We start from the raw sequence: 72,089 nt of genomic DNA on the forward strand, positions 1-72,089 counted from the left end.
ACAGGAAGTTCTCATGAGCAGTTAAGACCCTTGAGCAGAGTCCTGGTTACTTGGAAGTAATTTCATTGCCACAAACTAAAACCTCTTTCCTCTCTTTGAGCTTCTTTAGAACCTGTATCTGCCAAAATACAAGTACATGTATAGTTATGCTGACTTTCCAAGTGTGACTAGAGTAACTGTGAACTGTGGATAGGTAGCCTATGCAAATGAGGCTATCTATGGCAGTGGTTTTCAAACTGCAGGTCACAACCGAGCACTGGGTCGTGGAATGTAAGACACTGGGTTTTGGCGGCTTTGGTCAGCACCACCGACCGGACTATTAAAAGTCCCATTGGTGGTGCTGCCCAGCTAAGGCAAGCTAGTTCCTACCTGTTCTGACACTGTATTGTCCCCCAGAAGCAGCCAGCAGCAGGTCCAGCTCCTAGGTAGGGGGACCACGGGGCTCCACACACCGCCCTTGGCCTGAGCACCAGCTCTGCACTCCCATTGGCTGGTTCCCGACCAATGGGAGCTGGGGGGTGGGGGCAGTGCCTGCAGGCAAGAGCCGCATGAAGCTGCTTGTGTACCTCCGCCTAGGAGACAGACCTGCTGCTGGCCACTTCCAGGGTGCAGCACAGTTTGCGATGCCAGGAAAGGCAGGCTTCCTGCCTTAGCACCCTGGCTGCACTGCTGACCAGGAGCCGCCTGAGGTAAGCCCATGCCCCAACCCTGTGCCCCAATCCTCTGCCCCTACCCTGAGCTCCCCAAACCTGGAGCCCCTTCCTGCACCCCAACCCCCTCACCCCCAGAGCCTGCACCCCCAGCCCAGAGCTTAGAACCCCTCCCACACCCCAACCCCTTACCCCAACCCACAGCCCACTCCCACACCCTGAACCCCTCATTCCCAGCCTCACCCTGCAGCTCTCACCCTGCACCTCAACTCTGTTCCCCAGCCCTGAGCCCCTCTCATACCCCAAACCTCTCATCGGCAGCTCCGATGGGTCACGGGCATCAACAATTTTCTTCAACTGGGTTGCCAGAAAAAAAGTTTGAAAACCACTGGTCTATGGCACCACTTTTCCCTTTTCATCAATAAAGGGAGTAGAGAGCTCTTTACCTTCTGGAGCCCCTGGCCATATTATACAGCATTCTCTCTCTTTCTCTCTCTCTCTCTCTAACGATTGTATTTTACTATTAGGTTCGCATTTTATTATCTGTAATTTTCACCCCATCTCTACCCTCCCCACTAAGAAAGGACATCTTTCTACACAAATCATAACTCTCATTTTCCAAGATGACAGATTTTCTGTTCTACCTCTAAATAAAATAAAATCCTCCTTTCTCCATCTTTTAAAAGCATCTAAGCCTGCCAAGACTTACTATGCCTCAAAGGAACTTCAAAATAGATTGCCAATTGAACTCCTGAACAGTTAGGCCCAGATCCAGAAGTTATTTAGGCACCTAGGGATCAGGATCTTAGTCCCTGTGTATGGCTAGTTCACCAACCCATTGCACCCCATGTTAAGGACTGCATTAATATTTATGTGTTTAAGTATTAATTATAAGAACACTTAATAGGGTGTGAAGAGCTAAAATGCAAATTTTGTTGCTGTTTAGTTTTCTTAAATTACATAAGCAATACAAGTGTAATGGGCTCCTAGTAACAGATTAAAAAGTAAAGGATGCCAGCATTTTATTGATGTTTAACACGATAATTAGAACAAGTAAATTAGGTATTAACATAGTTATTAGAAGTCAGTATTTAAAGATTGATACCCCATCTACTTACATTAGGCTACCGCTACCAATGTTAATTAAGGGTCTAATTAGCAAACATAATGTAAATAGGTCTGTAGGCCAGAGTGCAGAAGCGCCAGCCTCAGAAGATGAATTACACTCTCATTAGTTGCAGACTTGCAAGCCTTTTCTTCAGGGTTTTCTTTTACTGATTCATAAACCATAGGATTTCAGATAAAAGAAGACACTCAGAATAGTGGCCCCAACTGCCAGTTTCTTAACCAGCTGGGAGGGAAGAGGACAAACCTTTTCCCCACATGTAGATAATATCACCGCTACCTCTCCTCTACCTTTAAATCCACAGCCCCTTTCACTCATGTGACAGGCAGGGGTCTGCATTAGCCCTTCATGTACTGGGGCTTGCGGAGCATCTTTCCACCTTGTCACAAGATCCTATAAGGTTTGATGTGAATATTATGAGGAGGTAATATACAAATTCTGGGTCTGATCCAATGCCCAATTAAGTCAGTGGAAAGACTCTCATTGATTTCAGTTGGAAAAATGAAAAACAATCTCTGAAATATATTGGCTACTGAATAAGCATAATACATTGACTACTGGATTTGCACAGCACCAGCTGCACATGACTGTTTATTTTACTGACCTAATATTGAAGCGAATGAGAGATTAGGGTAACATGTTCAGAAGCACATCAAATATATTTTTCATGTAAGTACTTGTGCAATAGAGCAACAGTCCTATTATTAAGGAACAGCATAGACTCCTTTAAAAGTTTGCCCTGAATATTCCTTACATTTACAGGGTCAGAATTTAAAAAGACTCAACTCCCAGTTAGGTAGTTAAAATGAAAGCTGCTGGATGCTGAGCACTTTCAAATTCTAGCTATTTAACTTAGTTGCTTTAGTGAGAGTCATGTCTTTTGAAATTCTGTCAAGGTGCTGGACACGCATTGAGTGTCTGATGTAGTGGGCTGTAGCCCACGAAGGCTTATGCTCAAATAAATGTGTTAGTCTCTAAGGTGCCACAAGTACCCCTGTTCTTTTTGCGGATACAGACTAACATGGCTGCTACTCTGAAACCTACTGCTACTTTAACTCTGTAGTGTTACCCGGCCTCAGAAGCCTGAAGACAAAGAAAATCCTATTTTTAATTATTAAATATACTGGGCCTTATCCAAAAGCCTCTTTGTAAACCTTAAAAAACAATGAGGAGTCCAGTGGCACCTTAAAAACTAACAGATTTATTTGGGCATAAGCTTTCATGGGTAAAAAACCCTACTTCTTCAGATGCATGGAGTGAAAATTAAAGATGCAGGCATAAATATACTGACACATGAAGAGAAGGGTGTTACCTTACAAGTGGAGAACCACTGTTGATAAGGTCAATTCAGTCAGGATGGATGTGGTCCACTCCCAATAGTTGATGAGGAGGTGTCAATACCAAGAGAGGGAAAATTGCTTTTGTAGTGAGCTAGCCAATCCCAGTCCCTATTCAAGCCCAAATTAATGGTGTTAAATTTGCAAATGATTTTTTTTTTTTGTTGAAGGATAGCTATGTAAAAGGATAAATGGATACAAATTAGACATCAGGACTGGTAACATACAAAAGCCAGTAGGAGAACAATTCAATCTCCCTGGACATTCAATAACATATTTAAAAGTAGCCATCCTTCAAAAAAACCTTCAAAAACAGACTTCAAAGAGAAACTGCAGAGCTACAAATCATTTGCAAACTTAACACCATCAGTCTGGGCTTGAATGGGGACAGAGAATGGCTGGCTCACTACAAAAGCAATTTTCCTTCTCTTGGTATTGACACCTCCTCATCAATTATTGGGAGTGGACCACATCCACCCTGACTGAATTGGCCTTCAACATTGGTTCTCCACTTGTAAGGTAACTCCTTTCTCTTCATGTGCCAATATATATTTATGCCTGTATCTGTAATTTTCAGTCCACGCATCTGAAGAAGTGGGTTTTTTACCCACAAAAGCTTATGCCCAAATAAATCTGTTCGACTTTAAGGTGCCACTAGACTCCTCATTGTTTTTGTGGATACAGACTAACATGGCTACAACTCTAATATATAATTATAGAACTGTGTCTTCCACTTTTTAAATTCTCAGCCCTGTGGTGGAGGCTTTTCTTAATATTTTAACTCTTCATGAAATGCTTCTCCCCTAAGAAATCTAATAACATTAAGTTTGAGTGAATTAGGGCAATAATCCTCCTTCAACAGGAACATAATCCTTCTTCAAACATAATTAGAGCTGTAATCCTTCTTCAAATCTTTTCTGGTATGTATACAAGAGATTAGTCAACTAATAATGAATAGGTGTGGGGTAGATGATCAGTTCATATGTATTGTTTTATTTTTCAAAATAAGGTGTATAATGCATACATTTATATATAAACTAATTGTATTCCTCCCTTCTTTCTGTATGTTGCTTATTTCCTCAGTTGAAGTCTTCAGGTCAAGGATTAGGTCTTCCTGTGTGTATAGAAAGCTGTTAGTATGTTGGGGACCCAAAACCAGGTATAAGATTATTGTTTACGATTTTTGCTCACAAAAGAACCAAAGTTAAACACACCACAACATTTTCCTTATAAAAAGTGGTGGGGAAGGGAGGGGGGCGGTGTTCCTGGGATTTTGTATTTATGTGTTGATTTCATTTATGCAAGTAGTAAAAATTGCATTACGGTTTCTTTTTCATGAAACCAGCTAAACTGAAAAATGTCATTTTTATGAAAATTTATTTGGACAGCTATGATGTTTGCGCCTCTTATGTTAAAGACATATTTAATATAAATAGAAAATATAAATGCCAGCAGAAAAATTACTGCTAAGTTACATATACACTAGTTTTTGACTTTGTGCTGAAGAAACGTACTGCTTTCCTGTGAGGATATGATGTACCTCTGGATTCGAGATAGATTAGTGTGAGTCAGACACATTTTTGAGGTAATGATCCTATTTGTAATAGCCACAGTTTGCTATTTTAATATGCGGCAGTATCATGTATTATCTTGGAATAACTGACAATACATAAATGGTTGATGAAGGTCTGAATGAGAATTCATATACATTAAAGGCCTGATCCAAACCCTGTTGAGTTCAAAGGAAAGACTTCAATGGACCTTGAATATAGCCCTAAGTAATCAAATTTGCTATAAAGCAAGACAACTTTATCAAAGCATTAAGACTAATTTATGGAGTATGTTTTTAAAGAGTTAATAAGCCTGGAGAGCAATCGGGGAATTGGTTCCTTTTTTCCCTGTAATTAGTCAGAGTGGCCTCCCACAGACCCAGAAGTGGAGAGGCCACTCGCAGAGCCTCGGTAGGTGGAGGCAGGCAGTGCTCACTCCGCCCACCGGAAGTCAGTAGGTGGGACAGGAAGTACAAAAGACAGGTCTTCAAGATCAGTTGGGCTGCAGCTGCTGAAGGAGCCAGATGCCTCCTGCCCACTCCTGAACTGGGAGACTGCCACGGAGACCCCTGTGGTGCTGATGACTGGCCGACGCTGCCAGAGCCACACACTGACAAGCCGAAGAGGAGTTGCCAGGACTGCCGCTGGCCTTCTACCCTGATGATTAAGTGGACCTCTTACAGACCCAGGTACACCCTGAGGGGGAGATAGCAAGTAACCCAGGGGAACGAGACAATCATCTGGTTGAGAGCTTGGTTGCGGGAGGATCCCCGTTGACCCAGTAGCGGAACCCTCTGTCACTGTTAGGGCCCTGGGCTGGGACGCAGTGGAGTTGGGCAGGCCTGTGTCCCCCATGCCACCTCAACCCTGGGGTGGCAATACTCCCCCTCAATAGGCCGGAGGGCTTACATCCTCCTACAGTCCGCCTAGTGAGGACACTAGACTCTACCCCTGACTGAGCCCCCATAGATTGCGTTTGGGTGCTCTACTCCTATCCTATACTGTGTTTGGGTGCTCTATCCTGGGCTGAACCCAGAGGACTTGCCGCCCCACCCTGATTAAGGGCTTGGGCTCTGAACTGTTGGTTTGCTGCTCGGGTCTGAGTGCAGGCCCGAGACCAAGGCTCTATACTGCCCCATCCCGACTAAGGGCCTGGGCTCTGAACCAGTGGGTTGCTGCTCAGCCCAGAGTACAGGCTGAGACCCAGACTCTGTACTGCCCCACCTGGGCTAAGGGTCTGGGATCTGAACAATTTTTTGCTGCTTGGCCCTGAGTGCAGGCCCAATACCCAGACTCTGTATCATCCCATCCCAACTAAGGGATCCACTTACTATTTGTTTGCTGCTTGGCCTGGAATACAAGTCCGATCCATAGACCCTTCGCTGCTCTGACTGCGGGCTAGAGATGCTAACTGCCTATCACTCTGCCCAGACTGCCGACCAGAGCTACAGGCCCAGAGTGACTCAGCTAATTCCCCAACCGTGAGCACCGCCTTGTGATGTAGTGAGGTGGAGTGGCCTCCCACTGACCCAGAGGGGAGGGGCCACTGCTAACCCAGTACAGTCCCTCATAAAAGTACATCTAACAATAACTGCTGTCTCTACATTATTTTCTGGTTAAAGCTTTGGTTATATTAGTCTCTTCCAACCATTATAAACCTTTATTCTGAGAGATTTATAACCTCATAAAAATTACCTCTGTGCTGACAAAGAGTAATAAAAGATAGAAGTAATTGTATACAATTCTGAACAATTTAGCAGTTGATAAAGAGATATGGGATTTCCAGCAAAACCCTGCTCAACTTCTTTCATATTCATTTGATCTCTTGCAATTTAAAGTAATTGTTTTCAAGTTGAAGAGTGAAAGCCCCTCATCCATAATACATGTTAATCCTTTATGCCAAATCTTGTGATTCTTGCTGAAGAAAAACTCCTCTCAGAGGCAAACAGAGTTTTGTCTTTGTTAAAGATTAAATGTTTTGTCCAGTAGTCCATATAAGAATACTTCTCAGCTATGGTACTCTGTTATCTGAGATATGAACTCAAATCTAAACAAAGGATTCAGCACCCAACACATTTCCAGGTCATAGCTACAATGGCATGCTGAGTGGTGTAAGAAGTATACCTGAATATCATGTGACAGATCAATCTTCTGTGTAGGTGAAACATGCTACTTCTAACATGGAAGTCTAGTGGAAGACTACACTGCACTGTACTTAAATCAGAATATTGATACCACTGGGACCATATCTCGTCGAGTGCAAAAAGTGACTGTCTACCTAAAGGCAATTGGAGCCAGAATGAAAAAGCAATTGTCCTAGTCTAAGTGACTGATATTGCAATCCTTACACATTTAGTCCTTGCAGGAAATCAACAAGACTAATTATGTCAGGGCTACTTATGTGAGAAAAGGTTTCAGAATCAAGACATAAATACAAACAAGACTGAGATCAAGTTAATAGGAAAGGGAAAACACTTTAATAAACTAGCTGGTGTTATGACTTTACTCTTCATGGGGAGCATCCTAAGCACAAGTAATCAAGCTAGTGCTTTGTGCCAATGTCCTGCTTGTGGATTCATTGCTATTCCTGAATACTAAAACAACAGGGGATGATTAAAAATAGCCTTCTTTTATCTTTGGCAGCCCGGATTCTAGATGGTACTTGTTTCTCCTTGATGCAGACCTAGACCTTTATAACTTCCAGACAACATTACTTTTTCTGTGATTTACTGTGATGGCTCCCAATCCTGTAACTGGTCCATAATACAGCAGTCCATCTCCTGAATGTAATGAAGCATACTAGGGCTTCACATTCTGCACTGGCTCCCTATCTAATTTCAGATGACTTTTCAAAGTTATTCTTATTTTCAAATCCCTTTATGAACTTGGATATCCCAGTGTCTGTCTTACATACCACACCCCGCACTGGTAAATGTGATTAATGGGGAAGTTGCAACTGACTCTAAGTACATCAGTGAAAGGTGCCCAGTTGTAAAACACATAAAGGAATTTCCTAGTATAGTAATTATAATATCTATATTGTTCCTGCCTGCTAGTTATGTAGGTTGCTTGAATTATCAGTAGAGGCTTGTAGGGGCTTTGTGCTGGAAGAGAAGCTGAGCCCTGATTAGGGGGCGGGGCTTCACTGACTAGGGGTCCTATAAAGGTAGCAGCCAGTCAGGCAGCAGCACAGACAGCTGCAGCAGCACAGGAGCTAGCAAACAGAGCTGTAAACAGGGGAGTTTGAGTGGGAGTTTGAAAGCGGAGTTTGTCTTGTGGTGCTTGTGTGGGGTTTGGTTTTGCTGTGGGTGGTGGTGTTTTGGTGTGGTTTGTGTTTCCCAGATTAACAGGATTTAGGTGGGAAGGCTATGACAGATTCAGAGGTGGCAGTGGGAGTGACCCATGTAGCAGATGACACAATGAAGATGACTGGATGTGGAAGCTGTGGTATGTACATGATCCTGGAGGGGGCACCTGGTAAGAGTTTTGTCTGCATGAAATGCCGTCTGATAGAGCTGATGGAGGAAAAGATCAGAGGTTTGGAGATGCAGGTGGAAAGTCTGGTAGAGTTTAGGAAGGGGTTTGAGCAGATTATGGAGCAAAGACATGAGGTATCTGAAGGGAAAAGCTCAGACTTGCAGATGGAAGCAGGACTAGGGAATTTTGAGGGGAGACTGGGTGAGGAAAGTGGTCAGTGGAAGCATGTGACTAAAAGAACTAGGCAGAGGAAAAGACGGGCTAGTGAAGGAGAAATAGAGCTTCAGAATAGGTTTGCAGAGTTGGAAAATGAAGAAGGGGCTCAGCAGGTAGTCACTGAAGGTGACAGGGCAAGGAAGAAGAGAAGAGCGGTTAGTCCTATAGGAAAAGGGGAAGAGTTAATGGAGATTACACCAAATATGAGCCCCAGGAGGATACAGGATGGGTTAAAAAGGATTACAAGGGAGAATGGGAATGGAAAAAACTTGCAGCCAGAGGGAACAGGGGATAGACTGGAGAATAGCACTGTCACTAGGAAAAGGCAGGTCTATGTGATTGGGGACTCTTTATTGAGAAGAATAGATCGGCCTGTAATCAGAGCTGATCCAGAAAATAGGAGGGTGTGCTGTCTTCCAGGTGCTAAGATACGGGATGTAGACCTGAGGTTAAAAAGGATTCTAAAGGGAGCGGGAAAGAATCCCCTAATTATCCTTCATGTGGGAACAAATGATACGGCTAGATTCTCACTGGACAGTATTAAGGGAGACTATGTTAGGCTGGGGAGGACGCTTAAGGAAATTGAGGCTCAGGTGATCTTTAGTGGGATTTTGCCTGTTCCTAGAGAAGGGCAACAAAGGTGTGACAAGATTATGACTATCAATAGATGGCTTAGGCAGTGGTGCTATAAGGAGGGCTTTGGGATGTATGGCCATTGGGAGGCATTCATGGATAGAGGACAGTTCTCTCGGGATGGACTTCATCTGAGTAGGGAAGGAAATAGACTTCTAGGATGGAGGCTGGCACAACTGATTAAGAGAGCTTTAAACTAGGAATTTGGGGGAGATGGTTGGGAGATGTCCAGGTAATCTCCACGCCAGAATTTAGCATAGAGTGGAAAGAAAATGAAGTAAGAGTGGATACAGCTGTAGGTAGGAGGAAGGGCAGTGTAGATACAAGTCTAATAGGTTATACTGGTAGTAAAATAACCGTGCCTAATAGGGTACAGAATGTGAGTGAGGCCAAACAGCAAAAATTAAGATGTTTGTACACTAATGCAAGGAGCCTAGGTAACAAAATGGAGGAACTAGAGTTACTGGTGCAGGAAGTGAAACCAGATATTATAGGTATAACAGAGACCTGGTGGAATAGTAGTCATGACTGGGCTACAGGTATTGAAGGGTATGTGCTGTTTAGGAAAGACCGAAATAAAGGTAAAGGTGGTGGAGTAGCACTGTATATCAATGATGAGATAGAATGTAAAGAAATAAGAAGCGATGAAATGGATATGACTGAGTCTGTCTGGGCAATAATTAAATTGGGGAAGAAAACTATTAGAGCCTCCCCTAGGATAGTGCTTGGGGTGTGCTATAGACCACCGGGATCTAATTTGGATATGGATAGAGCCCTTTTTAATGTTTTTAATAAAGTAAATACTAATGGAAACTGTGTGATCATGGGAGACTTTAACTTCCCAGATATAGACTGGAGGATGAGTGCTAGTAATAATAATAGGGCTCAGATTTTCCTAGATGCGATAGCTGATGGATTCCTTCAACAAGTAGTTGCTGAACCGACTAGAGGGGATGCCATTTTAGATCTGGTCTTGGCGAGTAATGAGGATCTCATAGAGGAAATGGTTGTAGGGGATAATCTTGGCTCAAGTGATCATGAGCTAATTCAGTTCAAACTGAATGGAAGGATTAACAAAAATAAATCTGCAACTAGGGTTTTTGATTTCAAAAGGGCTGACTTTCAAAAATTAAGGAAATTAGTTAGGGAAGTGGATTGGACTGAAGAATTTATGGGTTTAAAGGTAGAGGAGGCCTGGGATTATTTTAAATTAAAGCTGCAGAAGCTATCGGAAGCCTGCATCCCAAGAAAGGGGAAAAAATTCATAGGCAGGAGTTGTAGACCAAGCTGGATGAGCAAGCATCTTAGAGAGGTAATTAAGAAAAAGCAGAAAGCATATAGGGAGTGGAAGAAGGGAGGGATCAGTAAGGAAAGCTACCTTATTGAGGTCAGAATATGTAGGGATAAAGTGAGACAGGCTAAAAGTCAAGTAGAGTTGGACCTTGCAAAGGGAATTAAAACCAATAGTAAAAGGTTCTATAGTCATATAAATAGGAAAAAAACAAAGAAAGAAGAAGTGGGACCGCTAAAAACTGAGGATGGAGTGGAGGTCAAGGATAATCTAGGCATGGCCCAATATCTAAACAAATACTTTGCCTCAGTCTTTAATAAGACTAAAGAGGATCTTAGGGATAATGGTAGCATGATAAATGGGAATGAGGATATGGAGGTAGACATCACCATATCTGAGGTAGAAGCGAAACTCAAACAGCTTAATGGGGCTAAATCGGGGGGCCCAGATAATCTTCATCCAAGAATATTAAAAGAATTGGCACACGAAATTGCAAGCCCATTAGCAAGAATTTTTAATGAATCTGTAAATTCAGGGGTTGTACCATATGATTGGAGAATTGCTAACATAGTTCCTATTTTTAAGAAAGGGAAAAAAAGTGATCCAAGTAATTATAGGCCTGTTAGTTTGACATCTGTAGTATGCAAGGTCTTGGAAAAAATTTTGAAGGAGAAGGTAGTTAAGGACATTGAAGTCAATGGTAAATGGGACAAAATACAACATGGTTTTACAAAAGGTAGATCGTGCCAAACCAACCTGATTTCCTTCTTTGAGAGAGTAACAGATTTTTTAGATAAAGGAAACGCAGTGGATCTAATTTATTTAGATTTTAGTAAGGCGTTTGATACTGTGCCACATGGGGAATTATTAGTTAAATTGGATAAGATGGGCATCAATAGGAAAATTGAAAGGTGGATAGGGAATTGGTTAAAGGGGAGACTACAACGGGTCCTACTGAAAGGTGAACTGTCAAGTTGGAGGGAGGTTACCAGTGGAGTTCCTCAAGGATCAGTTTTGGGACCAATCTTATTTAATCTTTTTATTACTGACCTGGGCACAAAAAGTGGGAGTGTGCTAATAAAGTTTGCAGATGATACAAAGCTGGGAGGTATTGCTAATTTAGAGAAGGACAGGGATACCCTACAGGAGGATCTGGATGACCTTGTAAACTGGAGTAATAGGAATAGGATGAAATTTAATAGTGAGAAGTGTAAGGTCATGCATTTAGGGATTAATAACAAAAATTTTAGTTATAAGCTAGGGACGCATCAACTAGAAGTAACGGAGGAGGAAAAGGACCTTGGAGTATTGGTTGATCATAGGTTGACTATGAGCTGCCAATGTGATATGGCTGTGAAAAAAGCTAATGTCGTCTTGGGATGCATCAGGAGAGGTATTTCCAGTAGGGATAAGGAGGTTTTAGTACCGTTATATAAGGCACTGGTGAGACCTCACCTGGAATACTGTGTGCAGTTCTGGTCTCCCATGTTTAAGAAGGATGAATTCAAACTGGAACAGGTACAGAGAAGGGCTACTAGGATGATCCGAGGAATGGAAAACTTGTCTTATGAAAGGAGACTCAGGGAGCTTGGCTTGTTTAGCCTAACTAAAAGAAGGTTGAGGGGAGATATGATTGCTCTCTATAAATATATCAGAGGGATAAATACCAGAGAGGGAGAGGAATTATTTAAACTCAATACCAATGTGGACACAAGAACAAATGGATATAAACTGGCCACTAGGAAATTTAGATTAGAAATTAGACGAAGGTTTCTAACCATCAGAGGAGTGAAGTTTTGGAATAGCCTTCCGAGGGAAGTAGTGGGGGCAAAAGATCTATCTTGCTTTAAGATTAAACTCGATAAGTTTATGGAGGAGATGGTATGATGGGATAACATGGTTTTGGTAATTAAATATTCATGGTAAATAGGCCCAATGGCCTGTGATGGGTTTTTAGATGGGGTAAGATCCAAGTTACCCGGGAAAGAATTTTCTGCAGTATCTGGCTGATGAATCTTGCCCATATGCTCAGGGTTTAGCTGATCGCCATATTTGGGGTCGGGAAGGAATTTTCCTCCAGGGCAGATTGGAAGGCCCTGGAGGTTTTTCGCCTTCCTCTGTAGCATGGGGCACGGGTCACTTGCTGGAGGATTCTCTGCTCCTTGAGGTCTTCAAACTACAATTTGAGGACTTCAATAGCACAGATATAGGTGTGAGGTCTTTTTTAGGAGTGGTGGGTGAAATTCTGTGGCCTGCATTGTGCAGGAGGTCAGACTAGATGATCATAATGGTCCCTTCTGACCTAAATATCTATGAATCTATGAATCAGTAAATAATTCATTTCTTCAAGGTTTATAAATTATTTTTCCTTTTGTTTGAGGAAAAAAATTACTATTTCTGGGATTTGTTCTCTAATCTATAATTCAGTTTTATTCCAGTAAAATAAGGCTTTCTCTGAGACCCAAGGAATAAATTTATTAAACAGTTGAACTTTTTATGTTCCAGAGTACTGATTTATATTCACTGCACACTTCTTAATGCATGCAGAAAAAAATTGAGCATGTTAATATCAGACTTGGTAATGTATAGTTTTTTTCATAGTTAGTTCAAAGTGTTGATTACTTTTGTAATAGTAAAGCTCATCCATGCATTACAATTTTGTTCCATCGTCTACATGATTTTACCTCTTTCAGGTTGACTTACGTTTATACCTTGGAGTAATATGTGAGTTTTTAAGAGAAACAGTACAGAAGGTTAAGAAAGACATCAGAGTGTTGTCTGTTCTGTTTGTTTGTTTTTGGCCTTGGAGCAATTTTAAATCTTCATTAATGCAAATATGAAAAAAAAGGTCAAATCTCAGGGGTTTTTTTTAATTATTGAATATTCTAACAACTAAGAAACCTATAATAACCCACTGAGAGCAGAGCTTTTGTGACTTAACCAAGCAAGTTTCTTTTTTAATCCATATAAAATTATTTGCCTGAGTGTGCCAATAAATATGTTGCTATATATTTGCAAAACCTTGCCAATTTGTATTAGAAGAGATAGTGTACTCCCAGGACATAATCTCTTTCATTTCTGTTCATAAAGAGAGAAATAAAAAAAAAAATAAGTAGAAGCATTCTCAGCAATATATAGCTGTCTCTAAATATTTTAAAATGCATTGGATATCTCAATTCAGCCTTTGTTCATAGACAAATTATGCACCATAAATATGAATGAAAAGGGGTATATGGGGAATATTTTCACTCTGATGTAGTAAGTGGGGTTCTAAGGAGATTATTAAAAATAGAAATGAGTGAACCATTGGGCAAAATAAGAACCACACCCTGTCCCTAAAGACTTTGCTCATGCTGAATTGAATATAAAATCTCTTTGAGTTACTACAATGTTACTGTAGCTATTTTTAATTTCCAGATTCTGATCCAGAGATCAAACTGGAAGAGTCACAATAATTCAGTAAAGTCTGTTTTCTCAATAGCTTGGTCTACCCAGTGTACAATCAGGAGAATGGACCTATCATGTTAGCCTGAATGGGTTATGTGAGAACAGATCAACCAGTCTGTATCCCACTGATGCAGAGGAGAGCAAGTTCACCTACCTGCCTTTTTACAAATGACCCAATGGATATCAGATTGGAACAAAGGGGTGGGTAGATGGTTGTGTTGGGGAGGTACAAAGGTCTGTCTGAGTAAGATCTGTGCAAAGAGCATGGAGACAAAGAGAACCATTCCAAACCCTTTGACAAGTCCCCAGACTTTGAGATGGTGACCTGGACTTCAACTCTTTGGAGGGTCATCAGTTACTAAACAACAACACTGTGAGGTCAAATCTAATTCATTGTACTCCATGCCAATGAAATCCATCACAACAAATATCTAAAAGCCAGTATAACATGAATTAAAATGTATGTGATCCATTCTCTAATGCATTTTTCCCCTTTACCTAACATGTTGCCTAAGACATTGATTTTTATTGTCGGGGCCACAAACAGGTGCTGAAGGTCATGATCACACTGTGCTTTCCATTATTTTTAATGGGAAGGGGTGCCTAGGACTTCCCGCTATGGAAACATTTGAGTATAACGGGCCTAAATATTCACACTTTGTCTTCTTCCTTTGGTTTTTGCTATAGTTCAGTATAGAATGGTCCGCAGCATGTTCAAATACTGATGAGAAAAGGAACTATATACTATCCATTATATGCAATGCAGCAACAATTTTATCCACTTTTCAGTTTACAATTAGTTATTCTAAAATTTATCACTAAATGACCATCAAACATATTTAATTTCAGTCACAGACGCCTCCATGTAATACATCCTAATCTCTGTTACACTTCCTCCAACCTGACTCATATCCTTTCGTCTTCTGTTCCCACTTAGGCATGGTGCCCCAGTCTTTCAGACAACCAGTTAATATAAGGTTTGATAGTGTCTTTTCACATGCCAGAATCCAGAGTTTTACCACACAGTGTTTCAGAAAATAAATTGAATCAGTTATTTATGATCATATAGACAGCATTTATTTACACAAAGCATACAGAAGTGTAATGCCAACACACCCTGTAGTCAGTGGGCAGGATCAAACCTGGAACCTCTGAAGCTTAGTGCATCAGCTAGAAGCTACATGGTTCTTAGCTAAGGCTGTAGCAGACTCATTAATCTCTAAATGGTCTAGATGCCTCTAGAGGAGGACAGAGCACCACACCCAATGGGCATGGGTTACATATGCTTCCCATAGCTGAGGATGCACGTCCCAAGCTTCAGAGACTTATACATTGATATCCCAGACAAGCCCCCACTTGTAACGCCGACAGACCCATGTCACCAGCAGAAGGCATCGAACCTGGGACTTCTGAAACTTTGTGCATAAGCATCTACTGCATTATCTAAAAAAAACCACATGGCTCTTAGCTAAGGCTGTAGCAGACTCATTAATCTCAAAGTGGTCTAGGTGTCACTAGAGGGGGACAGAGCACCACAGCATGCAGACAAGGGTTACAGAAGCAGCACGTGTAACCGATTTTACACAAAATAATATTTTTAAACAGAAAATGCAAGCCAATGATTATCAAAATAGGCCCAAAGAAACCTCAGATCCAAACATCCCATATTTTTTGTGGCTTCACATTATGGATTCAAATTTATGGCCCAGATATATCTTAATTTTCAATAAAAAGACTATCTTGTACAATATCCTATTAAGCAAATAAGAAAAAAAAAAACAGTTACAAATTACAATTCCTACCACAGAGGATTTAGGCATACAGTCAAAGAGAGGTTAATTTTCTGCGCTCCCATTCCAACAGCTGCAGTCTCCAACCATCCTATATACTTCACAACTAATTTACTCAGTCAAAACAAGACAACAAACTGTTCCAAATGCAAAACAAAACTATTCCTCCACAAACTAAAGTCCCAGTCCTGCTCTCATTGAAGTCATAAAGGAGGTTTTTTTTTCCATGGACTTCAATGAGAAAAACATGAGGTCCCATAACACCAGCTTATACTATTCATCAGAGTTTACACCTTTGCTACAATATTTTATACACTTTCTGTTTGTAAGGTCCCTGGTATGTCATGCCTTTCAAAAATATGTTTTGTTTTGTTTTATTTTACATCTTACCTATAACAAAATCTTGCAACAAACTAAACACATTGACATAGTTAGAACATACCATTGTAAGCTTTGCTGTTTAATGACTTCTAAACTTTAGGGATGTAATAAATACAAATGAAGTTAAAGGTTGCACACTGTGAACATATTGTTACAGTTTAGGTTAGACCTCACTGAAACTGCTCAATTAACAGCCCCCACCCTTCATTTGGGTTAAAAGAGAGAAACAATAGGGGCCTCAAACAAAGACACAGGCTCATGTCATAACCCTAAGCAAAAAGACAAGTGAACTGGTACAGAAATTAGAACTATGTGGGTGGATTGTTTTTGCTGGGTATTATTTGGTAGAGGTGTGTTTGTATGCATGGGTGGAGAGAAAGAAAAAAATCCACCAGAGAAGGAATGAGACAACAAGGACAGTCCAGACAGAGCCTGAACAAGCCCTGGGAGCATGGGCCTTAGAAAAGACTACAGAGAGACAGAATAAATATTTTCTTGGATATTTTTTTTTCAAAGAGTCTATGTTTTACTGCTGATGGAACAATCAAACAAAATAATCAATTTTAAGACAAAAATCACAGCTTTGCTGATTGAAGTCAATTCAACTATATTTTAATTGTCTATGATCTTATTATATATTAAAAGGAGTTTTTCAGTAGAGATGATTTTATTTGGATTAAAAAGATCCTCTGGTTTTAGAAAAAAATGCTTTTATTTCTTCCAGATATATTTCCTTCTAAATGCTCTATTCTGCGTATTCTGCTTTTGAATCTGTATCTCTATCTTTTTTTCATGGCAGATCATTTCTTATTTTTTATTCTGCACTCTAGATCTATGGGATAACAGAACATGACATCTTTGTCATGTTGTTGTTAACAGGAGAAAAGGAATCCACTTAAAACTCTGCTGCTCCCACTAATTTTGCTACACTGGGACCCATTATGGTTTACTGGGAGCCCTTCTGGGAGCCCTTCTGCATGATTTTAAGACAACCCAGAGACTCTGGCAAACACTTCTCTAAACCACTATGCTTGTTCTCAGAAATGGCTGAATGGCTTTAGCTGAAATTAAAAAAAAAATCCATCAGTGGCAGACACCAGTCATGGAAAATGTCAGCTGAAAGATTAACACTTGGCCAAGTTTTAAGCATCTGTATACAGGGTCTTCTGGGAAGCATTGGAAAACCTGAATAGACAAGACTGATAGCACCACCTATAATATATGATATAAAAATATCCCACTTGTTGGACAGAGTTGCTGAGCAGCACAATATCCACTTTGCGCATTAGCCACCAATGCTTTAGTAAGTTCCTAATCCATTTTGATATCTTCTATAATTTTCATTATTGGTGGTTATAGCAAGCATGCCTTCCAGCACTTGTGTAGCTTCATATTGTGGCAGGTAAGAAATATTTTCTGCTTCACAATATTTAGTGAAGACATTTCTCAAAATGAGTACAATTAAAATACCTAAATATAAATAAGGCTTAGAATGAATGCATTGTGGATTCCGAAACGTCATTACTTCCATGGCAGAAGCTGGTTAAAATGTATCCATCAAAGCAAATTTTGTTCTGTTTAAGCCTTTGTTGTTGTTATTTGTAAATCATTTGTAAAACAATCCTGATTATTGTCAAAATATTAGTTAATCAAAAGTATTTGCCAAATAGGAAGAACAATTTTTACTGTCTGGATATTTACTATGATTATTCACTGTTTATCATGTACTGAGGGATTGGTCACATGGTATTCCTTCTACTCCTTGACTGCATGACTAAAACTGTTTAAGAGGCAAAAGATTAATCAGCAAAGAGCTAATAACTCCCTTACAGTGTGACATCATAAAACTTTTGGGATTTGCCAATCTTTACATGATTTTACTTAATATATACATATTTTCCACCACATTTATACCTCAGTATAATATAGGAAGCCAAATGTAAATCACCATTTAATTAAGGGGCTGGCAAGCAGAGAAGGCCCAGGGCAAATAATTTATGAAGAAATTAAACTTTCTGATAGCATGCCAATCACAGAAAAATCTCCCTTTCTTCATAAGATAAAATAAGAATATGGAGGAAATGGAGTCAGTAAAGATTGCCTGACTGCTAAATCAAATCACAGCATTAAAGGGTCAGACACATTAAATTTTATTTCCTGGACTGGCTGTAGTACTCTGTTGTGAAAGTCAACCTAAAGCAGGGGCACAGCAGCACAAACTGCCCACTCACCATTCTTCCGGAAAGCGTAGTGTAGAGGCCATAAGAAAGTTTTGGGTGAGTGTTCACCCCACATCAGCCCCTTGAAAAGGTTAATGAAGCTGATGGCAGTGGTGGGGGGGAACTAACTCAATAGGCTGCATCTGAAGGGAATTAGGCTAGGTAAGCAACCCCTGACTGAGAATAGATCCGAGCTGAGAAGGAACAGGTGAGGCCATGATAAAGCCAGGAAGTTGGCAACAGAAGAGGGCTGCAGTGTGGAGGTATGCAATCACTTTCAAATCTCACAGAGGGAAAGGAGGTAACCAGGGGGAGACTAGAAGCCCTGGGATCCTGACCCTGAGGTAAGTACATACCAAGAGGTGGGTGGAGAAAGAGCCTGATATAGCTGAGGTAGGAGCAGCCCAGGGAAGGAGCAAGCTTTGGGGACAGTGCAGACCTTGGCTGCCGGTTGTGGGGTCCCTGGGCTGGAACCCAGAGTAGTGAGTGGGCCTGGGTTCCCCTACCAGCCACTGGGGAGATAGGCACAGACCAGACAGTGTAGCCACATGTGGCCACATGTGACCCATCAGGGTAAGCTGATTGCATGTCCCTCTGGCCTGCCGCTTCCCACAGCTCCCAATTGGCCGGAAATGGTGAGCTGCAGCCACTGGGAGCTGCGGGGAGCCATGCCTGCTGATGGTCACTGTCTGCAAAATGTCTCACTGTCCGCAATCAGCTTACCCTGTTGAGCCGCAGGTTGCCAACCACTGGTGTAGCAGAAGACTGCCAAAGACAGTCATCCAATGGGACTTTGTTACCCCAGAAGGGGAAAACATACAGTGACTTGGATGGAGAGTCACGCCACAAAGAGAGAACACCCTGAATTCCAGAGAGAGAGAGAGAAGCAGCAAGGTGCATTAATGAGCAACAGAAGGGGACATCAAACTTGAGTGGTGCTAATCCCTAGAGAAGCCAGGGGGAGGTGCTCCTACTAGTGAGTGTACCCCAAGACAGTGAGGAAAAGGCCAGCTTTACTGCTGCTGTTAACATACTGTTCCATTTGTGCAGCTGCAGACTATTTCTTTTCTTAATTTTGTGTGTTATTTTGACCTATATATTTGATAAGAATCTGCCTTAGTTTTGCACCTTTCACCATGGTGCATTTGTCTTATGTAGTAGCTATGTGCTTGATTTTGAAGCACTTTTGCTTAGTTTTTTTTTCCTGTCCTTACTATAGACATGTTAGTATTTTAGGTTTTGGTTTAGCACTTTCATAGATTTCATACAGTTTAAAGCCAGAAGCGACCATTAAATCATCTAATCCAACCTCCTGTATATCATGGGCCATTAAATTTCATCCAGTTTCTTCTGGGTTGAGATGAATATCTTGGATTAAACTAAAGAATTTTTGTCCTTGAGAGACTCAGTTGTTGTATGACTCAGGCAGAGAACAGGAGAGGTAGAGGTGCCATGAAGGCTTCTGTAATGACTCGGAATTGACTAGGTGGGATGTGCCCAGATGACCTATGCACCATGCTGCAGACAAAGGTTGGGAGGGGTAACTAGATTTCTGCCAATGGGATCTGGTCAAAATTTCTTCCTGACCCCGAATCTAACAATCAATGAAATCTGAGCATGTGAGCAAGAGTCACTAGCCAAGCATCTGGGAAAGAGGATCCTCTGTACCACTTCAGAGCAATGGTCCAATAGTCCAGTGCCCCATATTCAGTTGTGGCAATCCCTGAAGTTTCAGAGGAAGGGTGGAAAAAATGGTCCAGGATACATCAAGGGGAAAAAGTCATTCCTGACCCCTGCAGGTGACCAGCTGAAGTCTTATAGCATGAGATTTAATTATAGTCAATCACTTAATGCAGAGCTGCAAATATTGAACATCTTGACAGCAATGCAAAGCTTCCTGTTCTCTCCATTGCCAACAAAGGAAGTAAGGAAACAAACAGGAGGATTTGTAGATTTACAGATACCATCGACAGAAAAGACTATTATGACCATCTAGGCTAACACACACACACACACACACACACACACAGAGCCCCTCATGCTTTAATTTATCTTCTGGGGAAAAATTATATGGCCTATCTTTTAGAAAGATAGCTAATCTTGACACACAGTGGTAGTGAATTCAACACTTCCTCTGGTAAGCTGTTCCAAAGTTCAGTTATCCTGCCTACTAGGAACTTGCATCTTATTTCAAGATTGAATGTCTTACTTCAGCATCCATCCATTGGATCTTGAAAAGCCCTCCACCATCAGGTATACTTTCCATGCATTAGTACCTACGCACAGTGATTAAGTTACTTCTCCATCTTCTGTTTGATAAACTGAATATGTTGAGCTCTTTCAGCTTCATGTCATATTTTCCATATTTGCGACTTTCTTTGAACTGTCTCCAGTATTTCCACATCATTCTTGAAGTATGGATATAAGAATTAGACACAGTATTCTAGGTTTGGACTTACTAATGCTGTATATAGAGGCAAAATTACTTCCCTACTTCTACTTTATATTTCTCTTTTTATATAGCCCTTTTTACTACAGTACTTCACTGAAAGCTCATGGTGAGGTGGTTATCCATGTTGACCCCTCTATCATTTTTGAGTCATTGCTTTCCAAAACAGAGTCTCACATCCTGTAGTTACAACCTTTGTTCTTGTTTCCCAGATCAATTACTTTGCTTTTGGCTTTATTAAAACACATTTAGTTGTAAAGAGACTGTGACATATTGGACCTCAAAATAGCACCCTGTGACCCCCACATTCATCGATTTTTATATGGTTATATTTTGTACCAAGACTGCCTTGTGAGGTATAATATGAATCACCCTGATCTTCTGAAGTTCATTGTTCTGACAACATATAGAGATCATCATTGTGTATGGAGTTATGAGATTTTGCTATATGGTTGTTATTGAAATGTGTGAGTCAGGGAGACGCCCACAGATAGCTCTCCACTGGAACAATGGAGGTGACATACACCCAGACGGGTGTTAAGCGACCATCACCAGCCATTGACAAGCAGGGAAATTGTAAACAAAATATTTACAATTCAATAAGAGACAGTTGCTCAAACTCCACACAATGGGGATTGGTTAACTCTGTGACTCAGCAAGGTGTCAGGACGTATGATACTTGACTCCATGTTTCAGCCTGTACTTTTCCAAGCACATGATATGAGCATATAAAATAAGGTACAGTGGCAGGAGTCCAACTCTCTCCTTCCCCCACCTACTCTGAAGGCAACAAGAATGTTTGGAAGAAAAGCCTTTGGGCTGGGAAGATTTGTCCCAAGCTGACCAGGGAATTCAGCCTGTGTATTAAGAACTGTGAACTGCTTACAATGACTAGTGGGATGAGAAAAAGTAAATGATTCAAATCTTGCTAAATCTGATAAAGTTTAGGATTTAGACTGCGATTTTTACCTTTTATTTCTTAGTTAACCAACTCTGACCTCTGTGCCTAGTACTTCTAATTACTTAAAATCTATCTGTAGTTACATTTATTTTAATGCTTTATCTTTACAAGTGAGTTTGTCTAAAGTACTTGGGGAATCAGCTCAGATTGCAAAGGCTGCTGCATGTCCACTATCCTTTGATGAAGTGGTGAACTAAATAATGAGCTTGCATTGTTCAAGAGAAGGTCTTGAGCAGTGTAAGATGGTACATGTCTGGGGTGCAAGGCTGGGGCTAAGGGGATTTGCTGGTATCTCCCTGTGTATAGTTCATGAGAGGCTGTGAGAGCCTGCATGTAACTTTGGGTGTGCCGTCACATGTTAATGTCTGTGTGAGAGAGAAGACTAAAGGGGCTGCTTGTCACTAGCAGAGGAGTGTGAGAAATATCCTGATTTAGAGAGTTAAAGGGGATACAGTGATCCTCCAGTACAGGTTGTATCCTGGGGATGTCAAAATGACCATTTAACCGGGCAATTCAGATTCCTCTAAAAGTAAAATGTCCTCATTATTTTGTACCCCATCAGTTTTAGTGTCATCTGAAAGTTTTCCCAGTAAAGATTTCATATTGTCATCTAGATTGTTGATTAAAAAATATTGAGTAACATTGGATTCCTGGAGGTCTCTTCTCAAAATGGCACCACTCATTGATAGTTCCACATTAGCAACTACATTTTGAGGTCTGTCAGTTTCGGGTGGTGAAATTTGCTCTGAAATTCAGAAGGCTTGTAGTGTTTGGGTACAAGTATCATGTTCAGGAGGAAAATATTATCTTTACCATTTGGTGTTAGTTTTTGATTTTGTAGTTCTTTGAGGTGTAGGGAATGTATTCTGCTTTGGCTGATGTTGCACCAGATAGTTAATGTCCTTCATGGTATAGTAATTATTGTTGAAGTTCCTGGGAACATGTAGTATTTATTTTAGAAGTGCCAGTGTCGTGTTTCTATCTGCTTTTGTCCCAACTGGTGTTCGTGTTGGACCTATGACTCTGCTGCCATAGAATGAATTATACCACTGAATAATTTTGTCTGTAGGCTGTATTTATCTAGTTAAATAGAATTATCTGAAACATTTTCTTAAAATACTATGATAGCCAGATGAAATTTCTTGATGCATTTTAATGAGGCCCAAATGTGCTTACATATGTATAATTTAGGGTGTGTTCAAGGTTTTCAGTTAAATTAAGTTAAAGATGTTTTTCTTCAGTGTTTGCTAATCTTGTGTCGCTTTTTATCACACTTATTAGAGTTAGATTGTATGAGTTCATCAAATGTATTAAATGTCATTAAAATTCCAATGTTCTCAATAGTATACCAACCTACAAATAAGCAATTCAATACTTACAATTAAGATGTGGAAATAATCATTAAAATGACTGTGAAGTTATAATATATTGTACTGTGGTAGCACACATCTGTCTTAAATGAACAAACTCTCAATAATGACTGCAATCATCAAGAACAAAAAAAAATGTTTTGGGAGATAAACCTAATTGCATTTCCAATCAGAGCTGCGAAATGCAACTATAATGGTTATGACATTTATTGAAAATGAAACTGTCTGCTAAATCTCAGGACACAGTAAACAACCTGAAATCCAAGCAGCTATGCCAAGTCAGTTTAATAAAGTCATTTTCCTTTATCTTAAGAAGAAAATATTAATCCCTGACTAACGGCAGAAAAGAAATAAAATGAGTGAAAGCAAACTATAAAAATGAACTCACAACTTTAACTTCTGTATTGAGAAACACCTACAAAATTGTAAACATATATACTAAAGAAAATATTAGAGGTTTATGTGTCAGAACTTTTGCTTGTGTTCTGTTGACTGGTCCCAGTAATCACATTCCAAGTTTATTGAGGACATTGCCAGATTTGCTTCATATTGCATGTAGATACGTTTAACTACCAGCATTCCAGAGGAATATAGAATAGTAGAAAATCAAAAGGCACCTTGCCATTGTGTTACAGAAGCTGAAGGGAAAGGATCATGATATTAAAGGATAAAACTTAAGCTAACAAAAGAAACAACATTCAGAGTTAAGGCTTAATGACATATTCTGTACCACTGTGTATCACACAGATGTAATCAAGAGTGATATAGAATTATGGAATATAGAATTATGGATATAGAAATATTGCAATATTGTCCCTAGTTTCCCAGTAATAACCTAGCAAAGCCCTGAAGCTATCCGTTTTTTGCTACCCACCTCTCACTCTCCACCAGTTCAAAAATATAATACCTCAAATGGTTTTGGATGCCAGCTCATTGCTCACATAGAATGACCATCTGCTACATTGTTTTTCAAGATGTTCTGGCTGAAATAAACTACTTTACTGTATATTTTTGAACAAACAAACAACATTTATAGTACTCTGATCTTCTGATAGATTCATTCTGAACAAGATAATAAGCAGACTGGCTGTGTCACCTATTATCAAAATTACCCAACAGTTCCTGTTATAATACTCTCTGCTTTCAGTTGCATATAGCTTTGCCAAATCTCAACTAATTGGGTGAAATTTTCCATTCTATATGTCTCCCTGAGGGTTTCTTTTTTTTCAGCCATAATGGTTCAGCCATTTCCGAGAACAAGTCTGAGGAAAAATATGCTGCTTTGCCCGTGTTAAAAAATTATGGTGACCTTTTCTTTGAACAGCTCTAGCTCAACTATGCTTTGGAGCAGAGACTTGAAATTTGGCACACAGGATGGCTTTTAATGCCAGTGATGTGCCTTGTCCCATCCCCATATGGATGTGCATAAGCACTGTGATACAATCTTTAAATATATGATCCATTACAGCTGGTCAGGAATTTTTTGGATTTTTTTCTTTAAAAATACCTATTTATAGAAATAAAAACCTTTGTGCAGAAATATAACTTTTTCTCAGGTCCTGGATGTAATTTCTGGTCAGAACCAGAGAGAGAGCATACCCTGTGGATAAGGTGCTCACTTGGGATGTGAGAGACCACGGTTTGAGTTCCTGCTGTACATGACTGCTGGAGTTGCTCCACTTTGTACAAATAATTATATATTCATCAGGCCAGTGAGGAAGAAACTGACTCTATAGTGTGGTGGTTAGGGCACTCACCTGAGAGGTGGAAAACTCTGGGTCAAGGTCCTACTCTGAATTAGGTAGTGTAAGGACTTGATCCTGGTTTTCTGCTATTCTAGGAGAGTGCCTACCCACCATGTTATTGGGTATTCTAGGTTGGGGCACTCTTTTTCTCAGTTTAAACACCAAAAATTACTGGTAACTTTTGACTTCTGTTCCTCAGTTCCTCTTCTTAAAATGAGGATAATATCACCCCCCTCACCGCACAGGGTTGTTGCAAAGATAGATTAATTAATGTTTGTGAAGCAGTCAATATACTGATCACTGATGAGTGCAATAGAAAAGCCTTCTAGGAAATTAATTATCCTCTGAAGCTCTTTCCTCAGCATGCCTATTGTACCAAGCTTTATGATATTCCTGACTTTTTCTAATGTTTTGCTGCACCAAATCTATCATCACCTGCAGTCTCTTCGTAAAGTGGGAAACATACTGCCCTACTGGCTGTTCTGTTTTTTCAGTATTGCTTTCCCAGGAGTCACAGGTAATCGGCCTCCCTTTAGGGTAAGATGTTTTGAACTCTGGGCTCCCATGAGCTTTTTTATCCACGTTGGGCTTAGGTTTACTCCTAGACCCTTCGTTTCTTTTAATAGTGATTATTCTTTCCCAGGGCCTTATTTCTTTCATGACTTCGATTCTGCACAAATTCATCTGCAGTTTCAGCAGCCTGCAAAACAGAATTGGGCTTTCCATCACATATAGCAGCCCGGACCTCATCTGGCACCAAATTTACCAGATTTCATGTGTAATTAATTGCATTAACTGTTCAAAATTACCTCAAGCTTTCTCACCAATAATCCACTTCCTGACAAAACGTAACCGTTTATGAGAACATTCCACGTAAGAAATATCATTAGACATTTTAAAATTTCTAAATTTCAACCTGTACGTTTCAGAGGTAACCTTAAAAGGTTTTAACACAGTATCTTTATACTTTACACAATTCAAAGCTTCATGCATACCCATTTCATTGAACATTTCCCTGGCTTTCCCAGTCACCCTGGTTAGCAGGACAGGCATATGTCGCACCTCTGGGATATAGTGAATTTCACATAGACATTCAAAGAAAGAGAGAACTTCCTCTATTGCCTCAGTATCTTTGTAAATGGGGCAAATTCTTTCCCAATTTTTATTGTCCAGAGGAGATGGATTTCCAGGTCATGGCAGTTTTTTCTGCTTTTCCAACAATTAGAGCTGAAGTCTGGCAGATTCCTGTTGCATCTGGTGAGCCTTCTCCTCAGCAGCTAGCCATTGTATATGCCTTAAATAGGCCTCTTTTTCCATTTTATCAATCCTTTCTTTAGCCTCTTTTTCCATATAAGCTATCTTTTGCTTCTCCAATAAATGAAGATCCGTAAACTTCTGTTCAATTTCAAGTTGTTGTTTGTTTCTTATTGCAAGCATTCTCACTGGTTCTGCTTCCTGATCATTTTCCATTAGCAGATTTTTTCAGTTCTTGATCTGGGGCTTTTTACTTAAAAGACAACACTCTCTATCATCAAAAATCTTCAAGACTTTTTCTATCAAGTTCTTCTTATGATTGTTGCACACTCATCACAACTGATTTTTAACCCTTAAACTCTCCAATATAAAAATTAAATTTTGACAAGCGTGTGGTTCTGATCCAAAAACCCAATTAACCTGCGGTAATGTGCATCCAGCTTCCTCAGTGCTGCTCTTGTCCCTCTTAAGTTTTCTTCTTATGTCATACATTTGTAGTTTATTTTTGGGACCCATGGTTTTGTCTTCTTACGATGGTTCCCAAGGATGTCCATTGCTGCCTCATTCATTACGACATTAAAATTGTTGGTCATTGTTTCTATGTCTTTCTCTAGAGCAAGAAGTGGGGCAAATTTTCCATCGATCATTGCTTGGAATGACTCTGGAATGTTTTGGTCTCTGAGTCTTTCTAAGTCAAACGTGGTGTGACGTTGCACCCCATAATGCTTTATGGGAATATGCTCATGAACGTATATATGACATAACTGGAATATGTTTTATGCTATATATGCCATGTAACATATCTCTGTAAAGGTTATGATCTACTGAATATATTCATCCTGTCTGTATGCATGTATCATTTTTGTATTTGAAGTTATGAATATTGGCTGTATACTTTTTTGATTTTTAAATAGCCTTAGTAAGGCATTTGGTCAGTTTCTTGAGAAAGGAATACGCAAGTTAAGTGATCAGTCAAGAAACACTTAAGCTGACAATAGACCTTAATAAATGCCAATCCACATCTGAGCTTCCCTGGCTATGTGGCTTGGCCTGTACAGTTCTGACTCATGCATGTACATGTGACTTGCCCATGTGACTCCAAAACTCCATTTTGTAGCTGTAATTATGCACAGGTGGAGGGAGTGGTTTAGACCCACAAGGATAAACTATATAAACCCCTGGGAGACCCCTCCATTTTGTCTTCAGCTGGCTCAAGAGATAGGCTCTCCACCCACAAGGATACCTGAAAGAAACTGGAACAAAGGACAGTAACTACAGGGGGAGTGAGTGATTGCTGGACCCAGACTAGAAGGAGACTAGTCTGTAAAAGGAAGCTTACTGGAAACTCTCTGAGGGAGAGATTTTATGTGTATTCAATTTTCTTACTGTATTGGGCATAGGCTTGCATGTTTTATTTTATTTTGTTTGGTAATTTACTTTGTTCTGTCTGCTATTACTTGGAACCACTTAAATCCTACTTTCTGTATTTAATAAAATCACTTTTTACTTATTAATTAACCCAGAGTGTGTATTAATACCTGAAGGGGGAGCCAAACAGCTGTGCATATCTCTCTATCAGTGTTATAGAGGGAAAACAATTTATGAGTTTACCCTGTATAAGCTTTATATAAGGTAAAATGGATTTATTTGGGGTTTGGACCCCATTGGGAGTTGGGCATCTGAATGTCAAAGGCAGGAACACTTCTTAAGTTGCTTTTAATTAAGCTTGCAGTTTGTGGGATGTGGTTCAGACCTGGGTCTGTGTTTGTGGCCGGCAAGCATATGTGGCACAACCAGGCAGGTTCTGGATTCCCAAGCTGAAAAGGAAGGCAGGGGCAGAAGTAGTCTTGACACATCAGTTGGCAGCCCCAAGGGGGTTTCTCTGATCCAACCCATCACATGTTGTTCTGGTGAACTTTGGCCTTATGATTTTTCTTAGCTGCAGCCTAAAATTTAGCATCACAAGGTTTTGATCACTTACAGTGTCAGTACCAGGGAAGCTCCTTGTTTTAACTCTGTTAATCCCGGAATGAAATTGTTTTTGCACCATGATGTAGTCGATCTGGCTGTGATGTAGACCATTAGGTAAATGCCATATTGATTGTCTGGATGCTTTATGTGTTTGCAAGAACCAGATTGTTATAGCTGGCAAACTCCAAAAGTCTCAATCCTCTCTCTTTGGTTACTGCATTACAGAAAGGGCCAAAATAATCCTGCTAATCTGCCTGTGCATCAGTACCCACTTTACCATTCCAATCTCCTTGTACAATCAGGATGTCTTTCTTGTGTGCCTTATTGATGATGTCTTGGAGCTGATTGTAAAATTTGCTCATGGTCATTGTCACACATGTGACATTAGAAGAGAACTTAAGAGAGACAAGAACAGCACTGAAGGAGCTGATAAATACAGAGCGATTGGTAGAAAGATTAAGAAAGGAATGAAAATGGCCAAGGAGATATGGAATGAAAAACAATGCCCTAAAATTGAAGAGTGTATCAATAACAAAAATAGTAAACGAGCCTTCCCAGTTGTAAAAGATCTGACAAAGGAAAGATGGACCAAAGCTAATGCAATTCAAGACAAAGAAGGAAACAGTCTTACAGAAGAAAGGGACACAACTAATAGGTGGACAAACTACTGCTCTAATCTATACAACCACCAGACAAATGGAGATCCTAGTATCTTAGACAGCAGTTATGGGAGTGATGATGATGATGAGTGTGCATCCAAGCACAACTATGCCACTGTGACTGAGGTCCTAGTGGGGAGCCAGCTGTGGTCACTCAATTAGAGTGAACTGCAGAATGGGGCAGATAATCCCCATAAACCTTGTGGATATTCCAATACTTAGATTCACCAAACCAGCAAAAAAACCCAGCTTCTTTATTACCTTACTGGTTACTCAGAAGTCAAAAAAAAAACAAAAACAAAACACAGTTTCCTTAAAGTGATCCAGCATCAGGCCTCCATCCAGGTACTTATGTCAAATATAATGAAAATTTCTGTAAATCTTATTTCATCATATAAAAGAAAAGGTTCTGCCAATCCCAATGAATCAGATACATTACCTCTCAGGTTAATGAACGTTTCAGATCTTACCCAAATACATGCTACAACCAATTCTTATTAACTAAACTAAAATTTATTAAAAAACGAAAGAGCGAGAGTATGGTTAAGAGCTCAATATACATACAGGCATGAGTTTAATTCATTGAGGTTCAGATTCAAAGCAGAGATGGTGAGCTTTGTAGTTGCAAAGAGTTCCTTTAAAATTCAGTTATAGTTAATAGTCCAATATCCAAATCTCATATTCAGGGCTTACCAGTATAACTGGGACCTCAGTCTTGTGACTCAAACTTCCCCTGATGAAGTCTAAGCAGATCTGAGATGACAGAATCAGGACCTACGGATCTTTTATACAATGTCATGTCTTTTGACAAGTTGGAATTCCTCAGGGAACAAAAAGTAATTAGGATGACTCTGAAAGAGGTCCATCACCAGTATGTAGCTATGCAAATTAACATAAGGCCATTTGCTTATTCCTCCACCATTCACAGTACATTTCAAAGAGAGATGAATACTGAGATATCCCATGTTTACAATTCATTTACATGATAGGATGTTCTTTTGACCTCTGAATTATCAGAATACACCATAGACAGGGACAGTTGATTACACTGTCCATCCTACTCATACATATGTAAATACACAAAAATGCAAACATTATCTCCCCACATGTCTTATGAGGATTATTTATTTTGCAGGATGTTTAACCCTTTCTAGTCATGTGTCAGAGGCACGAACAAGAGAGAAAACAAAATATTGAATAGCTGCACATTAAGTGAGCACTGTCCATCCCGTGTACTGAATGAGGCACAGGTGCTGTGGCAAACACACTATGTGATCATGTAATTAAAGAATGTATCATAATGCATGAGCACAATGGGACCAAATGAAGATTGCTTTTGCTGGCATTTCCTAACTTTTGAGTGTTTGAGATTGCAACCTTCATATTGTCATTTTAACATAGATTGTTTGTATATTATTTAGAGTGACATTTTAATTTGTTATTGACATGTCTTATTAATTGATTTGACTGTAAAGTGACCTGAGATATTCACATGAAATACACTCTGTGGGTCTGATTCTCCTCTTTTATAGCAATGTAACATCACTGACCTCAAAGATGGAGGTTCCAGAATCTGGTAGGGCTGAAGCGTGAGGTCTTTGATAGGGTTTTGATTTTAAACAATATGGTGATTGGTGGGTGGGTGGAGAAAGGTCAATACTGGGACAAGACCATACAAGGGTCTAAGGTGACCCATTTAGATTTGTATTAAGATATGATTTATATCCATGTCTGAATACAAATTGCATGCGCTGGTATTTATATCCAATGAACAGGGAGGAATATTTTGTATTTATTTATATTTTCTTCTGAATATGAACAAGGCACAAGGAGTCTGAATTGTTACCATGTTTGTAGATATCAAAATTTGAACTGTCCATTGCATAATATGGGGGGGAAATGACATTATTGGTTGTTTTTTTTTCCAGTGAGAAGTAGTCTTTCCCATGAAAAAATTCTTTTTCACAAAAAAAATTTTGAGTTGAAAATCCAATTTTCTTTAAAAAAAGTGTTGATGAAAAATTGTGGATCATCCCTAGTCAATATCAAGGAGATTTAGCTTTAATGATTATGCCAAAGAATTAGGCAGATGCATATTCTGCATCCAGTCCTGTGAGGCACTGAGCTTGAAGTCAATCAGAACTGCTGGGGGCATTCAACCCCTCACAAAACCAAATACCTTCCTGTTATTTCAAATGAACACTGTATGTTCTACAGTACAGCACTCTAAAAATATACAGACTGCTATGATTGTTAACCTTGGGCTCGCAAAGCAACTGTTAGTCTGGAATGTTTATCTACGTATCTAAGTATTGATGTAGTTGCCTATTATTTTCAGAGTTTATTCTTGCTCATCTGTTTCCCCCCCTGCTGCTGTTGGTTCAACAAGAGCTAATCTGGACTATCTAATTTACATCTCTTATACAGTATCCAAGTATTGTGCTATCCCTCTGACATAACCTAGAGCTTTAAAAACATTTAAATTATGTTTTAATCATCTAAATGAATTATGCATCTGCTTTTGATTACAAATACTAGGAGGCTGTTGCTTGATTAGTGATGATATAATACTTTTACATTTGTTTCAGTTGATAATGATAACTTTCTTTTCTATTTTATCTGTTTGTGATGAGTGAATAATTGCTAACACCTGGCTTACACACCAAGGCTATTCTTGAAAAAAACATTGAACTACAAGAAACTTACTGGTGTCAAAACTTAAATAGGTAAATGAATTTAACTGAGTTGAAATTCTGTGGTTTTGCTTCAGAACCTTGCCACCCATATCTGTTTTTATATGACAAACAATATATATTTTTAGTAGTAAATATGTACTAGTAGTAAATAGTAAATATGGCAGGCGACCAGCTTGGCTTAATGGTGAAATCCTAGCGGATCTTAAACATAAAAAAGAAGCTTACAAGAAGTGGAAGGTTGGACATATGACCAGGGAAGAGTATAAAAATATTGCTCGGGCATGAAGGAATGATATCAGGAGGGCCAAATCGCACCTGGAGCTGCAGCTAGCCAGAGATGTCAAGAGTAACAAGAAGGGTTTCTTCAGGTATGTTGGCAACAAGAAGAAAGCCAAGGAATGTGTGGGCCCCTTACTGAATGAGGGAGGCAACCTAGTGACAGAGGATGTGGAAAAAGCTAATGTACTCAATGCTTTTTTTGCCTCTGTTTTCACTAACAAGGTCAGCTCCCAGACTGCTGCGCTGGGCATCACAAAATGGGGAAGAGATGGCCAGCCCTCTGTGGAGAAAGAGGTGGTTAGGGACTATTTAGAAAAGCTGGACGTGCACAAGTCCATGGGGCCGGACGAGTTGCATCCGAGAGTGCTGAAGGAATTGGCGGCTGTAATTGCAGAGCCATTGGCCATTATCTTTGAAAACTCGTGGCGAACCGGGGAAGTCCCGGATGACTGGAAAAAGGCTAATGTAGTGCCAATCTTTAAAAAAGGGAAGAAGGAGGATCCTGGGAACTACAGGCCAGTCAGCCTCACCTCAGTCCCTGGAAAAATCATGGAGCAGGTCCTCAAAGAATCAATCCTGAAGCACTTGCATGAGAGGAAGGTGATCAGGAACAGCCAGCATGGATTCACCAGGGGAAGGTCATGCCTGACTAATCTAATCGCCTTTTATGATGAGATTACTGGTTCTGTGGATGAAGGGAAAGCAGTGGATGTATTGTTTCTTGACTTTAGCAAAGCTTTTGACACGGTCTCCCACAGTATTCTTGTCAGCAAGTTAAGGAAGTATGGGCTGGATGAATGCACTATAAGGTGGGTAGAAAGCTGGCTAGATTGTCGGGCTCAACGGGTAGTGATCAATGGCTCCATGTCTAGTTGGCAGCCGGTATCAAGTGGAGTACCCCAAGGGTCGGTCCTGGAGCCGGTTTTGTTCAATATCTTCATAAATGATCTGGAGGATGGTGTGGATTGCACTCTCAGCAAATTTGCGGATGATACTAAACTGGGAGGAGTGGTAGATACGCTGGAGGGGAGGGATAGGATACAGAAGGACCTAGACCAATTGGAAGATTGGGCCAAAAGGAATCTGATGAGGTTCAATAAGGATAAGTGCAGGGTCCTGCACTTAGGACGGAAGAACCCAATGCACCGCTACAGACTAGGGACCGAATGGCTAGGCAGCAGTTCTGCGGAAAAGGACCTAGGGGTGACAGTGGACGAGAAGCTAGGATATGAGTCAGCAGTGTGCCCTTGTTGCCAAGAAGGCCAATGGCATTTTGGGATGTATAAGTAGGGGCATAGTGAGTAGATCGAGGGACGTGATCGTTCCCCTCTATTCAACATTGGTGAGGCCTCATCTGGAGTACTGTGTCCAGTTTTGGGCCCCACACTTCAAGAAGGATGTGGATAAATTGGAGAGAGTCCAGCAAAGGGCAACAAAAATGATTAGGGGACTGGAACACATGAGTTATGAGGAGAGGCTGAGGGAGCTGGGATTGCTTAGCCTGCAGAAGAGAAGAATGAGGGGGGATTTGATAGCTGCTTTCAACTACCTGAAAGGGGGTTCCAAAGAGAATGGCTCTAGACTGTTCTCAGTGGTAGCAGATGACAGAACGAGGAGTAATGGTCTCAAGTTGCAGTGGGGGAGGTTTAGATTGGATATTAGGAAAAACTTTTTCACTAAGAGGGTGGTGAAACACTGGAATGCGTTACCTAGGGAGGTGGTAGAATCTCCTTCCTTAGAAGTTTTTAAGGTCAGGCTTGACAAAGCCCTGGCTGGGATGATTTAACTGGGAATTGGTCCTGCTTCGAGCAGGGGGTTGGACTAGATGACCTTCTGGAGTCCCTTCCAACCCTGATATTCTATGATTCTATGATTCTATGATTTAGCTGGAAGAAATTTTCATCACCTCTAATGTGTACATCTCATATGATTTCTGAGCTATTGCACTATCTATCTTCTTCTGGGCATCCAAAGACTGAAACAAATTAATCGTGTCTAATTTATGGTACATTTAATTTTCAGAATTCCTATGAGGGAGAGTTCAGGGTCTGTCCCAGATCTAAATTTTCCACCTGGTAGTACATAGCACTGGTTCCATGATTCTAGGATAAAACAAACTGTTACTTTTTATTCCTGCCTTCTTCAATCCACTTTTTGTCTCCCATAAATTGCTCAGAGTGAAAATCAGAAAATTTAAAGCAAGAAATCTAACTGTCATATCCTGAGGTTACATTATGTCTTTTTGCTCATCAGCAAAGATATTTATTGAGGTATTTCTGTTAAATTGTTTAGAAAAACATCTCCAGAAAAAAATTGTTGCTGAAAATAATAGGATTGAACCTTGAATGTCATTTTTGCATTCACTATTCAGCTTAAGCTGCGGCAGCACTCACAGTTATGTATCAGGATGGCTTGCAACTGCCTCCATAAAAGTAAGAGGATGGAGGAGGATATGTGAAGCAGTTAATTTAAAAATTAGGACACCATACATTTGGAAGCAAATTATACATTTATCAGTTTCTCAAGTGCTCAGTGATTTGTCCTTAAAATGACTGAATTCCTAAGACAGACAAGGTGGGTGAGGTAATATCTTTTACTGGACCAACTTATGTTAGTGAGAGAGAGACAAGCTTTTGAACCACACACAGCTCTTCTTTGAGTTTAGGAAAGGTACTCCCAGCATCACAGCACAACGGAAGGTGGAACAGATTGTTTAGTACATATTTTAAGGGACCATTCAAGGTAGAGTGGGTTCTGCTTGGATGGTGGCAGCATCTACCAATCCAGGTAAAAGAAAAGCTCTAACCTTGGGAGTTCAATACAAGCGTGGAGTGGCCAGTATAAATTTTCAGAATCCTTGTGGGCCCCCACCTTCTGCACTCGAAGTGCTAGAGTGGGGAATGAGGCTTGACATGGTAGCAGAGCCGTGGGACAATTTTGAACCAGAAGCACAGACCTCAGGATTTTAAAAGGACACATTTTTCCTTTTAGCAGCCTGCAAAGCCGGGGGGGTATTTTTTTCTTTGTTTTCTTTCATTTGCTTCCAGAGGGGGAACAGGCACAAAAAGGTTCAGCCTGAAAAGTCAGGGAGTCCAACAAGCAGTTTATTTCCCCCCCACTAGCTTTGTGGCAATGAAATAGCTAGGCTAGAGAAGGGCAGCCCTGTGTATGAAGTTGCAGTCAGGCACTGAAACCCTAGAGCAATCAGTCTTCCCAAAGCACCGCACCATGTAGAAGGCAGACCCTGATCAAGCCCATACATCCAGCTCCATGACAGAAATGCAGGGAGGGGATGGAAGATCAGAGACTTCTCCAGGGGGAATGGTCAGCCCTCCCCAACCCAAGATCCAGGTTCCAAGGTGGAGGGATTCTGTCAAGGATCCCTCCCCACTTTGAACTCTAGGGTACAGATGTGGGGACCTATATGAAAGCCCCCCCCCCAAAGCTTATTCTTACCAGCTTAGATTAAAAACTTCCCCAAGGTACAAACTTTGCCTTGTCCTTGAACAGTATGCTGCCACCATCAAGCATTTTAAACAAAGATCAGGGAAAGAGACCACTTGGAGATGTCTTCCCCCAAAAATATCCCCCCAAGCCCTTCCTGGGGAAGCCTTGATAATAATATCCTCACCAATTGGTACAGGTGAACACAGACCCAAACCCTTGGATCTTAAGAACAATGAAAAATCAATCAGGTTCTTAAAAGAAGATTTTTTTTTTAAAGAAAAGGTAAAAGAATCACCTCTGTAAAGTCAGGATGGTAAATACTTTACAGGGTAATCAGATTAAAAACATAGAGAATGCCTCTAAGCAAAACCTTAAGTTACAATAACAGGAATACACATTCTCTCCAGAACACCAAATTTTACAAGCCAAAAAACAAAAGGAAATCTAATGCATTTTCTAGCTAGATTACTTACTAACTTTACAGGAGTTGGAAGGCTTGCATCCTTGATCTGTTCCCGGCAAAGGTATCACATAGACAGACAAGCAAAAGCCTTTCCCCCACCCTCCAGATTTGAAAGAATCTTGTCCCCTCATTGGTCATTTTGGGTCAGGTGCCAGCGAGGTTACCTTAGCTTCTTAACCCTTTACAGGTGAAAGGATTTTGCCTCTGGCCAGAAGGGATTTATAGCACAGTGTACAGAAAGGTCATTACCCTTCCCTTTATATTTGACAGATGCCCTTAACCCAGACCGAGTTCTAACTGCTGAAGACAGGCATTTCTTCCTAGAGATGAAGCACTTGGAGGCAGAAGCAGAGATGAAGCGCTCGGAAGCAGAAGCGGAGGAGAAGCACTGTCAGGGTTCCCTCCCCACTCCAAACTCTAGGGTACAGATGTGGGGACCTGCATGAAAGACCCCCTAGGCTTATTTTTACCAGCTTAGGTTAAAACTTCCCCAAGGCACAAATTATTTGCCCTTGGACAGTACGCTGCCACCACCAAGTGATTTAACAAAGAATCAGGGAAAGGACCACTTGGAGTTCCTATTCCCCAAAATATCCCCCCAAGCCTTTACACCCCCTTTCCTGGGGAGTCTTGAGAATAATATCCTAACCAATTGGTTACAAAGTGATCACAGACCCAAACCCCTGGGTCTTAGGACAATAGAGAAATCAGTCAGGTTCTTAAAAGAAGCATTTCATTTTTTTTAAAAAAAGATAAAAATCATCTCTGTAAAATCAGGATGGAAAATAACTTTACAGGGTAACAAAAGATTCAGAAACACAGCAGAACTTCCTCTATGCTTAGTTTCAAAGTTACAAAAAACAGGAATAAACCTCCCTCCAGCAAAGGGAAAATTCACAAGCAAAACAAAAGATAATCTAACACTCCTTGCCTGGCTTTTACTTACAATTTTTATAATATGAGAGAGTTTTAGGATGGTTTATAGGAGAAGGAGTTTTCTGACCTGATGCTTCTCTGCTTCCCAAGAGAACATACACAACAAAGCCTCCCGCCCCAACAAGATTTGAAAGTATCTTCTTTCCCCATTGATCCTTTTGGTCAGGTGCCAACCAAGTTATTTAAGCTTCTTAACCTGTTACAGGTATGGAGGAATTCTAGGCTACCCTTAGCTGTATGGTTATGACAAGAGCTTGAAGGCAAAGTGCTTGGAGGTGGAGTAGAGGAGAGAGGTGAAGCGCTTGGAGGTGGAAATGGAGCAACATCCAGGCATTGACAGACCTTTTTGCCAGGGTAGGTTGGCCCTAAGACATCCTTACGGATTCGGGAACTACCTTCCTGGCAGGGCCATGAAACGTATTTGAGAAGCTCATGGGGTGAACCACTTGGCTGCCACTCCTTACCATCATGAAACAAATGGCCTAATGGAGAAGTTTAATGGGACTTTGGAGGCCATGATACGTAAGTTCGTGAATGAGCACTCTAATGATTGAGACCTACTGTTACAGCAGTTGCTCTTTGCTTACAGGGCTGTACCACATCCCAGTTTGGGGTTTTCACCCTTTGACTCATTTAGTTAAGTTAAGGGGCCATTACAGTTGGTGAAGCAGCAATGAGATAGGGTTACATCGTCTACGGGAACTAACATTTTGGACTTTGTAACCAACCTGCAAAACACCCTCAAAGACTCTCTAGCCCTTGTCAAGAAAATCTACAGCATGCTGAACAAGAGCAAAGGTCCTGGTATTATAAACATGCCAGAGAGCATTTCTTCAGAGTAGGTGACCAAGTCATCGTCCTGAAAGCGCTCCAAGCCAATAAGATGAAAGTGTCGTGAGAGGGGCCATTTATCGTCCGAGAGCGACTGGGAGCTGTTAATTAACTCATAGTGTTCCCAGACCCTACCCTAAAACCTAAAGTATATCATGTTAATTCTCTAAAGCCCTTTTATTTCCCAGAAATCAAAGTTCTCCAGTTTACAGCCCAGGAGAAAGATGATGCTGAGTGGCCTGAAGGAGTCTACTATGAAGGGATAAGCAACGGTGGCATAGAAGAGGTGAGCCTTTCCATAAGCCTTGGGCATAAGCAGAGACAGCAAATCCAGGAACTGTGCACCAGCTTAGCGTGGACAGAACGGGTGTACCACTCCATTGACACAGGTGATGCTAGCCCAATTAGAGCCGAAACTTATTGGATGGCTCCTCAAGCCAAAATCTCAATAGAAAGGGAGATCAAGGACATGCAACAGATGGATGTAATCTGACCCTCTGAGAGTGCATGGGCCTCTCCAGTGGTTCCGGTTCCCAAACCAGATGGGGAAATCTGCTTTTGCATGGACTACCATAAACTAAATACTGTAACTCACCAAGAGAACTATCCAATATTGTTTAATTAGCTGGTGGTAACAGCTGATTTCCTGTTTTTTTTTTCTCAGCTCTTCCCCAGAGGGGTGTGTGTGTGTGAAAGGGCTTGAGGGTACCCCACAGGAAGGAATTCCCAAGCTCACCTTGCTGGGCTCTCAAAGGGGTTCTGAACTTGGGTGGTGACAGCATCTACCAATCCAAGGTCAGAGAGAAGCTGTAATCTTGGGAGTTTAATAGAAGCCTGGAGTGGCCAGTATTAATTTTCAGAATCCTTGCAGACTCCCACCTTCTGCACTTGAAGTGCCAGAGTGGGGAATTAGCCTTGACACCCTCCCTGACTCCTAGCAGGCCTCACACTACTGGTGAAGCGTATCTTGCAGACTTAGCCTGGATTGCAAACACAGGGACAGGAAACACCTATTTTTATATGTATATGCAGCGCCTAGCACAATAGGGCACCAGTCCTTACGGGAGCTTCTAGGCACTGATTTGATAAAAATTATACTAATAGTTGTTGTAGTTTCCAGTAATCAAATCACTTTAAACAGACTGCACAAGTTTTACTTCTTCTCCCAGGCTGTAGTACATATATTTCCAGTTGGGTAACTCTGATCCCAGGCAGCATGGAAAGTGAGCCATTTGATTAGAGAAGAGAGTCGGAGTCCAGCCAGTAGAGTAGTATACCTGAACTCATCTTTTACACTCTGAATATCATGAAAAAATATGTGTCCTCTTAAAAATCAGGGGTTCCGCTGGGATAGGGGAGAAGGTTCAGTGGCTTATATGAAACCAAGTATATGATCAGGAGACAGGGTGAAGTACACAGTTGGATGAGAGAGAGAGAAAGGGTAAAGAATGTTATTAAGGGACAACACAGACTGGATAATTTGAATTCTCAAATTGTCCATATAGATATTTTCAAAAGTGAGTAGCAATTGTCGGGTGCTTCTTTTCTGGGGTGCCCAGCCTGAGACATTTTAAAACAGCCTGATTTCCAAAAGGTGAGCGCTCAGCATCCAACAAGAGGTACCCCAAATCATTTGTTACTCTTGAAAATATTAGACCCTTACTTTTAATGTCAACTTTTAGACATTCTTTCCTCACTAGCAGTTTCCCTTTTTACCAAAACTTCCTTTTGAGAGTGATTCAGTTAGATGTTTAGGTTCTGACAGCATGAACATTAAGTACATAATTAGGCACTCAGTGTAAATGAATTGGCAGATGCTAACATTTAAGTAATTTAAGCATCTTCTACCCACTAGTGAGAATCCTGTTTTCCAAGTACCTTTCAGTGATTAATTTCTGTAGTATGGCAAAAGTCTTCTTCAAATAATAGTTTTCCTTTACATTAGAAACTGAAGAGATGATAAATTTTAAGACCTTTTAAAACATACCTTTTTTATTATGTTTTAAACTTGTTTAATTTCTCCCAGGGAAATGATCATTATACTTTCTAACAACCCCATGTTTCTTTGCTTCAGGAGTTATTGTTAAACCTAAAAGTAATAAATCAACCTAAAATTATTTTTGGCTAAATTTCATTTGAAGTATTAGAATAAATTGTTTGAACACAACATCTGCTCTTTGATAGTTGGATTTATTGCTCAAGGATATTGTTTTTCTACAGTAAACACACACACACACACGAATTGAGGTCACCACTAAACACTTGAAACTGAACAGCAATACAGTGCTTATAACACAGCATGAAAGACCAATTCTAAACAACAAAAGAAAAGACAAAATAATATAGTCCTTGTGCTAATAAAACACAAAAAGTTAGGTGGCATAGAGCTCAGATTATAAATGCCACTCATTTAGTTATTTTTAAAAGGAAGTCAAAGTAGTTTAAAAATTGTGACACTGGTTTTTGTATACATGTTTGTGACGCTTTGTTTTTTCTCTACTTGCATTCTGTTATTTCTTAATTCATTGACTAACATGTAAAATAATATAATGAACAAGCAAGAGAGATTAACAGAAAAAATGTTTCTCTGACTAATACTGACGGGTCAGAAAAAGTGTAGAATGGCAGATGAAGAAAAGAGAGAAATATAGGCCCAAAACAAGAAATCAGATCAACTATCCCAGCATTCTAGAAAATTAAAATTTGATATGAACTGTGTAACAGTGACACATCGTTTGAATATTGGTATCTAATCATTAGAAACAAGAAAATAATACAAAATGTATTCTGTGTTTCTCCTCTTTTTCTGTTTGTCCACAATTAATCACCATTTTCTCAAATCCATTTGTTGTTTGACAAAGGATTTTGTTTGCTTTTTCCTGATGATTTTATTTATTCTATGGCTTGCAATTCAAAATGGAAGCTGAATCACTTAGCTGTGATTGATTGCTAAGCATATAATGCTATTGTTTCTCTTCTCTGATTATCAGTTATCTGAAACCCCATAGGATGAAGATATAACTTAATTTGTTCTCCAAAAGAATTCATGCTAGTAAATTTTATGAAACACAAAAGGGGCACAGACAATTGAGACACATTGTTAGATACAAAAGAACATTAGCGGAATTCCCGCTCACCCTTCCCACAATTATTCTTCAAGCTCAGCTAAACATGTAGGTCAAGAAACGATGACCACATGTCTATAAACATTTAATTTAATTCCGTTCTAATAACACATCTTTAAATATACATTTCTGTAAATCTACTTTTCACAACACAGAAAGGTTAACAAGCTTCTAACCTTAGAAGAGGGTTATTTATTTTAGTAGAAGAAATGAGTAACTAGCTGATAAAAGTAATACATTATCCTAATATACTTGTATTTACAGATTTCAAATTCCCACAGATATAGAATTTGAACAGAAATAGTCCTTAATCTTTTATGCAGTGGAACAGAGATGGGAAGATGGGTCCCCCAGGGGAGAGAGCTAATCACTTCTTCTTAGTGTATGTGCAACATGGCTCAGGTGGCACATGACCAGTATTTGTCACCGAATTTGGTCCTCTGTAAGATCATTAGCTTCCCTGGCCTGGCTGGATACTGATGGGGAGCACAACAAGAATGCTGACCCATGCCCTCCAGCTAATCACGGGGCTACAGAGTCAGTCTCACAATGATGTTAGCCCAGAGAATATGTAAGTATTTCACACAAAGTAGAAGTGCTTCAACAGGACACTAACCCCAGCATACTCTATAGCTCAGTGGTTAGAACACTCACCTTCGATGGGTGGTGAAAGACCTAAGTTTAAGTCTCTGCTCCAAATCAACCAAAGTGTGGATTTGAACCTGTGTCCCAGGTGAGTGCTCTAACCACTGGTCTATTTGTTATAAAAGCAGGGGGATAGTACCACCACTTCCTTGGCTGTGTTTTATGCAAGGCCCAATCCAATAGGTGGCATCTGAGAATACCTACTAGATCAGGTCACACAACCAAGATAGGTGGGGGAATATCTAGCTTGAGAAACGCACTGGGGCTTAGGTGCAAAGTTGTTCAGCACTGGCAGGACTTAGGCACCTTTGCACATGCACACCAGCAGAAGTTTAGTCACCTAAGGGGCTTTATCAGTGGAAACTTAAGTGCCTTAACAGTTAGATGGAAGCTGAGCAGGAGTCTCAAGGATCTAAATTTAGACTTAAGTACATAAAGTGGCAGTTAGGTGTCTACACTTTTTTGTGGATCTAGCCCATAGTGTCTGGTGACATCTTGTACAACAAAAGCAAGCCCCCTTGAAGGATGGGTATAAGCCATTTTCAATGAGGATTACTCCAAAGGGACGGGAGGAAAAAATAATTACACTGAACAATGACTCATCAGTGTGAAGTCTGAAAATATAGAGTGAACAGAAAAAGGATTAATAATCCCTTCCATTTTATTAGATCTCTTCAAGGAATTCAGTAATGTCTATAAACATGTAACAAAATACATATATTAAAATAATAATGTTACCCATAAAAGCAAATTGCTCACCTCTTTTTTTATATCAGTTTTCTACAAAAATCCTTATTGGATATTTTTACTTAAAATAGATTACCCAGTCAGTGTAATAAGGAGAAAGAAATATGAGGCCATCTGCAAGCCTCTCCTTTTAATATTCATAATACCACAAAATTTTGTGTGTGCTGTCTGTGTACACATATCCAAGACAGAATACAACTGCAAGTTTTCTAGCTTGACAAGAGTCAGAGCTGAAGGTTTATTGACAAATAGGATGTGTATGACCTTTCATTAGGTTACTGTGATCAGTAAGTATGGAGAAGAAAAGAGAGCAAATGGAAAAATATGTCTACGGAAATTACTGCTATATTATTGGGAATAAAAATATAACAGGTAATTTTCAATGTTTCATAGAATAGAATATGTTTTGTTATGTGAATAAAAGATGAAGCAACAGTCATTGGGATTCTAACCTTTGCTAAAAGGCTGATGTGATAACTTTAAGATGCACAGAAGTGGGGTCTAGGTGGGATCTTTTTAGGTGGACATAAATCCTCAAAGAGATTTACAGGTTGCAGTTCTGTGCATTACATCACCTAAATTTTAGGCACCTAGCCACACAAAAAAAGCCACAAACCCTGAATTAAACATTTTGATTCCCTATACAATACATGGGGAGAGATGGGTGCCTGAGAATGAGATCCACAGCAGTCAGAATGCTAGGCAGGGATCTGCCTAAACTAGCCAATGGTAGATGCCAAGCACAGGGGTGTCTTAAGCCCTATTCCTCTCACAGAATTAGGTTGCCTAAGTGCAGTCTGGAGGGAAGCAGTTATCTCCATTTGGGATCCAAAGCTGGCAAGCCTCCAGGATTCAGATGCCTAAGCTATTGCAAGCCTGGCAAGAACAGTGGCAGCACAGGCCTAATCTCACACAAGACAGCCATGTGGGGAAAGGGGAGAAGGAAGACACACCTATAGGCTTATAGACCTATAGACACACCTCCATCAAGGGGCCTGAGCACCTATCTTATGCTTAAACCCCAGCAGGACACCCAAACAAGGGAAGGTAGGTGTTGCCCCACCTCTCTTGCCTGAATGGCCCAATCTGAAATGTGTGCTTGGGGAACACCAAACAGCCTTGGGGGGAGGGGAGAGGGACCTCACTTGTGAACTTTAGCTTATGGGTTAGGGCACTCACCTGGGATGTGGGAGACCTCTTATTCCGTTTTCCCACTTCTGCCTAATGTGGAGAAGGGATTTGAACATCTGTTTCTTAACTCCCAGGTGTCTGACCTATCCACTGGACTATAGAATCATTCTCTCTCCTATTCTGGGCCAATGTATATTTAATTATTTATTCACAGTGGAACAACTTCAATAGAGATAGGGACCCACATCAGAATATCACATAGACCAGTGGCTGGCCCTCACCTGAGGGGTAGGGAACCCCTGTTCAAATCCCTTTTTATCCACCAGAGGGGAGTAGGGGAAATTGAAGCAGGTTCTCCCCCATCCCAGGTGAGGTTCCCTAACCACTGGCCTAAAATGCACAAGGGAGGCCACCACTATTACTGCCTTGTCATACTGATCCCCCATCCCTCCCTCCCCCGCCTTTATCCCCACTCCCCAGGCTGTTTTGTGTGGATTTATGAGTTCTTAAAGCACACCTATCAGATTGGGCCCTGCAGGAAGATGGGTGGGGCAACACCTATCTTCACCTGGCTTAAGGATCCTGCTGGGCTTAGATAGGCACTCGGGTGTCCAGGCTGATGTGTTGTATACATGTGGAGAGACTGAAACTTAAGTGCCTAGGGAACGTCTATAGCAGAAATTTAGGTACCAAAGGATTTTAGGTGCCTCCAGAGTTATGTGGAAGATGAGCAGGTGTTTTGAGGATCTCAGTGGTATCTAAATTCTGGACTTAGGTGCTTAAAGTGGGAGTTAGGAACCTAAGTCACTTCACAGATCTGGACCAAATTATATATCTCTGTCTGGTTTTGTTTTCAGAGCACTTTGGACTCTTTCCTATGGAATGCTGAATATCTGCAAAGTGCTGCATTCCCAAAAGTTATACCGTTGAGAGTTTGAATGGATCTTCAGTTCAGGGCACTTCTGGTAGCTTTCAGTATGAAGCCATTTCTGCATTCTCTGGTCGCTCTGTCTCAATGCAGAGCTTTCCCTATTTGAATAGCCTGGTATTTCTCTCAAAATGAAAAACTTTCTGTGCCTGAATATTCTAAGCAAAGTCTCAAGACTCATTTTTATATTCCCACCCCTCTGATAGTGGACATCGTGGCTCCCAAGTACATCATGTAAGATGTGTACCAAAAAAACATCACTGTGCCTTATGACATGCCTACCCATATAGGGAGAACTTCCCTCAGGGCAAACCCACCACCCAACTTGGAAGAGCTCCCAAAGCTCCATGTAGTCTAGTATACCCTGATCCAGCAAAGCATTTAATCATGTTTAACTGCCTTGCTGGACGGGGGCATAAACCAGTGACAGAATCTGTTTAATTCATCTCCGCAGGGTGCCTTGGTTCTTTTTCATTTCTGGACAGTCAAATTAAAAACAAAGTAAGCCTCCTGGAGAGATGAACATAAGTCTTTTTTTTAAAAGGAATGTTATTAACTTGCAGTTAAATAATTTAAGAAGTGTGTTGGATGCTGTTTTGCTGGATGCCTAATTCAATAGAAACCCTCTCTTACAGTGAAAGTGCCTTCATGTTCTGTCATCTCAATATTTTCCTTTTTGGACAAGTCCTAAACAATGTAATACAAAATGACAACCTTTCAGTAGGTGTTTTTAACCCTCCTGCAGAAGTCAGTGATCAGGCATTAACTAAATACAGTCCTGAAGTTGAAGCTAGATAGTTTCAAACTAGAAATAAGGAATTCATTTTTACAAGTGAGAGTAATTAACCACTGGCATAACTTACTATGAGTCACCTGAAATCTATAAATCAAGGCTGGACATCTTTCTGACCTTTCATTGTAGGGATCATATGCCCTTTTAGCCAGAAAATGCAGGAACAACTGGTGGAGTTTCATGCTCCAGTGGTCAAGTCCTTAAAAAAAAATGTGCCCGAAAGAACAATGTTGACAAGACTAACAAAGTTTAAAAAAAAAAAAGTTTCTTCCAGGACTACCCAGATACCATATAAAAATATCAAACTTACCTTTCAATATCACTTTTCTGTTTCTTGTAAGCAACACAATAAAACATGACAAATTCCCTGTGCACTTTTTATCACTCATAACATCTTCCTTACCCACAGAAACAAAACATCAATTGCCTGTGCATGCTTAGGGATAGGGTTCTGTGACTGGGTATGTGTCTGAATAGGGGAGTGGAGTGTGTGTCTAATTAAAGACGGTGGACGGAGTGTGTATGTGCAGGAAGGTAGAGTGTGTGTGGGGAGGGAAGGTTTTGGCTGGCTGTGTCAGTGGGGGTTGTGAATGGGTGAGACCATGTTTGAGGATTGTGGTAGGTGGAGTGAAATGAAGATATAATGGTGATGGCAGAAATTGTTTGGGATGAGCATCTGGACAAGGGGGAAATAGTGGGTGGGTGCCTGGGGAAGGGACTATTGGGGATATCTATTATGGGAATGTGTCCTAGGGAACGAGTGTGCGGGGTATCTGTTTAGGGGATGTCATGAGTGTGTGCCTGAGAGAAGGAGATTTGGGGGAGGCGGCGTTGTTTAGGAGATCTAGTGATATGTCTGGGGTACTGTCTATTTATGGGATACAGTGGGATGTGCAATTGTTTGGGGAAGGAGTGTGGTGGCTGAAGGGCTGAGGAAGGGAGGAAGTGTGATGGGGAGCTGACTGGGGAGAAGGGGGGTGAGGAGGAGAGAAGATTAAGACGATGCTTTGCTGCTGGGGCTTGGACTGACCAGCTCCCATGTTGATACTAGCACACGTACCATGAGGCAGGGCACCACCTCCTCCCACTGCCTCCTCCCCATCTTCTGCTTCCAGACCTGATTTGGAATAGCCAAGGTTACCGAGCTCTCTCTTCTTCCGGGGCTGCTCAGGTTACCTAACTGCCATCTCTCCTTTCAGAGTGGGCATCCAGAACCACAGGGTCCCATTGTTCCTTAGGAGGCCCCATGGAATCCTCCAGACCTGCTCTGGATGGACATATGGCAGCTTGGTAATCAGAAGTACCAGAACATTGTTCCAGCTCCCCAAAGAAATGGCAGAATGCGATTCAGAGTGTTTCAGCACAACTCGAGGGCTGCAGTGCTAAAATTAGGTGATCATAGTGATGCCTTCTGGTATTAAAATCTAAGAAATTTATATTGGATGACTCAAAAATCAATAGGATATTTTTCTCTAATAAATTCTGTCATATTTTAGAGTGATATCTAAAGAATAGATGCTTTGGGGGAAGGGACTGTCTTTTTATGATGTGTATACAGTGCCTAGCACAAATGAGGCCCTGAAATCTGCTCAGAGATTCTACATGAACAGAAATAAAAATAAATATAATAATAGAACCCTATTGATTTAATCCTTATTAAAGTGTGCATTAATTTCCCATAAGGATCTGTGCAATTTTAGGCTGGGATGGCTGCAGGGTGAGTGAGCTCCATCCACAGGATATGGAGGCATCTGAAGTCACACTCATGTCGTCCCATCATGACTCATGTAAAAGAAAAATTGAAGGACTTCTGGCAAGTCCTCTGGCCATAAGAACAGGTGTATCCAATACAGTTCTACTGGCAATAGGAGTAGTTCCAAGGGGGAGGACAGGGGACTATTTTTGAACATAAAAGTCTGTGGGCAAAATTCTCCTCTTCAGGTCCACAGGGCAGATCTTGAATTAGGCTTTGTGCTCTCTTCATCATACACACAATTTCCATAGACATAATACACTTTGCATGAAGGGAGAATAAAACATCACAGTCTAGAGTTGCGGTGCAGACCACAGAGCAGGATTTTGCCCTTTTTGCTGCAGATCAAGATGCGTGTTTTAAAGTTCTTAGAAGTACACACATTTTGAGCACTGCAAGATGGTAACAACAGTTCAGGTCAGAAAACATGAAGATGTTTAAAAATACCTACTTTTGCAATGAAGAAAAATCCCAATCCAATTAGTTTATTAGGAAGTCCTCTTTGGGACTGAGTGTTCCTTGTGGAGAGGCTGACAGCAGTATGAAGTGCACATGACAGTCAGACTGGGCTACTTGTTGCATACCAAACATTTTTAGACAAATAAGTTAGTGTCTGAGAATACAATAAAAGAAGTTCAGAGTTTCACCATCTGTGTTTTCCATCAGAAATTTTATTTTCACTTAAGACTGACACTTTTCCAAATAATTGGGAAAAAGTAAAAATATTTTCCCACATCAAGAACCCAACTTTGTCAATTATGATGATATTGTATTAACCATCTTCACAGATGCAATGCTTCTTTGTCAAAAAAAAAAGAATAAATCCCAGTGTTTAAACAGTCAAGAGTGTGTATTAGGTTGAAGGAGATTGCAGATTTAGGTCTCATATAACTAGACTTGGCAGAATTTGATGGGTTATTTATATCATTGCAACAGATAATATCCAGGTTTATTTTAAGCATTTTAATAGATTTAAATTTTCACAGTTGTGCAAAATTATGGGTTTTAAGCATTATTTTCTATTTAAGTTTTCATGTATGTGGGAATTTATGGAGGCAGGCCAGAAAATAACAGTCAGACAAAATTATTTAATGATAATAGATACTGAGATTCAAAAAGGTAAAGCTTGATAACACTTAAAGCACAAATTGTCAATATCACATGTCTCAATATATAAATAGCAGCTACTAAAGTTAGATTTTCTTTTAAATTTAGCAGGTTTAGAAAACTCGCATCTAAGATTTTTAAAAGAACTGGTTGAGGAATTCACTAGCAGTTAATCCTGAATTTCAATAACTCTTGGAATACTGGCAAAATTCCAGAGGACTAGAACAAAGCTAACTGTGAGGGAGCAGAGAAATTGCCATCCAGCATAGCAGAGGTAAAAAACCAAACCTTTGGGTTCAGCTAGCCCTGACCCACTATACCTGAAGCCAATGACAGGCCTGGGGGGGAGAGAAAAAGGGAGACTAGCTCAGTTGGGGGCTGACTGGCGAGGAGGCAGAGCTCTCTGTCTGTCTACCTGAAGGAATGGATCAGCAACCTGCCAGCCCGCACTGCCACTTGATGCAAGTAAGGGCTTCCCTGGCAAGGGAAAGATGCAAATAAGCCCCAGCACTTGGGGCAACTGGACTATTGTGGCCATGCCCCAAACTCAAGAGACTTGTAGGAAGCAGCCCAGGGAAGTGCATCTTGACTCTCCACCGGGAGGGAGATCCATCTCCCTTGTACAGGAGTTGATCTACACAGGGACCTGGTAGAGAGGGAGGGTCCAGGTCCCCCTTACTGTCCTCTCTGGCTTTGCAGACTGAAAGACCAGCTGTCTAGCCTCTAGGCCACCCAGCCACAGCAGACCCTATCACAAGTGGTGGAGAATGCAGGCAGACACCCTAGTCCCATCCAGAGGGAAGGAAAAAAAAATCAACACTCTTGAATGGAGATGGAACAGTTGGTAAAATGGACGGCTGCAGCAGCAACAGCAACAGCAGCAATTGCTGCAGCTGATGTCCATGCAGCAGCAGCAGTTAATCCACAAATTGGCGGCCCAGCAACAGCAGCAACAACAGCAATATTATGACCCAGTGCTCCAGCAGAGTCAACTAATTCCACCTCCATCAAGCTCACCAAGATGGGGCCTGATGATGACCCTGAGGCTTTCCTGGAAACTTTTGAAAAGGTGGCCACAGTAACCCCAAGGCCAATGGGCTGCAGTTCTGGCCCCATATTTAACCAGGTTAGCACAGACCACATGTCACACTTTAGACCCTTCCACTGCTCAGGAATATGCCCGAGTTAAGGCCATGATTCTTGATGCCCTAGACGTGTCACAGGAGTTGCTCTGCCAATGCGTCCAGGGGGAGTGGTACTCGCCGGGAGCCAAACCCCATCTAGTCACCCAGAAGCTGTGAGACTCATGCTGGAGGAGGCTCAAGCCAGAAGTGAAGACAGGAAAACAGGTCACTGAGCTGGTCCTACTAGAGGAGTTTGTCCAGATCTTGTCAGCTGGGGGAAGAGAGTGGTATTGTGGCACCATCCCGAAACCATGACGGACGCCATCCAGCTCCTTGAGAATTACCTAGATGCTAGGTTTCCTGTGACGACAGCCCTCCCCACCCCGCAGGGGCCCTACGGGGACCAAAAGTGCCCAGACAGGGAACCACCACACCACCCAAGATCAGGATCAGTGTTTCATGTGTGACCATTTTGGGCACTGGTCCAGAGTGCGTCCCTACATGGAATACACTTTGGGGAAGATCTGGACTCCGGGACATGAGCACACCAAGGCAACCCAGCAAAACTGACACGGACAATCCCAGTGCAGGTAAATGGGAGAAAATTGATGGGGATTGTAAATTCAGGATGTACCTAGACCCTTGTACGAAATGTCGTGGTTCCTAACCCAGGGCCATCTCAGGGAACCATCAGGTTACTGTGTGTGCATGTAGACGCAAGGGCCTACCCAGAACTGAAGTGACTTTAATAGTAGGGAGACAGGAAGATCCCAGGATTGTTGGTCTGGCCCTGACAGTCACCTACTCCATTATTTTAGGCAGAGGCTGGAATCACCCTCTCTTTTCCCAGGGACAAAACAAGAACCCTCCACCCACACACTTGACACTGGGTGTCTGCCTTTCCCTCTGTGGCTTGCAGTCACAAGGTGCTTTACCTTGCATGTATGAATCAGCAAGGTCTGCAGCTTTTTGGACTGAATCTAGGGGTTTATCCATGATAACTTGTCTGATTTGTTCAGAACATAGCTCAGGGATTGTCCTTGAGCAAAAAGATCAAACAACTGTTCACAATTCTCTGCCCCTTCCACTTGCCCCATTTTTCATCATATCACACAATTTATGCACATATTCTCTCTGACTTATTTTGTCATGTATTTTGAAATCTCTAAATTTCATTTTATACATTTCAGGGGTAATTTGTAACCTTTGCAATACAGTCCTTTTAAACTCAGCATATTTCAAAGCCTCTTCTACTGGCATTTCATGAAATGCATTCAATGCTTTCCCCAAGCTTACTAATCAAAGTTGGGACTTTCTTGTTCTTTGGAACTTTATGCATCTCAAATAACCTCTCAAAATAAGTGGAGTATTCTTCAGTACAGTCTATTTCTTTTTATGCAGGGCACAGCTTGCCCCAGCTGATCATTCCTCAGATGGAGGAAGTATCTGGGGACTGTGGAATAATACTTTGGACATGCAGCCTTTCCTTCTCATTTCACTGGGTTTCATTCTCTTTCACATTGGTGTGCAGTAGCCTCATTCTCCTCTTTCTCCCTTTCAGCTTCCAAGGCCTGATGGTGTCATTCTTCTTGTTCTTTAGCTCTCTGGCTTGCTTCCCATCCATGGTATTTATGTTCTGTGTCTTTCTGCTCATCATTTTTGGTGATTAAATTCCTCTTCTATTATATCATTCTGCAACCTAGATAGATCTAACTTTTTTGTTGCTTTACTGATGCTTATGTTTATGCCTTACTTTTGTTCTATTTCCATTACCCAAAATAGACAAACAGAAAACAATAAAACTGTAACCTTTCTTTTGACTGTTCTGAGCCTTTACAATGGATAATCACTTAAAACTATTTCACTGGTGTTTAAAGTGTAAACCTCAGTTAAAATAGTGAGATGTGTACAAATCCTTGTTCAGTTACTCCAATTTCACATTCTGGGGTGCAATCCAGAAAAGTGAGGGGTGATGTCATCACCTTCCTTGTAACCCTGGGAGCTGCTTTGGCTCCTTTGTCTGGATGCTCTTAGCCAAAATATAAGCATGCACTGAGTATCTGTTTGATAAGGAGTTCTCTGCCAGAAACTCTGACTCCAGCAGCCTGCTTGTTACGCCACAGCCACACTCTGACCTCCACCAGGCTTAGTTACACCTGGCAAGATCCCCCAGTCCCTTATTTCTCCAAAACCATGTGCTCTGTAAAGTCCAGTCCCTTTCTGGACTGTTCAGATGAATAATACAATTTCTTTGTTCTTCTATAGAGTCAAAATGATCAGCTTATCACTTTAAGTAAAGGTATAATTTTAATTGAAACACGGCACTGGATTAGTGTAGATTGGTTTAGATTAAAGCAAAATACGTTTATTATCAAAAGTAGGTAGGATTTTACATCAGCTCAAGTATAAAGGATAGAGTTTGCAATGGTTACAAGCAAATAAAAAGTGAAAGATGCTTTCTAGAGACTAAGACTTAACAAAACATCCCTTTGGTCGGGATCTCCCACAAAATCCAAAGTGTTAAGTTCCTTTGTCTTCTTAGGTGAAAGATAACTTCAGGTCCTTTGCCCCTCTCTTTTATAGTCCAGTGAATCTTTTAAATGGATTCTTCTGAAGGTTACCTCCCAAACTAACGTTCATTGAAGAAGTTCTTTGAGAAGATGGAGTCATGGAGTATCCTGGTGAAGGAAGTTCCTTGGTGGCTTCTTCTCCTGTTGGTGTTTGCTGAAATGCTAATTGATCTATTCCTGCAATCTCCTTCCTCTACCATGATGCTGAATGGTCATCCCCTGCCCTTGTTTCCTTGATGGGTCTCTTTATCTTTTATGTAAATGCATTCCCATTGTCTCTTAATGTACCTTGGAAATACCTAAAGGTGGCAGAACCACATTCCTTTGTCTAATGTGGGGCAACTTCAGCCCTGCCTGGCAGACACACTTCAAAAGCATGGTACCCAATATGTCTGTACTTCTCAGTTTGTCCTATGTACATGCACCAGACAATAATATTAATGATCAGTATGTTATTAGCTTTCTATTAATGTCTTACATGACACCTTTTAGATGCAGGTTATGACATTAGTGAGTTTGTGTATCCTGAAATGGTCAGGCCAACTGAAACTCACTACCAGATAGCAGTGAGTCCCTTGGCATCTTGCACTGGGATGCTGTTAGGGTCACAGAGCTGACTAAGAACACTAAAAGGAAGGATGGCCACTTGCTTATGAGGAACGAAATGCTTGCTAAGCTGCAAAGAGCCATTGTTTTCAGCAAATTTGATATACTGGTAGGTTTTTGGCATACAGAAAGTTCCAAAATTTGCACTTTCAAGACACCATTTAGCAGATAATGCTTCCTGAGATTGTCCTTCAGGATCCCCAAAACACGAGAAGTATTCTCAACACACAATGTCCCAGCTACTAAAATGTTTTGTAATAGTGAAAGTGTATATTGACATCTGGGGCAGCCCCTCTATTGAGCAAGAGGAATGATTGCAGAAAGTACTGGAAATTGCAAGAAGATACAGTCTTCAGCAGAACAAGGCCAAGTGTCAATTTTAAACAACTGAAATCTCCCACTTAGGAGAGAAATTGATTACTGTCTGTTGCTTCCAAGGTTCAAGTGATACTGAACATCCAGAGAACAGAATGTAAAAAGGAATTCAGAAATGGAAAGGCATAGTTAATGTCAGCGAGTTCACAGCCAATTACATGCAGTTCACTTAACAACCCGAAGAAATCTCCTTCACAAAAATCTAGAATGAATATGGATGTCAGAGACTAAAAGAAAGTTCAGGGATTTAACAACAGTGCCACAATTGCAACTCTTGGCCCATTGGAAGAGAGCTTGCTCTCCACAGAGTCTTCACGGTTTGAAATTGAATTGCTGTGGAGTAGAGCTGGTGGGATTTTTTTTTAAAGGAAAAAATTGCAAATGGTTGAAAGCAAAATTTTTATGGAAATGTACCAGTTTCCACAAAAGTTTAGTTGGGATTTCTTTTTCATGTCTAAAATGACATTTCTACTGAGAGAGAGAGAGAGAGAGAGAGAGAGAGAGAGAGAGACTATAGAACACACAATTGTCTGGTGGTTAGGGCACTCACCTACAATGTAGGGGTATAGCTACATAACCCACAGCAGTGAGTCTTCCAGACTTGGTTGACAGGCTCAGGCTAGTGAGGCTCACACTAGTGCTCTAAAAATAGCTGAGTAGACAGAGCTTTGAAGTTGCAGCTCAGGCTCGGAAGCCCACCCTCTTTCCTAGGCTTCAGATCCTCAGTCACAGGTTCAAATCACTGTCTACACAGCTATTTTTAGAGCAGTAACCCAATTCTGTGGCCTCACTGTGGACCTGGGAGGCTTATTGATATGGGCTGCATATACACACCTTATATCAGGGACTTGAACCTGGGTCTCCTTTAGCTTGGGTGAGTGTCCTAATTGGGCGATAGAGTCAGTCTCCCCAGTTAGATCTGTTCCACTTTGTACAAATAAAGATTTATAGGGTCAGTCTAGACTGACTGTATAGTTTGGTATTTCGAGCACCAACTTAGGATGTGGAAGACCCTACTTCGAGTTGCTGTTCTGAATCAGGCACAATCACCACCAAACCAGTTGTTATTCTGGGTGGCTCTCTCATGTTTATTTTTCCACCAAAAAAAAAATCAAAAGGTGTCATTTGCATTCTGCATTGAAATGAAAACAAATTTTGAAACCTCAGAAGTTTTAATGAAATGGAATTCTTGAGTTCTGTCCAGACCTACTGTGGAGTCATGAGGCTGAATGACCGTTGTGAGAGCTAGGACAACAGTGGCAGAGAAAATACATGTGCAAATTGAAAAAATAGATTCTAGGTTTTGTATATGGTTGTACAAAGTATACTTTTTGTGCACAGCTGTTGCTTCAAAGCTGAAGCTCACCATAAGCCACTGATGTGACTGCAAGAGAAAGAAAATATTTTGATAAAGCACTAGAAAAGGATACAGCCATTACTTTTGAAAGCACAAAAATAAGACATGCAATAATTACAAAGATGTTGTCAAACATACATGTTTTGCCTGGTGACACAAAACCAGATGTTCTGGAACAAATTGTAACAGTGCAAGTGAATGTGATAAAAGTATAATGTTCTTTATTACCATAAATATGGGAGTATCTAGAAGAAAAACAGGTAGTCAGAAAACACCACAAGCAATAATATACACTACAAGTAATAGATAAAAACCATTCGTATTCCCCCATTCTGTATTCCCATAATAAACATAAACTTTCTGAGATTGAGAGTACTCATGAAACATTCAATAATAGTAGTTCTCACTGGGAGGAGGAGGAAAATATTGAAACGAATACACGAAGGACAACATGGAAAGACTCAGAGCTGGTCTACACTGAAATGTTATATCAACATTGCTATGACACTCAGAAGTATGTAAAATCCACACCTCTCAGAGATGTCAAGCCAATTTATAACTCCCCTGCCCCCGCCCCTTGGGGAACCGTACTACTTAAATAACAGAAGAAACCCCCGTCCCCCCCATTGCTGTAGCATCTACATGGAGGCCTGGTCTACATTAGAATATTAAGTCAATTTACATATGTCACTCGGGGATATGAAAAATCCATGTCCCTTAGAGGCATAGTAAACAGGCCTAACCCTCAGTGCAGACAGTGTGAGTTGACTGAAGAATTCTTCCATTGACTTAGATACCACCTCTTAGGAAGGTGAATTACCTATGTTGACGGGACAACCTTGACATAGATCAGGGGCGGGCAAAGTTTTTGGCCTGAGGGGTGCATCAGGTTTCAGAAATTGTATGGAAGGCCGGTTAGGGGAAGCTGTACCTCCCCAAACAACCAGGTGTGGCCCAGCCCCCACCCCCTATCTGACCCCCTCTGCTTCTCGCCCCTGACAGCTCCCCTGGGAACCCTGCCTCATCCACCCCCCTGCTCTCTGTCCCCTGACCACCCCCATCCTCCCAACTGCCCCTGCTGTCCCATTCAACCTCCCCTCTCCTCCCTGACCGCCCCCAGACCCACTGCCCCAACTGCCTCTCACCACTGCCCCCCACCATCCTCATCCAACCCCTTCTCTCATTCCTGACTGCCCCCCAGGATCCCTGCTCCATCCACCCCCCTGCTCCCTGACCGCCCCCAGAACCCCTGCTCCTGACTGCCTCCCACCGCCCCATCCAACCCCTCCTCTCCTTCCTGACTGTCCCTTCCACCCCCCCGGGCCTCCTGCCCCACCCAACCACCCTTCTCTCTGTCTCCTGACTGCCCCCAGAACCCCTGCCCCTGACTGCCTCTCACTGCCCCATCCAACCCCCCCTCCTTCCTGACTGGTTTTTGAATGTTATAATTCTTGATGTCTGATTTGCGTCCATTTATTCTTTTGTGTAGAGACTACCACATCAGCCACACCATCAGGGGCTCGTTCACCTGCACATCTACCAATGTAATATATGTCATCATGTGTCAGCAATGCCCCTCTGCCATGTACATTGCCCAGACTGGACAGTTTCTTTGCAAAAATCAGTAGGAGAGCACTTCAGTCTTCCTGGACACTCAGTAACAGACTTAAAAGTGGCCATTCTTCAATAAAAAAACTTCAAAAACAGACGTCAATGAGAAACTGCAGAACTGGAATTACTTTGCAAATGTGACACCATCAAATTAGGCCTGAATAAAGACTGGGAGTGGCTGGGTCACTACAAAAAGTATTTTTTCCTCTGTTGATACTCACCCCTTCTTGTCAACTGTTGGGAATGGGCAACATCCACCCTGATTGAATTGGCCTTGTAGCACTGACCCCCCCAACTTGGTAAGGCAACTCCCATCTTTTCATATGATGTATATTTATACCTGCCTACCTGTATTTTTCACTCCATACATCTAATGAAGTGGGTGATAGTCTGTATCAGGGAAAACAACGAGGAGTCCTTGTAGCACCTTAGAGACTAACAAGTGTATTTGGGCATAAGCTTTCGTGGGCTAACACAGCTACCCTCTGAAACCTTTCTTCTCAGAGACACACTTGAACAAGAGTTTTATATTATGAGAAGATATGTGGACCTATGATTTCAGAGAGCCATAGATTTCTCCCTCCTGCCTAGGGAGAAGGAGACATATGAACATGACGCACACATGAACCACTGGAAGTGGAAACTACAAACCTGATATGCAGAAGTATTGGTATCCACTGTACAATTTGCCATCAATGGGACCTGCAAGTGCTCAGCAGTTCTAATTAACCTGGTGTTTAAGCTCACTCAGCAGTGTTTTGGTCTAAATGCCATATGTATTTTTTTAAATGTACATTTAAAATAATGATAAACACAATTACCCCAGATAATGTCCACTGTCCTAAATCCTGACAGGATGTCTTGGAAATAATGAGCCCAGGTATATTATCTGGAAGATTTAGGAAAATATTCATTATGCATGACATGACACAGAACCTGTTTGAGATTATCTATCCATGTTTTGATTTGGGTTTTCAGGTTAAGTAGCACTACAGTGTTAAAGTGGACTAAATTACCTACTCACAAGCTATGGTAATCTAAGGTTGAAACAATTTTATTTGAGGTTCAATGATTTTTTTTCCCCCTGTAAGGATTTAGCTGCAATGAAAATCAATACGCAAAGCCTCAGGATGACAATTTAAGTGTTTACAGTCTACATGTGGTAACTGACAACATTTAGGCCATTTAGGCTGTTAAAAAGCCTCCAGTGATTGTTTATGTTCAATACAAGAAACATGAAATATTTACTGTAAACCTTAGGCTTAGTTCTTCATTTGGTTATACGAGTTTTCTCAATTCAAATCCAGGTAATGGAATGAAAAATAAGCCCCTTAACTCTAATTCCCCTTATATGATCTTTAACTTAACCACCAAATGATATTCAGGACCAAAATAAGTATTGCACACCTAACTGGGAACACTAAAATTAGTGTGGAGGCCTGAGGTCGTGGCCATGCATTTAAACATGCAAGTGAGTATTCAATACAAGCAGGCACCTACATTTAAGACGTGTATACTAAAATGTATATAACTGTAACCTAGCACTGGGGCACAGCTATAGCCTTCTCCCTTTCTCCTCAGCATTAAGGGTTCATTTATAAGGGTGCCAGGTGCCACAACCCAAGGAAACCCTTCCTAGTGCAGAAAACACAGAGGGCTTGTCCCTTGAGAAAATATTTAACACAAAATCTCATAAAGAGAAGTGTCAGAGCACAAATAATAAAATAGCTATCACAATTCCCAGAGTAACAGAACAGTAATCGAGACTTTATTAGGTATGGGGAACTTGTGATAGGGGACAATGCAAACAGAGATAAGGATAATGAAAGACAAAATTAATAATACATAAACTCTGCCCCTTCCAACAGTTACAGTACAAATGACCCTCCCTGCATTGCCTAGGAAAATAGTGAGTTTAGGCTCAGTATTCGATAAATGGTGCAGCACTGAAATTGATGGCTGGTTTAAAACACAATATCAAAATGAATAAACAAGGGTGTTCTTATAAAGTATTGACATCAAGAATAGTAAGATCATCCTCATGGCTCTCTGGTCTGGATTCCAATGTGCAGTTGGGCTGGCTCTTCACCTTGACTCTCTCCTCAGCCTCATGGGTTTCTGGTCTCTGCTGAAATGACACTGTTCAATATCCCAGAAATCCCAAAAGGCTCAAAGTCTTCCCTTGAGTAGAAATGTGGAGGGTAGAAGGATCCTCCCTGTTGCTTCTCTCCCTGTTCCACTCCAAAACACAGCCAAAACTGAAAGTAAAACCAAACTTTTGTTCTCTGGTCTATTATTAGTTCTGTTAGTGTTGCTAGCCAGTTCTATCTCTGCACTGGACCCTAGGTAATCTGGGAAATGGAAGCCTAAACCTCTGTCACCATTGATGAGGCAAGCCCCCTAGGGGCTCAATGTGGTATTTCAAGAGCATTGCTTCAAAAGGTGTTACATAACTTATTGAAAACCACTTTTTTATTTCCTACAAATTAGACACATAAGTGATGCTTTTTAACTTGAAACTGTATTGAAAAGATTTATCTTTGTTGTTTCAAGTTCTCTTTATTAAATGTTTGTATAGTGAAAACATATAAAGAACAAAACTGATTTTGATAGAATAATGTTCTGCTATTTGGTATGATCTAAAAATGACACAAGGCTGAGATAGCTGTATTATTCATAAGTGCAAAAGCACAGCAAATAAATTGTCAATGTGGGGAGTCATTCCTCAGAGTGCCAACAAAATTCTTATATCACATCATATCTAGCCTTCCTGTGGGTGTGATCTTATACATGTTTTAGATGACTCACCAACTATTATTCATTAAACAAATATCACACCCACAGAACACACACAAGGGCTGACCATAAACTGTCTCTCTTTTAGCAATTGTCAAAGGTGTAGATAATCCATTTCAGAAAAAAAAAAAAGAAATATGATGGATTAACAAGGCCAAGAATACAGAATTTAGCTGTTGGGGCAAGAAACAGGACTCCAGCAGAAAGGTTTGTGTATTTCAAAGCCGCATTCCAACCTTTTAAATTTTAGAACAGATGAGGAAGATACCGTATAAAATTAATTAGCAGGCTCTCTCTACTAAGAATATATCCAATTTTTTATTCCACTGTTGGATCTGCCTTATTTGAATCCACTAATAGCTATTTAGGAAGAACCGGTAAGCAATGAACTACAGGTGTAACTGACATTAGACCAGACAGTACCCAATTTTCCATATGTTATATGTAGCATTAATTCCTGGTCCCACTTCGCTTTCATTTCTGTGGTTAATAGTACAAAACAAGATTCAACCATCTGAATGTTTTCCCAGAAAAGTAGCCACCAGATGACAGGTTTCAGAGTGGTAGCCCTGTTAGTTTGTATCAGCAAAAACAATGACACCTTAGACACGAACAAATTTATCTGGGCATAAGCTTTCATGGGCTAGAACACACTTCATCAGATGCATGGAGTGGAAAATACAGGAGCGGGTATAAATACATGAAAGGATGGGAGTTGCCTTACCAAGTGTGAGGTCAGTCTAATGAGACAATTCACTTAACAGCAGGATATCAAGGCAGAAAAAATAACATTTAAAGTGGTAATGAGAGTGGCCCATTTCAGACAGTTGACGAGAAGGTGTGAGAAACAGGAGGGGGAAATTAGTATTTAGAAAATTAGGTTTAGGTTTTGTAATGACACAACCACTCCCAGTCTTTATACAGGCCTAATCTGATGGTGTCCAGTTTGCAAATTAATTCCAGTTCTGCAGTTTCACGTTGGAGTCTGTTTCTTAAGTTTTTTTGTTCAAGAATTGCCACTTTTAGGTCTGTTATTGAGTGACCAGTGAGACTGAAGTGCTCTCCTACTGGTTTTTTAATGTTATGATTCCTGATGTCAGATTTGTGTCCATTTATTGTTTTGCATAGAGACTGTCCGATTTGGCCAATGTACATAGCAGAGGAGCATTGCTGGCACATGATGGCATATATCACATTGGTAGATGTGCAGGTGAATGAGCCCCTGATGTGGTTAGGTCCTATGATGGTGTCCCTTGAATAGACATGTGGTCAGAGTTGGCACCGGGCTTTGTTGCAGTTTTTGGTTCCTGGGTTGGTGTTTTTGTTGTGTGGTGTGTAGTTGCTGGTGAGTATTTGCTTCAGGATGGGGGGTTGTCTGCAAGCGAGGACTGGCCTGTCTCCCAAGGTCTGTGAGAGTGAGGGATCGTCCTTCAGGATAGGTTGTAGATCCTTGATGATGCGCTGGAGAGGTTTTAGTTGGGGGCTATAGGTGATGGCTAGTGTTACTTTCTTTGTTGAGCCTGTCTTGTAGTAGGTGACTTCTTGGTACCCTTCTGGCTCTGTCAATCAGTTTCTTCACTTCACCAGGTGGGTATTGTAGTTTTAAGAATGCTTGATAGAGATCCTAAATCTGTACCCTGCTGTGTTATTTTCCCAACAGATGTCTGGGTAGTTGAAGTCCCCCATCACCACCAAGTCCTGTGCTTTGGATGATTTTGTTAGCTGTTTTAAAAAAAGCCTCTTCCACCTCTTATTCCTGGTTAGGTGGTCTGTAGTAGGCCCCTACTATGACATCACCCTTATTTTTTACCCCTTTTATACTTACCCAGAGACTTTCAACAAGTCTGTCTCCTATTTCCATCTCAACCACAGTCCAACTGTACACATTTTTAATATATAAGGCAACACCTCCTCCCTTTTTTCCCCACTGGTCCTTCCTAACCAAGCTGTACTCTTCTATACTAATATTCCAGTCATGTGTATTATCCAACCAGATGCCAACTGTGATGCCAATTATGCCATAGTTGTGTTTATTTACTAGCATTTCAGTACTTCCTGCTTATTCCTCATACTTCTTGCACTAGTATACAGACATCTAAGATACTGATTTGATCCCCCCACCCCAATCTGTCTTGTTTCTCCTTTATCCCGGCTATAACAGCTCATGCTCTCCCCAAATTCCAAACCTTATCCCAGGTATCCATGTTCTTGACTTACCTGAGGGCTTTGTTCACCTACCTCTTTCAGACCTCGTTTAAAGCCCTCCTCACTAGGTTAGCCTGTTTGTATCCAAATATGCTCTTCCCCTTCCTCGATAGGTGTACCACATCTCTGCTTCACAGTCCTTCTTCTGGAACAGCATCCCATGGTCAAGGGAGCCGAAGCCCTCCTGGCAACACCATCCTCACAGCCAGGCATTGACCTCCAGGATGCATCTATCTCGGCTTGGGTCCCTACCCTTGACCGGAAGGATTGAAGAGAACACCACCTGTGCTCCCAAATCCTTCACCTGTACTCCCAGAGCACTGTAGTAACTTCTGATCTACTGGGGGTCATACCTCACAATATCATTAGTGCTCACATGGATGAGTAGCATGGGGTAGTAGTCAGAGGGCCAGATGATCCTCAACAATCCCTCTGTAACATCTCAGATATGGGCCCCTGGCAGGCAGCAGTACCTCCTGGGATGCATGACAGGGCAAAAGATGGGTGCCTTTGTCCCCCTCAGAGGAAAGTCACCAACCACCACTGCCCTATGTTTTCTCCTAGGAGTGGTGGCTGTGATCCTCCCAGCCTTGGGGTACATGGGTTCTCCTCCTCCTCTGTGGATGATTCCTCATGGCCCTTTGCCAGAGCAGCATATTCCATCACCATGGTGTATGGGTTGGGAGCACTGTTCTCTCTAAGCTGTGCGCGCACACACAGATCCTAAACTCTGCGCACACAGAGAAACACCGCGTGCACAAACATTTGCACAGAAGCACAACAATTTGCACAGAAGAAATTTTTTGCTTACATGGCCTGTCAAAAATTAGAGGGAATACTGTTTGGGAGTAGGGGTGGGGTACTGTCTACTGCCAGAAGTATCCATCTGCCAGTGTCCTCCCTGTGACAGAGCCATATTCTCCTCCCCCAGTGGTGTGACAGCAATCCTCTGTAGCTGGATAGCTTCCTCAGCCTTGGATGTCAATGAATGAATGAATGTCAATGAATGTCAATGAATACTGTCAATGAATTCCCCATGGACATGGATGCTCCTCAACCTAGCCACCTCTTCCTGTAGCTCTCCCACCTGATTCCTGAGAATTTCCACCTGCAGGCACCTTTCACACTGGATGGCTCCCCAAGCTTGGCTTTCTGAGAGTGGGAAATGCAGGCCACAGTCTCTGCAAATCCACATCAAGATCTGGGTAGAGGCATCCATTGTTAGGTGGTCTGTCTGGACACAGGTGCAAGTAGAGGAGAAAGGAGCAGTGTTGGCACTGGCGATGTGGCCCTTCCTAACTTTGTGAGATCATAGAATCATAGAATCATAGGATCATAGAATATCAGGGTTGGAAGGGACCCCTGAAGGTCATCTAGTTCAACCCCCTGCTCGAAGCAGGACCAATTCCCAGTTAAATCATCCCAGCCAGGGCTTTGTCAAGCCTGACCTTAAAAACCTCTAAGGAAGGAGATTCTACCACCTCCCTAGGTAATGCATTCCAGTGTTTCACCACCCTCTTAGTGAAAAAGTTTTTCCTAATATCCAATCTAAACCTCCCCCACTGCAACTTGAGACCATTACTCCTCGTTCTGTCATCTGCTACCATTGAGAACAGTCTAGAGCCATCCTCTTTGGAACCCCCTTTCAGGTAGTTGAAAGCAGCTATCAAATCCCCCCTCATTCTTCTCTTCTGCAGGCTAAACAATCCCAGCTCCCTCAGCCTCTCCTCATAACTCATGTGTTCTAGACCCCTAATCATTTTTGTTGCCCTTCGCTGGACTCTCTCCAATTTATCCACATCCTTCTTGTAGTGTGGGTCCCAAAACTGGACACAGTACTCCAGATGAGGCCTCACCAATGTCGAATAGAGGGGAACGATCACGTCCCTCGATCTGCTCGCTATGCCCCTACTTATACATCCCAAAATGCCATTGGCCTTCTTGGCAACAAGGGCACACTGCTGACTCATATCCAGCTTCTCGTCCACTGTCACCCCTAGGTCCTTTTCCGCAGAACTGCTGCCTAGCCATTCGGTCCCTAGTCTGTAGCGGTGCATTGGATTCTTCCGTCCTAAGTGCAGGACCCTGCACTTATCCTTATTGAACCTCATCAGATTTCTTTTGGCCCAATCCTCCAATTTGTCTAGGTCCTTCTGTATCCTATCCCTCCCCTCCAGCGTATCTACCACTCCTCCCAGTTTAGTATCATCCGCAAATTTGCTGAGAGTGCAATCCACACCATCCTCCAGATCATTTATGAAGATATTGAACAAAACTGGCCCCAGGACCGACCCTTGGGGCACTCCACTTGATACCGGCTGCCAACTAGACATGGAGCCATTGATCACTACCCGTTGAGCCCGACAATCTAGCCAACTTTCTACCCACGTTATAGTGCATTCATCCAGCCCATACTTCCTTAACTTGCTGACAAGAATACTGTGGGAGACCGTGTCAAAAGCTTTGCTAAAGTCAAGAAACAATACATCCACTGCTTTCCCTTCATCCACAGAACCAGTAATCTCATCATAAAAGGCGATTAGATTAGTCAGGCATGACCTTCCCTTGGTGAATCCATGCTGGCTGTTCCTGATCACCTTCCTCTCATGCAAGTGCTTCAGGATTGATTCTTTGAGGACCTGCTCCATGATTTTTCCAGGGACTGAGGTGAGGCTGACTGGCCTGTAGTTCCCAGGATCCTCCTTCTTCCCTTTTTTAAAGATTGGCACTACATTAGCCTTTTTCCAGTCATCCGGGACTTCCCCGGTTCGCCACGAGTTTTCAAAGATAATGGCCAATGGCTCTGCAATTACAGCCGCCAATTCCTTCAGCACTCTCGGATGCAACTCGTCCGGCCCCATGGACTTGTGCACATCCAGCTTTTCTAAATAGTCCCTAACCACCTCTTTCTCCACAGAGGGCTGGCCATCTCTTCCCCATTTTGTGATGCCCAGCGCAGCAGTCTGGGAGCTGACCTTGTTCAGCTCATTATCCACCATGATCCCCAAAATATTTTCAGAGTCATTGCTTCCTGGGATAGAGTCCTCCATCTTGTAAGGATGGTTTACATTTGTTGTTCCAACATGTATACGTTTACATTTAGGTATACTAAAATGCATATTGTTTGCTTGAGCCCAGTTTACCAAATGATCCAGATTGCTCTGAATTAGTGACCTGTTCTCTTCATTATTTACCACTCCCTCAATTTTTGTGTCACCTGCAAACTTTATCAGTGATGATTTTATGTTCTCGTTCCAGCTAACATTTTTATCAATAAAAAGCAAAGGGCCAAGAACTGATTCCTGTAGGACTCCAGTGGAAACAGACCCATTTGATGATGATTCCTGTTTACAGTCACATTTGGAGACCTATCAGTTAGCCAACTTTTAATCCACTTAATGTCTGCCATGTTAATTTTATATTATGTTAGTTTTTTAGTCAAAACGTTATGCCATGCCAAATCAAATACCATACAGAAGCCTAAGTATATTATATCAACACTAATTCCTTTATCAATGAAACTTGTAATTTCTTCAAAAAATATATATCAAGTTAGTTTGCCAGAATCTATTTCCCAAAAACCCATTTTGATTTGCATTCATTACATTACCCTATTTTATTTCTATATTAAGTGAGTCCAATATCAGCCACTCCATTATCTCACCCAGGATTGATGTCAGACTGATAGGGCTATAATAACCCAGGTCATCCTGTCTACACTTTCTTCCAGTTTTCTGGAACTTCCCAGAGATATAAGTGGAATGGAAAAAGTAGTATCAGCTTATGATGAGATTATATCATCTGTTTTTTTTCCCCAAATACAGAATAGAAAAAATTATTGAAGATTCATGCATTTTCTGAATTATTATTAATTCTACCCTTTCCATCTAGTAATGGACCAACTGGAGATGAATGCCTGGCTGCAAGGATGGTGTCACCAGGAGGAGTTCAGCATCCTTGACCACATGATGCTGTACCAGAAAGAAAGACTGCTGAGCGGAGATGGAATCCACCTATTGAAGAAGAGGAAGATCATCTTTGGATACAGACTGGTGAATCCAGTGGGGAGGGAGATTGTATGAGGGTAGGAGACAAAAGCTCACAGATAAGTCAAAAACTTGGAGACCAGGGTGAAAGGTCGGAATCTGGGAGGAGGATGGGCTGTTATAACAGGGATAAGGGAGAGACAAGAGAGAGCATAGAGGGGAAATCATTTCAGTATCTTAGATGTTTGTGAAAACATGAAAAGTATGGGGAATAAGCAGGAAGAACTAGAAATGCTAGTTAAGAAATACAACAATGACATAGTTACCATCACAGAGACTTGGTGGGATAATACACATGACTGGAATATTGGTATTGAAGGATACAGCTTGCTTAGAAAGAACAGGCAGGGAACAAAAGGAGGAGGTGTTGCCTTATATATCAAAGATATATACACAGGCTGAGGTTGAAATGGAAAAAGAAGACAGACTTTTTGAAAGTTTCTGGGTAAGGATAAAAGGGGTAAAAACAAGGGTCATATTCTGGTAGGGGGTCTACTACAGACCACCTAATTAGGAAGAAGCGGTGGATAAGGCTTTTTTTAAACAACTAACCAAATCATCCAAAGCACAGGACTTGGCTGTGATGGGGAACTTCAACTACTTTGATATCTTTGGGAAAATAATGTAGCAGGGCACAGATTATCCACCAAGTTTTTGGAATGCATTGGAAACATTTTTTTTAAATTTTATTTTGGAAGGGGAGATGCTGTTCTATTTTGAAAAACAGGGAGGAACTGGCTGAGAATTTGAAAGTGGAAGGGGAAAGTGATCATGAAATGACAGAATTTATGATTCGAAGGAATGGTAGGAGGGAAAACAACAAAATAAAGGTAATGGATTTCAAGAAGGTGGACTTTAGCAAACTCAGAGAGTTGTTAGGTAAGATCCCATCAGAAGCAAGTCTAAGGGGAAAAACAGTTTAAGAGAGAAGTTTTATAAGGAGACATTACATCATATTGATGGCTCATAGTCATTCTGTAATCAACCGATGCACCCAACTGATAAGACCCCAGTTTACAGCAAAAATTCTTGTTGTTAGTCCCTAAATGCATGGTCTTTCACAATTAAATTTCAGCCCATTTTTATTACTCCAATTCGAAAGTTCATCCAGATAGTCTTGTATGATATTCTGGTCCTCCTCCATATTGGTAATACCTCCCAACTTTTTGTCATCTACAAATGTCATTAGCGTACACTCACTTTGTGTGCCAAGGTCAGTATAAAAATGTGAAATAAGATTGCTGTCTGGGTTTTTAAGAGCAGGTTAGACAAACAGCTGTCAGGGATGATCTAGGAGGGAAATGGACTAGAAGACCTCTCAAGACCTCTATTAATCTATGATTCTATGAATACTGTCAGAATTCTTTTTGTCCTTAATATGTTTAAAAGAAAAACTCCTTATTGTCCTTGAGTTTTCTGGCCATAGATTTCTCTCTTTGTTTCCATTAGCAGTTTTCTATAGGTCTTTACTTCTGATTTATATTCAGTATTATTAATTTCTGCTTTCTTCCATTTGTTATATATATTTTTTAATTTTTTTTATAGCTGTCTTTATTTTCCCTTTCAACCAGATCAGTTCTTTAACCTGCACAGCCACCTTCAATTCTGGGATTGTGGCTGTGAGGGCATATAATAAGGTGTTCTCAAATGATTCCCAATTATCATTCACATTTTTTCTCATTAAATTCTCCCTCCCAGCTGATTTGGCTCATATTTTTTTCAGCTTTGTGAAATCAGTCCTATTATATCACCAAGAATATATATTACTGGTATAGATTTTATTCTACTTCCACATTATAAATGCGATCTAGTTATGATCTCTTGAACCTAAGTTACCATTTATTTTTAATTCTGTGATCATTCCCTCTTTCCATGTTTATACAAGGTCTAACATAGAATTCCCATATGTTGGCTGCAACACTCTTTGAGATAGGAAATTGTCATCTATTATGTTTAGAAATTTCAATTATGTCTTAGTACTGGCAGCCTGAGACCTCTAAAATGTGTTACTCAGTCTGGAGTCTCCCATGATTCCACAGCTTTTTCCCCCTACACATTGCAGATAGGTGCCTGAGGAAGTGTTCTTCCTTTTCCCTAGTGTGATTTGGTCATCTGTAGCAGCAGTAACTAGTACCCCATCTTCTGCTTTATCTGTTAGGACATTGGTCCATAAGCATTCAAGATCATTTTCTTCTGAGTTATCAATGACTCAGAAACAGGTAATGACTTTTCTGACATAAAGTGCCATTCACTTCCACTTTCGCTCACTCAATCCTTCCGAAATAGGTTATAACCATTGACTGTAACATTCCAATTGTGCAAATCATCCCACCTGATTTCAGTAATCAAATTTATGCTCATAAATGAGCAATGAGCAATTATAATTCCTCTGTTTATTAGCCACGCTCCTAGCACTGGTGTATAGGCAATTAAAGAATGTCTTCTCGTCATGTGCTTTGGTTCCTTGATTAATTTTGTTGTCAACATCTTGGTTTTATGCAAACTGAATGCTCATATTTTCCCTCTTGTTACCTCCTCTTTTTCTATTAGTTTAACACCCTCCTGCAATAGGGGAGGATAAAAAGAAGGAAGTTCAAATCTTTAAGACAATTGTAATAGCATCATCTACCCAGTCTGGCTCTAGGATAACTGAGACCTCAAACTTCCCACACAGTTTGATTGCTGTCACAATTTGGCCTTCCATTTAAGTCATAAAAGAAAAAGTCCACCCCTTCCACAGGGCACCAAAGTCCAAATAAGCATAAACTAAAAAGAGAGTGTTCACTCAAGTCTCCAGCTGGTCACAGCCCTTCCATCTTGAGGATCTGTCTTCAATTCCAAAAGAGTCTTCTACATCTCCTGGGTTCAGTTATCAGCACTTCCTTCTCCACAAAGCTTGTTACCCTGTGAAAGAAATTTATTAGGTTGGTTTGACATGATTTGTTCTTGACAAATCCATGTTGACTGTTACTTATCACTTTATTATCTTCTAGGTGTTTGCAAATTGATTGCTTGGGTATTTGCTCCATTATCTTTCCAGTACTGAAGTTTAGCTGACTGGTCCGCACTTCCCTGTAATTTGTAAAATTCAACATGTGCACTTATTTGGCATTAATCTGAATCCTTGCCATGACATCTAATGTCACTGAAGGCATGAACAAAGCTCTGCACCACTACTTATCCTTGGCCACTCTTTGCATTTCCTCTATGTTAAGTCCCTTACATTTTCCCGCTCTGAGTACTGGTTGTCAGAAGGATTCTTTTGGTCAGCCCCTTATGCATATTATTCCAGTTGCCCTACAGCTCATCTACTATGTGGATGGTCTGGCTTCATTCTTAACACATGTTCCAGATATTTTCATCTCTTTTTTTTTGGATAACTTTAAAGATAAGGGGTTGTTGACCTCTCTGATGAATCTCAACAATTGTTATAATACCTTTGTTTAATCCCTTTTATTTTCCCGAGGCATTTGCTTTTGTAGGCATTTAGACATCTATTATATTTCACATTCACATGTTAAGGCAGAAATAATATTTGGACTGAAAATTCATAATTTCCATCTGTAAATTATACATTTTCAACATTGCAGGCTGTATAGGGCATTAACAGGGGTGTAAAATCCTATCTAGCTAGCCAGAAAGTTCCTTTGTGCATACAGACATTACAGCTATTTCATTATTATGATAAAACTCTAAGATTTCAACATTGATTTGGCCAAACATCAGCAAGGGCTTCAGAGGGGAAAACTAAGGGGGAAGAATCCAATCTGGGGGAACAGGAGTAAGAAAAGTAAGAGAGATAGTTGTATCCAGAGGGAGAAAGAGGAACTGGATTGGGGTAGAAGGTGAGGTAAATAGGGTAAGAAGGAAAATTAGAGAAAGGGATGTGGAAAGGATTTGATTGATTTGGGAGCAGAAAGGGAGAAAAATCTCAAAATGTTTCATGAAAAAATACAGATAATCTTTCATGGAAGGGTAGCAATCTCTACCACAAGCTATTAATAGTGTTTGAATCCACAACCCTCAACATAGGCCTCTAACACTTGACCTTGAGGACTAAGTTCAATAGCAGGAAGTTCTGTTCAGTGAATCATGGTGAGGTTGGAGAACACAATTAGTAATGGCTTACATCAGCTTTTCTCAAACAGGGATCCACAGACCCCTGGGGGTCCCTGAGGGTCTGTGGGACCCGCTGATCAACTCCTCCCCCTTACTCTATCTCCTGGAGGCTACTGAAGCTGGGAGATTGTAGGCAATAAAACTCCAGTAGTACAGTGGGGCTAAGGAAGGCTCCCTGCCTGCCCTGGCTTTGCGCCACTCCTGGGAGCAACTGGAACATCCCTTCTGCCCCCTAGGGCTGGCCTTACCATGAGGTGAACTGAGGCGCCTGCCTCAGATGCCAGACTGTGGGGGGGGGGAGTACCACTAGGACCCAGAGTGTAGAAAACTGTGTCTTCTGTTGGTACATATGTATTCTCTCTGCTCTAGATGCACAGAGATGGTGGAGTGTTGTGCTGGAGGAAGGAGGGCACAAGAGACATAACAGACAGTCAGGAGAAAAGGTGAGAGGGAATAACAGAAAGAAGCAGGAGCTGCAGGGAGAGAGAAGAGGAGGAGTCTCTTATGTATCTCTCTAGCACCCCCAGGAGCCTGGACTAATTAACACCAGCTTCTCAGGGAGCTTCCTGTTTCCTGCTGCTTCTCTGAACCCACTTGAGGAGAACAGGCAGTCAACTGAAGTAGTAGGAGCCAGTTAGGCCCTTAAGACGCTGATATCTTCACTCACTCAGGCCCTGCTACCAGCCTGCTTATTTGTCCCCTTCAGTTGAGTGTTGAGAGCCACTATAACTGGCAGAAAACAGCAGTCATGAGTGAAAGAAGAAGATGCTCCTCTGGGGCAGCATTCAGAAAAAGCAAGCAAGCAAAGGAAGCTTTTCTATCTAAGCAGGAAGGAGCTCTCCTAAGATACATAGACACAAATGTTCACAGTGAGCCTTCTGGCCCCAGTAAGGATGTGAGTGGTGAGAATATGCCTGATCTTCAAGTTAGTCAGAGTGCAGGTGACCTGGCAGCTACTGCAGCATCCATATCTCCATCTCAAATGTATGTAACCATGCAGTGAAGAAAAATGTAGATCAGAGAAGAGTGTGCCAACATGAGAGGAAAGAACAGAGGAGTGCAGACACGGATCTTAGAGTTAAACCCTCGAGCCTTTTTTGTCCCATGCAGTTCTCATTCATTGAACTTGGTGGTCAGTGATGCAGCATCAGCTTCTAGTGAGGCTGCTGAATTTTTTAATGCACTTCAAAGCATCTATGTATTTTTCTCTGCATCAGCTCATCGATGGCAAATTTTGAAGCAGCATCTGGGAACATCCTCTTTGACACTGAAACCACTGAGTGCCACACAACGGGAAAGTCGAGTGGAGGCGATAAAGCCCACGAAACACCAAATTGAGAAGATAGATGATGCCATAGTTGCCATTAGGGAGGATAATGCTATTACAGGAACTGTTTATGGGAGAACAGTGGCGGAAGGAAATGGAATCACCAGAAACATACAGAACTTCAAATTTCTGTGTGGCTTAATGTTGTGGCATGACATACTGTTTGAAATAAATGTTGTAAGCAAGAGACTCCAAGGTGTTTACCTTGATATATCTGGAGCAATGGAACAACTGGACAAAGCAAAGTCATACCTACAGTCTTACCAGTCAGATGAGGGATTTCAAAACATTCTGAAGAGTGCACAGAAGTTGGCAAAAGAACTTCACACTGAAGCTATTTTCCCACCCATTCTAGAATGCAAGAGTCACTGAAGAAGAACACATTTTGATTACGAGGCACGGAATAATCCCATAAGAAAGCCCAAACAACCATTCAAAGTTGAATATTTTAACCAGGTGCTAGATTGTGCAATACAGTCAGTTGAAGAACATTTCATTCAGCTGTATATTTGGGATGTTGTATGATATTCCAAACCTCCTCACTATACCTGAAGAAGACCTACACAAGCAATGCAGGGCACTAGAGATAGTGTTGACACCTGATGACATTTGTGATATTGATGTGAATGATTTAGGTGATGAACTGAAAGCCCTTTTAAGATACATTTCAGCAGGATCAACTCCAAAGACAGTTCTGGAATATACGCGCACAAATAAGATGACCATCCTCTTTCCAAATGCTTTTGTTGCTCTGTGCATGCCTCTAACACTTCCTGTAACAGTTGCCAGTGGAGAACGCAGCTTCTCAAAGCTGAAGTTAATAAAAACACATTTATGCTCCACAGTGACACAGGAGAGGGTGGTCGGGCTTGCAATCATCTCAATAGAGCATGAGCTGGCCCAGATTGTGGACCTTCAGCAGGAAGCAGTTCAAATCTTTGCAACCAAGAAGGCACGGAAAGCACCACTTTGGTTATTCAAACAGATAAAAATGCCAGTGTTTACCATGCAGACAAGAAAAGTTACATTTGCTGTTCAGGCATTTGAAAGTTAAGTGTTACTTAACATTTTTGAACAAGGCATTTTAAGTTGTTAGTTCTCCTTTATTGGGGTAGATAGCAGAGCAGAACCATGAGAGGAATAGAACAGGAAGAATGCAGAATTGAGACCTTTCAAAGTTTTGGCCCAAGCGAGGGGTATGGGGTCGTCATTTGAGCTCCCTGCCTCAGGTGCCAAAATGTCGTGGGCTGGCCCTGGCAGTCCGTGGGGGAAGGCAGGGGGGTCTCCACACGATGCCCCTGCCCTGAGTGCTGACTCCACAGCTCCCATTGGCTGTGAATTGTGGCCAACGGGAGCTGCGGGGGCGGTGCCTGAAGGCAGGAGCTGTGTGCGGGAAACCCCTTGATTCCCTCCCTAGGAGCCACTTCCAGAGAGATGTGCCAGTTTCTTTTGGGAGCTGCCTGAGATAAGCGCCGCACAGCCGGAGCTTGCACCCCTCACCTTCTCCCGCACCGCAACCCCCTGCCCCAGCCCAGAGCCCGCTCTCTGCACATAAACTCCCTCCCAAAGCTCACACCCCATCCTGCACCCCAATCCTCTGCCCCAGCCTAGAGAAAGTGAGTGAAGGTGAGGGAGAGTGAGCGATGGAGGGGGGATGGAGTGAGCGGTGGGCGGGAAGAGGTGGGGCCTGGTGGAGCCTTATGGGAAAGGGTGGAGTGGGGGCAAGACCTGGGGATGAGTAGGGGTTTTGGGGGTCCCCAAAATGTTTTAAATCAAAATGGGGTTCCTTGGGTTGCTAAAGTTTGAGAACTGCTGGTTTACATAATCCCTCAGCCTGTGGGCCATATTGAACCACTACACTTTGTAAAGTTCACCAGTCACCATTGATGCATGCTACATTATAATTACAATTAAGAATCTAAGTGAAAAAAATCACATGGTCACTTTCTGTAATCAAGCTATGCATGCTGCACCCACAGACTCCTCAATCACATTCTGTCATTCATGCCACGAAAGCCAGTGAGAGCCTGAGGGGAAGTAACAGGGGCAGCATGTGCACCAGAAAAGTGGCTAGTTCCAAACTATATATTTGAGAGAGGAACTGAATTATTCAGAGGAGAGTTTAGTATGGAGTGGTGAAGAACTAGTGAGGGTGGATCATAGCGCTCCATTCTGCTGTTGCCTAAGGGAGTTGAAAAGTACAGCCATTTGGCTGTCTGAGCAGTCATTAGAGATTAATTTTCTGCTGCAAACAAAAACCTTCCTCACACTCAACCCAATATAAGCCCTTTCTTTATATGTTCTCTAATGTGTCAGAAATCCTCCTTACTGACATATGTCAATCTGCATTTTTTACAAAGTTCATTGGCAGTTAAAATGTCAGGTACAGAGTTGTCTACTCTGCCTTAATAGCATGCAGTTGACAATTACCCTTGAACAAAGGATAAAAACCTACTGTGTATTTTGGGCTCTGCCTCCAGCTTCCGGACACTTAAAAATGAAACTCAAGGTGCTTTGCATGCTGTGAGTTAGATAATTTTGTTCAC

The sequence above is a fragment of the Lepidochelys kempii genome, chromosome 1 (assembly GCF_965140265.1).
Source record: "Lepidochelys kempii isolate rLepKem1 chromosome 1, rLepKem1.hap2, whole genome shotgun sequence".
NCBI classification, from domain to species: domain Eukaryota; kingdom Metazoa; phylum Chordata; order Testudines; family Cheloniidae; genus Lepidochelys; species Lepidochelys kempii.